The 72,089-nt window shown below is 40.0% G+C and overlaps 1 protein-coding gene across 1 annotated transcript; it reads left to right on the top strand.

Annotated features, from left to right (window-relative positions):
• Positions 1 to 12,201: 12,201 nt before the first annotated feature.
• Positions 12,202 to 56,650, top strand: LOC128652674 (uncharacterized). The gene is made up of 5 exons (XM_053705604.1): positions 12,202 to 12,340; positions 27,307 to 27,522; positions 45,280 to 45,374; positions 55,008 to 55,077; positions 55,908 to 56,650. Exons 1-5 carry the CDS (start codon positions 12,202 to 12,204, stop codon positions 56,621 to 56,623), a joined length of 1,236 nt encoding a protein of 411 aa, XP_053561579.1. The 3' UTR covers positions 56,624 to 56,650.
• Positions 56,651 to 72,089: the final 15,439 nt, after the last annotated feature.

Below are 72,089 nucleotides of genomic sequence, written 5' to 3'. Positions count from 1 at the left end.
GTTACAGGCTCGTAAATCTGTATCTAGAGAGATATATTATAGAGTCTGGAAGATTTATATTTTTTGGTGTCTTTCTCATCATTTTTCTTGGCATTCTTTTAGAATGCCGAGAATTTTTTTCAGTTTCTTCAGGATGGTTTAGATAAGGGTTTGTCTGCAAGTTCCTTGAAAGGACAAATCTCTGCTCTTTCTGTTCTTTTTCACAGAAAGATTGCTATTCTTTCTGATATTCATTGTTTTGTACAAGCTTTGGTTCGTATAAAACCTGTCATTAAGTCAATTTCTCCTCCTTGGAGTTTGATTTTGGTTCTGGGAGCTCTTCAAGCTCCTCCCTTTGAACCTATGCATTCATTGGTCATTAAATTACTTTCTTGGGAAGTTTTGTTCCTTTTGGCCATCTCTTCTGCCAGAAGAGTTTCTGAATTATCTGCTCTTTTCTTGTGAGTCTCCTTTTCTGATTTTTCATCAGGATAAGGCGGTGTTGCGAACTTCTTTTGAATTTTTACCTAAAGTTGTGATTTCCAACAACATTAGTAGAGAAATTGTGGTTCCTTCATTATGTCCTAATCTTAAGAATTCTAAGGAGAAAGCATTGCATTCTTTGCATGTTGTTAGAGCTTTGAAATATTATGTTGAAGCTACTAAGTCTTTCCGAAAGACTTCTAGTCTATTTGTTATCTTTTCCGGTTCTAGAAAAGGCCAGAAAGCTTCTGCCATTTCTTTGGCATCTTGGTTGAAATCTTTAATTCATATTGCCTATGTTGAGTCAGGTAAAACTCCGCCTCAGAGGATTACAGCTCATTCTACCAGGTCAGTTTCTACTTCCTGGGCGTTTAGGAATGAAGCTTCGGTTGATCAGATTTGCAAAGCAGCAACTTGGTCCTCTTTGCATACTTTTTCAATTCTACCTTTTTGATGTATTTTCTTCTTCTGAAGCAATTTTTGGTAGAAAAGTACTTCAGGCAGCGGTTTCAGTCTGAATCTTCTGCTTATGTTTTTTATTAAACTTTATTTTGGGTGTGGATTATTTTCAGCAGGAATTGGCTGTCTTTATTTTATCCCTCCCTCTCTAGTGACTCTTGTGTGGAAAGATCCACATCTTGGGTAATCATTATCCCATACGTCACTAGCTCATGGACTCTTGCTAATTACATGAAATAAAACATAATTTATGTAAGAACTTACCTGATAAATTCATTTCTTTCATATTAGCAAGAGTCCATGAGGCCCACCCTTTTTGTGGTGGTTATGATTTTTTTGTATAAAGCACAATTATTCCAATTCCTTATTTTATATGCTTTTGCACTTTTTTATCACCTCACTTCTTGGCTATTCGTTAAACTGAATTGTGGGTGTGGTGAGGAGTGTATTTATAGGCATTTTAAGGTTTGGGAAACTTTGCCCCTCCTGGTAGGAATGTATATCCCATACGTCACTAGCTCATGGACTCTTGCTAATATGAAAGAAATGAATTTATCAGGTAAGTTCTTACATAAATTATGTTTTTCTTTTTTTTTTTTTTTTTTCCCTCTCTCTCTCCCCCCTCTCCCTCTCTTCCTCTCCGACCATCACTCTCTTATTATCTTTTAAACTAAATAAAATAATATGAAAAAATCTATGAGGATCACCTCATGGAACGTAGGAGGCATAACTTCCCCTATAAAACGCAAAACAATACTGACACATCTTAAAAAACTTAATACAACAATTGCCCTTCTACAAGAAACTCACCTAAACACTGAAGAGTCTACTAAGTTAAAATCTTCATGGGTCGCGGAAGTATTCTTCACTCCATCTGTGAAGAGGAAAAACGGAGTGGCAATTCTATTAGGGAAAGACTTAAAATATGAGATAATGTTAACTGTTAAAGATCCAGAAAGCAGATATTTAATCCTCAAATTAAAAATCACTAACACGATATACACTATCTGCAATCTATATGCACCAAATATAATTGACACAAACTTCTGGGACACTCTCCAAACTAAAATTTTACAGGTGACAGAAGGACATCTAATTATGGCAGGTGACTTCAACATGGCACCCCAGTACCCACTGGACAGGTTAAGGCGAGGTATACACCATCAAAAAACAAAAAAAGACAACTTAGAAAATAAAATATTTAAATCTAATTTTTCTAATCTTGCACTCAGAGATATTTGGAGATCTCAGAATCCGGACACTAGAGGATATACCTGCTATTCTAAAGCTTTCAAATCACTATCTAGGATTGATTTATTTTTAATAAATGATAGTCTATATAAAACAGGAGCAAAAGCCTCAATATCCGAAATATGTATCTCCGATCACGCCCCTATACAGTTAGACATTCCAAATATAAACAATCAGAAACAAGCAATAGGTTTTTCATATCCAAAATATCTAAATAAAAATTTGAATTTTAGGAACTGGCTTAAGTCTAAGATAGAGGAGTATTTTCAACTGAATTTAGATTCAGTTGAAAACTTTTCGATAGTCTGGGAAGCTGCAAAAGCAGTATTAAGAGGGGAGATAATTGCTTATACTGCTAGATTAAAAAAAAAGATCAAATTAAAAGAGAGAGAAGTAACAGCAGCGGTAACAAACGCATACAACAGATATTTAAATTCCCCTACAAATGATAACTGGAAAAGATACCTCGAAATAAAGAAGGAACGCGACACATTTCTAATCTCACATACAACGCATTCAGAATTAAAATATCGAGCACAGTTATACAAACACGGTAACAAATCAGGTAAGTTACTAGCAAAATTAATAAAAAATTCTAAAAGTTCAACAGTAATTGAATCTATACAAGACAGCGGGAATTTACTTACTCAGCCAGAAGAAATCTCTGAGTCTTTTTATAACTATTATAAAGCAATTTATTCCTCCTCTAATGTGTGGGTAGAGAATCAGGAAAAATTCTGGGAAGGTATGACTTTATTAAAGATTAGTCCTGAACTTAATCTTAAAATTAACTCCCCTATTTTAGAATCAGAAATAAATCAAGCTATACAATCCTTAAAACTAGATAAAGCCCCCGGCCCAGACTCTCTCCCAAACGAAATCTATAAAAACTTAGCATCAACTTTTCTTCCACACTTAACAAAATTATTTAACAATTATTATAAGGAGAGCTCCCAGATTCCCCCTAACTTTGTGGCGTCACAGTCAATACTCATTCTTAAGCCAGGAAAAGATAAAAATAAAAAAGAATCGTACAGACCAATTGCCCTCCTAAATACCGATTACAAACTATTTGCCTCTATTTTAGCGAAAAGACTCCAAGAAGGGCTAGCAGAAATTATACACAAAGATCAGGCAGGGTTTCTTTCCAATCGTAGCTCAGCTGCAAAAATCAGACAATTATTACTGACCATTGATTATTTTAAAAACACTGATAGCAATAACTTAAAAGATTACCCCGACGCAGCAGTGCTAGCTATTGACGCCGAAAAAGCCTTTGATAGTGTTAACCACAACTATTTACTAGATTCATTGCAACAATTCGGGTTTAATGGGAACTTTCTAACTTTGGTTAATAAACTGTGCCTTCATTCAACTACTAGGTTAAATATTAATAGCATAAAAACGAGTACAATTAAATTAAATAGAGGTACTCGGCAGGGGTGTCCTCTATCACCCCTGCTCTTCAACATAGCAATCGAACCCCTAGCTGTCAAATTAAGGCAACAACTTGAGGGTATAAAAATCCAAGGGAATATAACGAAATTGGCATTATATGCAGATGACTTATTACTATATATTTCAAATACCTCCTCAAATATCCCAAAACTCGAGACATTTGGTAAAATCTCCGGGTATAAAGTTAATAAACTTAAATCTGAATTTTTGTGGTTGAGGAAGACAGAATACTCTTTAATAGAAATCCCTTTCAAAATAGTCACAAATTCATTTAGATATCTTGGGATTAAGGTCTCTGCAGATCCTAAAGAATGGTATTCCTTGAACATCACCCCAATGTTTCGCCAGATTATCACATACATGAGGAATTGGCAAAATCTGCCTTTATCCATATCGGGACGAGTTGCACTCTTTAAGATGGTACTTTTGCCCAAAATGTTATACCTATTACAAAATCTTCCTATTCTTTTGAGACCATGTGATGTTAAAAAGTTCAATACGGTAGCCCGATACTTTTTGTGACAATCTAAAAAACCAAGAATATCTCTTCTCAAACTATCACTTCCTAAACAATTTGCAGGCCTGGCATTCCCAGACTTGCATGCTTATAATTTAGTTTTTCTTGGCCGTATCGCAGTGGGATGGATTACAGAGATGGACCACTTTACAGATAATAGACTAGAATGTAATATGATTTATCCATTTTTACCTATAGCTCTGATTCATTTACCTTATAATTTAATTCCCAAGCAAGTTAAGTCACTTAAATCTATATATACAATAATCCAAGCATGGAAAAAAATTGGCAAACGGGTTGACTTGGATATTTCGATTCCTAAATTCCAAACATTTTTAGGAAACCCGGAATTCCAAGAAGGGATACAATCCTCTACTTTCAAGAAGTGGCATATTAAGGGCCTATATTTTGTATCACAACTTATTAACATAGCAGCAAGAAATATTAAATCTTTTGAGGAACTAAAACAAGAATTTGAATTAAATAATCAGGACTTCTTTGCATATCTGCAAGCTAGACACTATACCCAACAGCTAGTAAACTCTTTTTCCTGGAAATGGACTTGGGAATCATTAGAGAACTGGCCAATAGTGGCCAAGGCAGGCCATCTCTCCATATCCACATGGTATTCACTGCTGACATCACATAAGGGGGGGGCTAACCTTGAACACATAGCCCAGAAATGGACTTCTCTCACCTCAGACAACATTGTTCAGAGCCTGCAAATATCACGCTCCTTATCAATATTACACAGCACAACATTAGCGGAAACATGGAGAGAGTCTCATATTAAATTGATCTATCTCACATATTATACGCCAGAAAAAGGATTTAGATGGCACAATAAAAAATTTTACAGATGCCCAAAATGCAGACTCTTAGCTGCAAATATAATCCATATGATCTGGGCATGCCCTAAAATACAGCAATTTTGGCTGAAATTGCAGCACTGGCTAGTAAGCACACTTAAGATAACTCCCTTTAAATTCTCTTTAAATATTATACTTTTCTTAATGGATGAGAAATTACCTTTAAAAGAACTGAAGATAATTAATTTAGCCATCTTGGCGGCTAGAAATCTAATTTTTAAGAATTGGAAAAATAATTTCCCTTCAACAATCACGGAAGTTAAAAAATTTCTCAAAAAACAATATGTTGTTGAGCAATTAGCAACAGATTTAAATTCCGACCAAGAAATAACAACTTTTTTTAATAAGTGGTCAAAATTTATTAAAATATTCCCTCCTAACGAAATAGATCAATTGATTTTTCCATTTAGAAATTCGGAAATAGTTTTATTGGGTATCTGGTAGGAGTTTGGGAGGAGGAGAGAGATAGGATAGGAGCTTTTTCTTTCATGTAATTAGCAAGAGTCCATGAGCTAGTGACGTATGGGATATACATTCCTACCAGGAGGGGCAAAGTTTCCCAAACCTTAAAATGCCTATAAATACACCCCTCACCACACCCACAATTCAGTTTTACAAACTTTGCCTCCTATGGAGGTGGTGAAGTAAGTTTGTGCTAGATTCTACGTTGATATGCGCTCCGCAGCAGGTTGGAGCCCGGTTTTCCTCTCAGCGTGCAGTGAATGTCAGAGGGATGTGAGGAGAGTATTGCCTGTTTGAATTCAATGATCTCCTTCTACGGGGTCTATTTCATAGGTTCTCTGTTATCGGTCGTAGAGATTCATCTCTTACCTCCCTTTTCAGATCGACGATATACTCTTATAAATATACCATTACCTCTGCTGATTTTCGTTTCAGTACTGGTTTGGCTTTCTACAAACATGTAGATGAGTGTCCTGGGGTAAGTAAGTCTTATTTTCTGTGACACTCTAAGCTATGGTTGGGCACTTTTTTAATAAAGTTCTAAATATATGTATTCAAACATTTATTTGCCTTGACTCAGGATGTTCAACATTCCTTATTTTCAGACAGTCAGTTTCATATTTGGGATAATGCATTTGAATCAAATATTTTTCTTACCTTAAAGATTTGACTTTTTTCTCTGTGGGCTGTTAGGCTCGCGGGGGCTGAAAATGCTTCATTTTATTGCGTCATTCTTGGCGCTGACTTTTTTGGCGCAAAAAATCTTTTCCGTTTCCGGCGTCATACGTGTCGCCAGAAGTTGCGTCATTTTTGACGTTCTTTTGCGCCAAAAAATGTTGGCGTTCCGGACGTGGCGTCATTTTTGGCGCCAAAAGCATTTAGGCATCAAATAATGTGGGCGTCTTATTTGGCGCTAAAAAATATGGGCGTCGCTTTTGTCTCCACATTATTTAAGTCTCATTATTTATTGCTTCTGGTTGCTAGAAGCTTGTTCACTGGCATTTTTTCCCATTCCTGAAACTGTCATTTAAGGAATTTGATCAATTTTGCTTTATATGTTGTTTTTTCTCTTACATATTGCAAGATGTCTCACGTTGCATCTGAGTCAGAAGATACTTCAGGAAAATCGCTGTCTGGTGCTGGAACTACCAAAGCTAAGTGTATCTGCTGTAAACTTTTGGTAGCTATTCCTCCAGCTGTTGTTTGTATTAATTCTCATGACAAACTTGTTAATGCAGATAATATTTCCTTTAGTAATGTACCATTACCTGTTGCAGTTCCATCAACATCTAATGTTCAGAATGTTCCTGATAACATAAGAAATTTTGTTTCTGAATCCATCAAGAAGGCTATGTCTGTTATTCCTCCTTCTAGTAAACATAAAAAATCTTTTAAAACTTCTCTTTATACAGATGAATTTTTAAATGAACATCATCATTCTGATTCTAATGACTCTTCTGGTTCAGAGGATTCTGTCTCAGAGATTGATGCTGATAAATCTTCATATTTATTTAAAATGGAATTTATTCGTTCTTTACTTAAAGAAGTACTAATTGCTTTAGAAATTGAGGATTCTGGTCCTCTTGATACTAAATCTAAACGTTTAGATAAGGTCTTTAAATCTCCTGTGGTTATTCCAGAAGTTTTTCCTGTTCCTGGTGCTATTTATGAAGTAATTTCCAGAGAATGGAATAATTTGGGTAATTCATTTACTCCTTCTAAACGTTTTAAGCAATTATATCCTGTGCCGTCTGACAGATTAGAATTTTGGGACAAAATCCCTAAAGTTGATGGGGCTATTTCTACCCTTGCTAAACGTACTACTATTCCTACGTCAGATGGTACTTCGTTTAAGGATCCTTTAGATAGGAAAATTGAATCCTTTCTAAGAAAAGCTTATCTGTGTTCAGGTAATCTTCTTAGACCTGCTATATCATTGGCTGATGTTGCTGCAGCTTCAACTTTTTGGTTGGAAACTTTAGCGCAACAAGTAACAGATCATGATTCTCATAATATTATTCTTCTTCTTCAGAGAGAATCGTTCATTTGTTTTCAGACGGACAATGTCACAACTGTGGCATACATCAATCATCAAGGAGGGACTCACAGTCCTCTGGCTATGAAAGAAGTATCTCGAATTCTGGTTTGGGCGGAATCCAGCTCCTGTCTAATCTCTGCGGTTCATATCCCAGGTATAGACAATTGGGAAGCGGATTATCTCAGTCGCCAAACGTTGCATCCGGGCGAATGGTCTCTTCACCCAGAGGTATTTCTTCAGATTGTTCAAATGTGGGAGCTTCCAGAAATAGATCTGATGGCGTCTCATCTAAACAAGAAACTTCCCAGGTATCTGTCCAGATCCCGGGATCCTCAGGCGGAAGCAGTGGATGCATTATCACTTCCTTGGAAGTATCATCCTGCCTATATCTTTCCGCCTCTAGTTCTTCTTCCAAGAGTAATCTCCAAGATTCTGAAGGAATGCTCGTTTGTTCTGCTGGTAGCTCCGGCATGGCCTCACAGGTTTTGGTATGCGGATCTTGTCCGGATGGCCTCTTGCCATCCGTGGACTCTTCCGCTAAGACCAGACCTTCTGTCGCAAGGTCCTTTTTTCCATCAGGATCTCAAATCCTTAAATTTAAAGGTATGGAGATTGAACGCTTGATTCTTGGTCAAAGAGGTTTCTCTGACTCTGTGATTAATACTATGTTACAGGCTCGTAAATCTGTATCCAGAGAGATATATTATAGAGTCTGGAAGACTTATATTTCTTGGTGTCTTTCTCATCATTTTTCTTGGCATTCTTTTAGAATTCCGAGAATTTTACAGTTTCTTCAGGATGGTTTAGATAAAGGTTTATCCGCAAGTTCTTTGAAAGGACAAATCTCTGCTCTTTCTGTTCTTTTTCACAGAAAGATTGCTAATCTTCCTGATATTCATTGTTTTGTACAAGCTTTGGTTCGTATAAAACCTGTCATTAAGTCAATTTCTCCTCCTTGGAGTTTGAATTTGGTTCTGGGGGCTCTTCAAGCTCCTCCGTTTGAACCTATGCATTCATTGGACATTAAATTACTTTCTTGGAAAGTTTTGTTCCTTTTGGCGATCTCTTCTGCCAGAAGAGTCTCTGAATTATCTGCTCTTTCTTGTGAGTCTCCTTTTCTGATTTTTCATCAGGATAAGGCGGTGTTGCGAACTTCTTTTGAATTTTTACCTAAGGTTGTGAATTCCAACAACATTAGTAGAGAAATTGTGGTTCCTTCATTATGTCCTAATCCTAAGAATTCTAAGGAGAAATCGTTGCATTCTTTGGATGTTGTTAGAGCTTTGAAATATTATGTTGAAGCTACTAAGTCTTTCCGAAAGACTTCTAGTCTATTTGTTATCTTTTCCGGTTCTAGAAAAGGCCAGAAAGCTTCTGCCATTTCTTTGGCATCTTGGTTGAAATCTTTAATTCATCATGCCTATGTCGAGTCGGGTAAAACTCCGCCTCAAAGGATTACAGCTCATTCTACTAGGTCAGTTTCTACTTCCTGGGCGTTTAGGAATGAAGCTTCGGTTGATCAGATTTGCAAAGCAGCAACTTGGTCCTCTTTGCATACTTTTACTAAATTCTACCATTTTGATGTATTTTCTTCTTCTGAAGCAGTTTTTGGTAGAAAAGTACTTCAGGCAGCGGTTTCAGTTCGAATCTTCTGTTTATGTTTTTCATTAAACTTTATTTTGGGTGTGGATTATTTTCAGCAGGAATTGGCTGTCTTTATTTTATCCCTCCCTCTCTAGTGACTCTTGCGTGGAAAGATCCACATCTTGGGTAGTCATTATCCCATACGTCACTAGCTCATGGACTCTTGCTAATTACATGAAATAAAACATAATTTATGTAAGAACTTACCTGATAAATTCATTTCTTTCATATTAGCAAGAGTCCATGAGGCCCGCCCTTTTTTGTGGTGGTTATGATTTTTTTGTATAAAGCACAATTATTCCAATTCCTTATTTTATATGCTTTCGCACTTTTTTCTTATCACCCCACTTCTTGGCTATTCGTTAAACTGAATTGTGGGTGTGGTGAGGGGTGTATTTATAGGCATTTTAAGGTTTGGGAAACTTTGCCCCTCCTGGTAGGAATGTATATCCCATACGTAACTAGCTCATGGACTCTTGCTAATATGAAAGAAATGAATTTATCAGGTAAGTTCTTACATAAATTATGTTTTTTTTTTTTTCTTCTCTCCTTTATATTACCCAATCGGTTTACTTCTTAGAGGACAGGCATTCAGGTTTAACCATAGCAAACCTTCAATGTTCTCAGATTGTAAATTCTGTCTCCCTGACTTCTCACCAGATATATAATTCTTCTAAAAGTCAAGCTACACCGTCACATTTTAATTCTTTTCAACATGGGAGCATGGCTTAACCCCTATTACACAACACACTTCTCTCTTATGCTGTTGATTATAGACTACTCAACACAAATTACCATCCATTAACTGCTCCCCTACCCAGCCCCCACAGAATAGCCTTGTAAGCGAAGGAAAAGACATCTTACGGATTTCCCGCAAATAGATGTTTATTTGGTTGACCCTACAACATTGAAACTAGCGGTTTACCTATATCACCTTAGGAGATTGTTCAGACACCTATAAAGTAAAAATAAAGACTCCAATTATATTTCTCCACATATGACTTATCTAATTGTAGCTGATACTTATCCTGGCAATACCTGCCAATTATACATCTCAACCTTACAGGTTATTTTGTCTGCAAAATAGTATTTGGTTCTCTGCCCTGTATAATTATTATATACTTTGCCTACATTAGTAACAACATGTAATATGTTCGTTGTGAAAATTTGATTTTATGCTTTAATTTTCATTTGTTCTTATCTTCTCATGTGAAATCACCTTATATAGTCTATGACTCTAGTTGAGTACATAAATATTTAATGATGTATATGATTGTAATCTTATGTGACAAGTCATTTCACTATTTATTTGTTTTCTTTTTTTGTTTTGCCACAAGTACATTATATCCCTCTTGTTGAATTGTCTTTATATGCCAGGAAGTCCAAAAGGGGCTTATAATAATTCGAGGGATATACATCTTATACTTAACAAAAAAGGAAGGAAAAAAATAAAAATGGAAAAAATTAGGTGTTATATTTTCTGTTTTCCTTTAGGTATGCAAACCATAGCTTTTTGTTGTATATGAGCTTTAGTTTAGCTTTGTTTTCAGAGTATTTTGTTTGAGCAAGCTCAGATAGTACATTGTGAGGTATCATTGTTATTCTTTTGTGCTGTAAAACCCCTGTACTGAACGGGAAGTATCCTGTGTATACCTGTAATGTTTGCCTGATCACCTCAATAAAAAAAAAAAAATAAAAAAAAATATAAAATTGCATGCTCTAGCTGAATCATGAAAGAAAAAATTTGGGTTCAGTATCCCTTTAAAGATTTTTTTGCCTGAATATTTCTCTTGTAAGATGTATCGAGTCCACGGATTCATCCATTACTTGTGGGATATTCTCCTTCCCAACAGGAAGTGGCAAAGAGAGCACCCACAGCAGAGCTGCCTATATAGCTCCCCCCTTAACTCCACCCCCCAATCATTCTCTTTGCCTACTCTAACTGCTAGGAAATGGTAATGAGTGTGGTGACAAAATGTTAGTTTTTTATTTTCTCAAGCAAAAGTTTGTTATTTTAAATAGTACCGGTGTGTACTATTTACTCTCTGGCAGAAAAGAGATGAAGATTTTTGCAAGGAGGTTTATGATCTTAGCACTTTGTAACTAAGATCCACTGCTGTTCTCACAAGAGCTGAAGAGTACTGGAAAACTTCAGTTGGGGGAACAGTTTGCATGCTAAGCTGCATATGAGGTATGTTCAGGCTATATTTTTCTAGACAGACTGTGTTAATTCTAGAAAAGGCTGGTAATATTCCCATGAGTGAAGGGTAAGCTGTATTTCACTTGATTTACTTTGATTAAAGTCATAGAAGTTTCAGCTTGCTTGAAGGGCTTGTTTGTTTGTTACTGGTGACACCATTTTTAAAAGATAAAAATGTTTTTATTTTTCAAAAGGAAAGCATTTTTAAACGTTTTTTGTAAGGGTCATTGTGGCTTGTGTTTGGGTTTTTTAACCCACATAATTAATTAGAAAACACTCAGGTGTTTTCTTTTGCTAGGCCTCAAAAAACGAGTGAGGTGGAGGGGCCTATTTTCGGCCTCAGTTGTGCAGTTTCTATTTCTCTGAGTCATCCAACTGCTTCTCCAAGGTTTCCTGCTGTGTTTGAGGGTTGTAAAGGAGGTTTTTTCCCCACAAATCGTTCTGAAGGGCAGGTAGGAGCCACAGCAGAGCTGTGGCAGGGTGCTGAAAGTCTTTTTTACTGGTTTTGATGTTTTTTCAATCCGGTTTTGCCATTAAGGGGTTAATTGGTTATTTGCATAGTTGTGCAAAGTTACTAAGGCTGTAGGATGATACTGTAAAAATTTCATTAAGTTTACTGCTTTTTTACACTGTTTTGCAGAACTTGTGCAGCTTTTTTTCTCTTAAAGGCACAGTACCGTTTTATTTCTAAGTGTTTTTTACTTTGATTAAAGTGTTTTCCAAGCTTGCTTGTTGCATTGCTATCCTGTTTAACATGTCTGACACCAAGGAAAATCCTTGTTCAATATGTTTGGAAGTCATTGTGGAACCCCCTCTTAGAATGTGTCCCAAATGTACTGATATGTCTATAAATTATAAGGATCATATGTTAGCATTTAAAAATGGAGCTTTAAATGATTATCAGTCAGATGCAAATGAGGGTTCGCCTTCTAGCTCTCCACAAGTGTCACAACCAGTAACGCCCGCACAAGTGACTCCAGGTACCTCTAGTGCATCAGGTTCATTTACTTTGCATGACATGGCCACAGTTATGAATACAACCCTCACAGAGGGTTTATCCAAACTGCCTGGCTTACAAGGAAAGCGGGATAGTTCTGGGTTAAGGAAAAATACTGAGCTCTGAAGGGGTGAGGGATTTGTTATCTGAGGGAGAGATTTCTGATTCAGGAAAGACGCTTCCTCAGACAGATTCTGATATGACAGCCTTTAAATTAAACTTGAACATCTCCGTTTATTGCTTAAGGAGGTATTAGCAACTCTGGATGATTGTGACCCTATAGTAGTTCCAGAGAAATTGTGTAAAATGGATAAGTATTTAGAGGTTCCTGTTTACACTGATGTTTTTCCAGTCCCTAAGAGGATTGTAAATATTATTGCTAAGGAGTGGGATAAACCAGGTATTCCGTTCTCTCCCTCTCCTGTTTTTAAGAAAATGTTTCCTATATCTGACACCTTGCGGGACTCATGGCAGACTGTTCCTAAGGTGGAGGGAGCTATTTCTACTCTGTCTAAGCGTACAACTATACCTATTGAGGACAGTTGTGCTTTCAAAGATCCTATGGATAAAAAATTAGAGGGTCTTCTGAAGAAAATATTTGTTCATCAAGGTTTTTCTCTTCAACCTATTGCTTGCATCGTTCCTTTAACTACTGCAGCTGCTTTCTAGAAGAGGCTCTTCAGATGGAGACTCCTTTAGAAGAGATTTTGGATAGAATTAAGGCTCTTAAGTTGTCTATTTCTTTTATTACAGCTGCCGCATTTCAACTGGCTAAATTAGTGGAAAAAGTTCAGGTCTTGCCATTTTAGCACACAGGGCGTTATGGCTTAAGTCCTGGTCTGCTGATGTGTCATCTAAATCTAAGCTTTTGAACATCTCTTTCAAAGGAAAGACCCTTTTCGGGCCTGAACTGAAAGAGATTATTTTAGACATCACTGGAGGGAAGGGTCATGCCCTTCCTCAGGATAGATCAATTAAGACAAGGGCTAAGCAAAATAATTTTCGTTCCTTTCGGAACTTTAAAAGTGGTCCGGTTTCAATTGCCTCTACTTCAAAGCAGGAGGGAAATTTTGCACAATCCAAGTCAGTCTGGAGACCTAACCAGACTTGGAACAAGGGTAAACAGCCCAAGAAGTCCGCTGCTGCCACCAAGACAGCATGAAGGGGTTGCCCCCGATCCAGGACCGGATCTAGTAGGGGGCAGACTCTCTCTCTTTTCTCGGGCTTGGGCAAGAGATGTTCACGATCCCTGGGCTTTAAAAATTGTGTCCCAGGGATATTTTCTGGAATTCAAGGACTCCCTTCCAAGGGGGAGATTTCAAATTTCTCGATTGTCTGCAAACCAGACAAAGAGAGAGGCATTCTTATGCTGTGTAGAAGACCTATATACCATGGGGGTGATCCGCCCAGTTCCAAGAGAGGAGCAGGGGCTAGGATTTCCAAGGGTTCCCAAAAAAGAGGGAATTTTCAGACCAATCTTGGATCTCAAGATTCTAAACAAGTTCCTCAGATTTATGCAGATTTATCTCCTCAACTGCATCTGGACCAGGAGACCAGAGATTCTCTTCTCTGGTGGTTGTCTCAGGACCACCTGTCTCAGGGAATGTGTTTCCACAGGCCAGAGTGGCTCATAGTAACGACAGATGCCAGCCTGTTAGGCTGGGGTGCAGTCTGGAACTCCCTGAAAGCTCAGGGTTTATGGTCTCGGGAGGAATCGATTCTTCCGATAAACATTCTGGAACTGAGAGCGATTTTCAATACACTTCAGGCGTGGCCTCAGCTTGCTGCGGCCAAATTCATCAGGTTTCAGTCGGACAACATCACGACTGTAGCTTATATCAATCATCAGGGAGGAAAAAGGAGTTCTCTAGCGATGATGGAAGTTACCAAAATAATTCGATGCGCAGAGGATCACTCTTGCCATCTATCAGCGATCCACATACCGGGAGTAGAGAACTGGGAGGCGGATTTCCTGAGTCATCAGACTTTTCATCTGGGGGAGTGGAAACTTCATCTGGAGGTGTTTGCCCAGCTAATTCAGCTATGGGGCACGCCAGATTTGGATCTGATGGCGTCCCGTCAGAATACCAAACTTCCTTGTTACGGGTCCAGGTCTTGGGATCTCAAGGTGGTGCTGATAGATGTTCTAGCAGTGCCTTGGTTTTTCAATTTGGCTTATGTATTCCCCACTGTTTCCTCTCCTCCCACGTCTGGTTGCCAGAATCAAGCAGGAGAGAGCTTCGGTGATCCTGATAGCTCCTGCATGGCCACGCAGGACTTGGTATGCAGACCTAGTGGACATGTCCTCGGTTCCACCGTGGACTCCGCCAATGAGGCAGGACCTTCTAATCCAGGGTCCATTATCGCATCCAAATCTAATTTCTCTGCGTCTGACTGCTTGGAAATTGAACGCTTGATTTTAGCAAAGCGTGGTTTATCTGAGTCAGTCATTGATACCCTGATTCAGGCTAGAAAGCCTGTCACCAGGAAGATCTATCATAAGATTTGGAGCAAATATCTTTATTGGTGTGAATCCAAAGGGTTACTCTTGGAGTAAGGTTAGGATTCCTAGAGTTTTGTCTTTTCTCCAAGAGGGTTTGGAGAAGGGATTATCAGCTAGTTCTCTAAAGGGACAAATCTCTGCTTTGTCTATTTTACTACACAAACATCTGGCAGATGTCCCAGACGTTCGAGCATTTAGTCAGGCTTTGGTCAGAATTAAGCCTGTAGGGGGGCAGAGCCAACTCTCGCTGAGATAAGACGCACATTCCAAGAGCTCCTAATTCATTTAATAATTTTTAAAGGATTTATGCCCTATTCTATCAATTTCTACCCCACTTTGGAGATTCAGCTAAAGAGCTATATTCCTGCTACTTTTGAGGCAGCTTGGCAGTACTAATCACTCCTGTGGTCCCTATTTCCTAACTACCACGAGTATACTGAATGGGGGAAAATATGGCCGAGCTCATCATCAATCAAATGAAGGAATTGCTGGACCGCTGTGGCGGGGCCTTTAAGGTCGCAGGGATTGAGCCTTCCAAGCCCTTCATTACTTATACTGTTGCTCCGATCGCTCTACCTGACTCTGAAGCGAAGTGCGCAGCAGGCAATTGACCCGCGACAGCCGCCATTTTTGGTGTATCAAGCAGGACGCCCATCATTGCCTTGTGCTATCCAGGAGACAGGAGCAGGATGATGGAGACGAACTGGACATAGTTAATAAATCGCATGCCTTAAAACGGACTGTGCCTTACAGAGGAGATGCACCGCTAGCTGATTCACCCCAGCGCACTACCGGGTGGATATGGGTGCGAGGGCCGCTCGTGCCATTAGTTTGCGGGTCACCCTACCGAAGTCCCTCTAAGCTAGACTACTCAAAAGGCATAAAAGGAGATCTCCGAGGCACTCATAACAGTGAGATGACCACTTGCCTGACTTCATGCTCGGACCTGCATATAGTGCCCTATAGGATGAACGGGAGATGTCAGCTGGCCCATGGACTGCCTTTCGTTCTGGAGTGGGGTAAAAGCTTCTCCCTTCTAGTATGCCGCTCCACTGCTTCATCTCTCACCCAGGCTGCAAATTGATTAAAGAGAACATAAGAGAAAACGGGCACCCTAACTTAGTAATGCACAATTCACTTATTAATCTCCTCTTGTGGAATCATAATTTTCTATTTCTCTCTGAGACCTTCCCTATAGTTATATAAAATGGTCTTATTTGTTTTGGGGGAGACTAGCCTTGGACTTGATGCTTTAGCACACTACTGATTAGCAACTTTAGTTACCTTCAGTTGTATGCAATTTAGATAGATTAATCTGTATTATACACTGTCTTATATATTATGCAATGTATTGCTCTATTGTTGCAAAGGGCTCTGTTCTAACTAGAAATGTTTACCTAGTACCTAGAGTGTGTTCCCTTGCTGAATCTAATGTTCTCTTGCTGAATCTAATACTGCTTAACGCCCTAGCATATGATACTTGACCTATTTAACCCTCAGATATGTCTTGCACCATATCAAACTTTTTCTATCTGGGCTCCTGCTACACACTCTTAGCTGCTCATAACCTTTGAAAAGTTAGCTTGACTATCACATATGAATGAGTTAGAGCAGCCATCATACTACATTTCTATATAAGAGGTATCTATATTATATTAGCCATGCTTGTAGAGCCTTGGAGTTGTTTCTAATTAGGGCACATCACTACCAGCAGCTGGGGCAGTGGGTGCCCATTTTTTTTTTCTTCCAAGTTTATGGCTCTATGGAAGAATTCTGGATCTAGCTTTTAGATCTCGCTCTACATTACATTGTAAATCGCCCTGTATAAGTAGGGTCTTTTTCTTACATGATAAAGTCTCAGACATGTTACCAATATCGTATATTTAACTGTCCTATCATAACAGCAAATGTGCATGATTTCTACACTGGCCCATTCCACGCTTGTTAAGCTGACACCTATTAGAGTCTCCTATTCATGCATTTTCCCCTTGTTAATCATGGAAATCTGCGTATGTTTATGTGGCCCTGTAGCACTGAAGCCTGTCTACTTAGTGTACTTTGCATTTGATACCTAATACATTTACCCAATTACCCTTCCCCTTTATCATAATAAGCCTTTCAGTCCCTAAGCTACTTAGTTTACTTATTTTATTTACATTACCACCTCCCCCCCCACCATACACCTAGAATTGACTTGATTTTTGTTGTGCTTATCCACTCCAAGTAGATTGCAAGACTTTCTCAGTCTTTCACCATGGGTACTGAAAGTTTGTAAGATCTCCTAAATCAATGTTAGCTTTTTCACTGGCTCCTGGGAGCAGCTAGTATATTCCTTTCTAACCTTTAATTTTAGAGCATGATCTTTTTTGTTTTGTTTTTCTGTTCTATTGCCATTAGTTAATGTTGGTCTTACACCTTGCATTACATCCACATAGCCTTTGCCCTTGATTTGAAGCCCAGAGCAAGGGTCAGTGTTCTAAAGTTAATAGTCCAAATGGGATTGCAGGGAGGCAGGGTGGAATATCCTAATTCTTATATTTTTGGGCTGGTAATTTGGAGGCCTATCAATATTGGCTAGTCTACTGGGACCTACCTCATTTATTAATATAGTTCACATGCCTTTCCTTGGGTATAGGGCCCATACCCGAGAGATGTGGTTTAATCGCTTAATAAAGTTGCATTTTGGCACTTAACCTATTTGGACACTACTAGTAATGAGACTGCAGATCTTTTACTCTAGCCATCTTAATCCCATAGTGTTATAGCTACTGTTGCAACGGTCAATATTTTTTATGTTTAGGGGTATGATATCACACCTTGGGCAAAATTTATACCTCACAACATGCAAATTGATAATATTGCTTAGGCAATGCTTACCTAGTGTGTATAAAGCATGTATGGTCTTGCTAGATTAACCCTGACTAGCTGTCTGGCTGTCCAAGCAGGTTACCGCTGCACACTCAATTTCCCGACCATACACTGATAGCTATGTATATATGTTAATGATTTGGGGCCAACGCATCTAGTTTTGCCTCTCTTACATTGTTTGCTCCCTGGGACATATCTTATTGTTATCTTGTGTTTGTTAGTGTGTGACATAGGGGGCAAATTTATTATCTGCTGCTGTGGCCGTTAATATGTATTGCGACACATAACTTTGCCCTAAAACCTCCAACATGCTCTCTAGGCAGGCTGGACCTGCTTCTATCCTACAATTTAGGGCCTTTTCACTCACTATATCATAAATAACCCACATAAAATATATTGGTTTTGTGAACACAGACCTCGGTATAACTTTAGTTCACTATGTGCTTAATCTATTTCTATGTTTCCCTTATATGTCCCTGAAACTGTATATATGGTTGTGTAACTTTACAAGGTCAGAGCCTGTTTTTTATTGCTGCATTGAACTTAGCACCTCCACCCCCCCCCCCCACCACATCATTATATACCTCCTAGGTTAGGAGGGTTACCTATGCGGCTCATCTAGCCTATGCCGCACCTACATCACTTTCCTACAGCAACCCTTGCAGTGCATAATGAATGCTGACCTTACTTTCCCTTTCTCGCATAGCTTGGCAAAATTCATTATTCATATTAACTACAAATAAGTTTGTTTATAATATTCCCTCTAAAGATACTTACAGCGTATGGGGGTCCTTGAGGGACTCAATGTGGCATGAGAGGGGGGATACACATCATATTATATTATATTTTCTAACAAGATTTTTCCATTTTGCCTGTTCCTTATTATGATCATTGTGATGCCTATTGTTTTACAGGAAGCTAACCAGCTGCATTCTTGTGTACAGTATTTGATAACTCCTTATACTACTACTGCTTAGGAAAGAATTCCTCCTCTATATTGTTAACAACTTTCTAGGGCACATGAGTGGCCCCTTGGGTAATTGGAGGATATAATGTTAATTTTTGAAAAATGAGGTTCTTACTCTACTACACACAGTAACACTTATGCTGTCCTAATGTTTTTTGCTTTTATTGTTATATTTTTGCAATGTAACAGTTTGCAATATGTTACTTCTCACATTGTATGTCCTTGATTATATTATTTGAAAACCTCAATAAAAATATTAAAAAGAAAAAAAAAAAAGAATTAAGCCTGTATTTAAATCGGTTGCTCCGCCTTGGAGCTTAAATTTAGTTCTTAAGGTTCTTCAAGGGGTTCCTTTTGAATCCATGCATTCCATAGATATTAAGCGTTTATCTTGGAAAGTTTTGTTTCTATTAAGAATATCAATCAAGAGATTGTTGTTCCTTCTTTGTGTCCTAATCCTTCATCAAAAAAGGAACGTTTATTGCACAATCTTGATGTGGTTCGTGCTTTAAAATTCTACTTACAAGCAACTAAAGATTTCCGTCAGACATCTTCATTGTTTGTTGTTTATTCTGGTAAACGGAATGGTCAAGGGCTACGGCTACCTCTCTTTCTTTTTGGCTGAGAAGCATCATCCGTTTGGCTTATGAGACTGCTGGACAGCAGCCTCCTGAAAGAATTACTGCTCATTCTACTAGAGCTGTGGCTTCCACATGGGCTTTTAAAAATGACGCGTCTGTTGAACAGATTTATAAGGCGGCGACTTGGTCTTCGCTTCTAACTTTTTCCAAATTTGATACTTTTGCTTCTTCGGAGGCTATTTTGGGAGAAAGGTTCTTCAAGCAGTGGTGCCTTCTGTTTAAAGGTCCCGCCCTTCATCCGTGTCCTAAAGCTTTAGTATTGGTATCCCACAAGTAATGGATGAATCCGTGGACTCGATACATCTTACAAGAGAAAACATAATTTATGCTTACCTGATAAATTAATTTCTCTTGTGATGTATCGAGTCCACGGCCCGCCCTGTTTTTTCTAAGACAGGCATTTGTATTTTTTATTTTTGAAACTTTCAGTCACCACTGCACCCTATGGTTTCTCCTTTTTCTTCGAATGACTGGGGGGTGGAGTTAAGGGGGGAGCTATATAGGCAGCTCTGCTGTGGGTGCTCTCTTTGCCACTTCCTGTTGGGATGGAGAATATCCCACAAGTAATGGATGAATCCGTGGACTCGATACATCACAAGAGAAATGAATTTATCAGGTAAGCATAAATTATGTTTTTAAGTGGAGGGCTAGCCCCCCCCCTCCAAATAATTGTTCATACCAATCCTTGATAGATCTAAAGAAAACAAAATTGATCAAATCTGATCTAACAAAGATCTAACCAACTTATTGAAGTTTGTTTTAAAATTTTGATTTGGGGGGCTAATATGGCTGAGGTACAATTAGTGCATCCTGGCCAGCAAGGGAATAAAAAAATGACTGCATCCTGGCCAGCAAGGGAATCCATAATTGTCTGCATCCTGACTAGGAAGAAAATCCAACAAGGTATAACGGTGTTTAAATGGGCTGATTGTTTTAGAAAAGCATTAGTAACTGTGTTATCATGGGGTTGACAAATTAATTGGAATGAGCTAAATATCTAAAGATCTCAGATAAATCATTTGAAAAGCATAGGGGGCTATTGGATTAGATTACAACCCAGACCACTGTGTGTTTATGTATTGTTTATTGTTGTTTTATTGTTTATGTGTAATGTGTTCTGTTAGTAACAGTGTGTGAGCGGAGTGGCCAGGATAATGGAAGTGATGTCATAGATGTGGGGAGTGGCTAGGATGGTGATTGTGATGTCATAATTGTAGTAGGCAAATTCTGATGTGTAGCTGTATCTGAGCTGATTTTGTTGCTGAAGATGAAGAGAGAGCAGGCTTATGTGTGTCTCTTGCTAGGTAAGAAACTTACCCTCTCATTTTACTCACACACCTCTCATCCCTTTACCCTTCTGTGTCTCCCTTTACTAAATTATCCTCCTCACTGCACCAACTCTTGTCCCCCCTCTTACTGACTCCTCTCCCCTTTCTCTCATACACCCAGCCACCTCTGTCTCTTTTTTTACTCTCCACCTCTCCTCCCCATCCCTGTCTTATTTTACTCACTTCCCTCACTCTCATTCCCCTCACTCTCTTTTCCCTTCACTCCTTAGCACAATCTTTTCCCTTTTCACCTCTTCTACTTCCTGTTTCTGGCTTTACTCCTCTTTCTCTCACCCATCACCTCTCTACCCCCTCACCTGCATCTCACCCACCTCCCCACTGTCTCCCACCCTCTTATGCTGCACCCCATTTAACCCCAAAGCTATACATAATAAATGAGTTGTTTGTTTTTGCAAATGTTTGGCTCTATTTCTTTCATGTAATTAGCAAGAGTCCATGAGCTAGTGACGTATGGGATATACATTCCTACCAGGAGGGGCAAAGTTTCCCAAACCTCAAAATGCCCATAAATACACCCCTCACCACACCCACAATTCAGTTTTACAAACTTTGCCTCCGATGGAGGCGGTGAAGTAAGTTTGTGCTAGATTCTACGTTGATATGCGCTCCGCAGCAAGTTGGAGCCCGGTTTTCCTCTCAGCGTGCAGTGAATGTCAGAGGGATGTGAGGAGAGTATTGCCTATTTGAATGCAGTGATCTCCTTCTAAGGGGTCTATTTCATAGGTTCTCTGTTATCGGTCGTAGAGATTCATCTCTTACCTCCCTTTTCAGATCGACGATATACTCTTATATATACCATTACCTCTGCTGATTCTCGTTTCAGTACTGGTTTGGCTATCTGCTATATGTAGATGAGTGTCCTGGGGTAAGTAAGTCTTATTTTCTGTGACACTCCTAGCTATGGTTGGGCACTTTGTTTATAAAGTTCTAAATATATGTATTCAAACATTTATTTGCCTTGACTCAGAATGTTCAACTTTCCTTATTTTCAGACAGTCAGTTTCATATTTGGGATAATGCATTTTTAATTTAACATTTTTCTTACCTTAAAATTTGACTTTTTTCCTGTGGGCTGTTAGGCTCGCGGGGGCTGAAAATGCTTCATTTTATTGCGTCATTCTTGGCGCGGACTTTTTTGGCGCAAAAATTCTATTTCCGTTTCCGGCGTCATACGTGTCGCCGGAAGTTGCGTCATTTTTTGACGTTATTTTGCGCCAAAAATGTCGGCGTTCCGGATGTGGCGTCATTTTTGGCGCCAAAAAGCATTTAGGCGCCAAATAATGTGGGCGTCTTATTTGGCGCGAAAAAATATGGGCGTCACTTTTGTCTCCACATTATTTAAGTCTCATTTTTTATTGCTTCTGGTTGCTAGAAGCTTGTTCTTTGGCATTTTTTCCCATTCCTGAAACTGTCATTTAAGGAATTTGATCAATTTTGCTTTATTTATATGTTGTTTTTTCTCTTACATATTGCAAGATGTCTCACGTTGCATCTGAGTCAGAAGATACTACAGGAAAATCGCTGTCAAGTGCTGAATCTACCAAAGCTAAGTGTATCTGCTGTAAACTTTTCGTAGCTATTCCTCCAGCTGTTGTTTGTATTGATTGTCATGACAAACTTGTTAAAGCAGATAATATTTCCTTTAGTAAAGTACCATTGCCTGTTGCAGTTCCTTCAACATCTAAGGTGCAGAATGTTCCTGATAATATAAGAGATTTTGTTTCTGAATCCATAAAGAAGGCTATGTCTGTTATTTCTCCTTCTAGTAAACGTAAAAAATCTTTTAAAACTTCTCTCCCTACAGATGAATTTTTAAATGAACATCATCATTCTGATTCTGATGATTCCTCTGGTTCAGAGGATTCTGTCTCAGAGGTTGATGCTGATAAATCTTCATATTTATTTAAAATGGAATTTATTCGTTCTTTACTTAAAGAAGTACTAATTGCTTTAGAAATAGAGGATTCTGGTCCTCTTGATACTAATTCTAAACGTTTAGATAAGGTATTTAAAGCTCCTGTGGTTATTCCAGAAGTTTTTCCTGTTCCTAATGCTATTTCTGCAGTAATTTCCAAAGAATGGGATAATTTGGGTAATTCATTTACTCCTTCTAAACGTTTTAAGCAATTATATCCTGTGCCGTCTGACAGATTAGAATTTTGGGACAAGATCCCTAAAGTTGATGGGGCTATTTCTACCCTTGCTAAACGTACTACTATTCCTACGTCAGATGGTACTTCGTTTAAGGATCCTCTAGATAGGAAAATTGAGTCCTTTCTAAGAAAAGCTTATCTGTGTTCAGGTAATCTTCTTAGACCTGCTATATCTTTGGCTGATGTTGCTGCAGCTTCAACTTTTTGGTTGGAAACTTTAGCGCAACAAGTAACACATCGTGATTCTCATGATATTATTATTCTTCTTCAGCATGCTAATAATTTTATCTGTGATGCCATTTTTGATATTATCAGAGTTGATGTCAGGTTTATGTCTCTAGCTATTTTAGCTAGAAGAGCTTTATGGCTTAAAACTTGGAATGCTGATATGGCTTCTAAATCAACTTTACTTTCCATTTCTTTCCAGGGTAACAAATTATTTGGTTCTCAGTTGGATTCCATTATTTCAACTGTTACTGGTGGGAAAGGAACTTTTTTACCACAGGATAAAAAATCTAAAGGTAAAAACAGGGCTAATAATCGTTTTCGTTCCTTTCGTTTCAACAAAGAACAAAAGCATGATCCTTCATCCTCAGGAGCAGTTTCAGTTTGGAGACCATCTCCAGTCTGGAATAAATCCAAGCCAGCTAGAAAGGCAAAGCCTGCTTCTAAGTCCACATGAAGGTGCGGCCCTTATTCCAGCTCAGCTGGTAGGGGGCAGGTTACGTTTTTTCAAGGAAATTTGGATCAATTCTGTTCACAATCTTTGGATTCAGAGCATTGTTTCAGAAGGGTACAGAATTGGTTTCAAGTTGAGACCTCCTGCAAAGAGATTTTTTCTTTCCCGTGTCCCAGTAAATCCAGTAAAAGCTCAAGCATTTCTGAAATGTGTTTCAGATCTAGAGTTGACTGGAGTAATTATGCCAGTTCCAGTTCCGGAACAGGGGATGGGGTTTTATTCAAATCTCTTCATTGTACCAAAGAAGGAGAATTCTTTCAGACCAGTTCTGGATCTAAAAATATTGAATCGTTATGTAAGGATACCAACGTTCAAGATGGTAACTGTAAGGACTATCTTACCTTTTGTTCAGCAAGGGAATTATATGTCCACAATAGATTTACAGGATGCATATCTGCATATTCCGATTCATCCAGATCATTATCAGTTCCTGAGATTCTCGTTTCTGGACAAGCATTACCAGTTTGTGGCTCTGCCGTTTGGCCTAGCTACAGCTCCAAGAATTTTTACAAAGGTTCTCGGTGCCCTGCTGTCTGTAATCAGAGAACAGGGTATTGTGGTATTTCCTTATTTGGACGATATCTTGGTACTTGCTCAGTCTTTACATTTAGCAGAATCTCATACGAATCGACTTGTGTTGTTTCTTCAAGATCATGGTTGGAGGATCAATTTACCAAAAAGTTCTTTGATTCCTCAGACAAGGGTAACCTTTCTGGGTTTCCAGATGGATTCAGTGTCCATGACTCTGTCTTTAACAGACAAGAGACGTCTAAAGTTGATTACAGCTTGTCGAAACCTTCAGTCACAATCATTCCCTTCGGTAGCCTTATGCATGGAAATTCTAGGTCTTATGACTGCTGCATCGGACGCGATCCCCTTTGCTCGTTTTCACATGCGACCTCTTCAGCTCTGTATGCTGAAGCAATGGTGCAAGGATTACACGAAGATATCTCAATTAATATCTTTAAAACCGATTGTTCGACACTCTCTAACATGGTGGACAGATCACCATCGTTTAATTCAGGGGGCTTCTTTTGTGCTTCCGACCTGGACTGTAATTTCAACAGATGCAAGTCTCACAGGTTGGGGAGCTGTGTGGGGATCTCTGACGGCACAAGGAGTTTGGGAATCTCAGGAGGTGAGATTACCGATCAATATTTTGGAACTCCGTGCAATTTTCAGAGCTCTTCAGTTTTGGCCTCTTCTGAAGAGAGAATCGTTCATTTGTTTTCAGACAGACAATGTCACAACTGTGGCATACATCAATCATCAAGGAGGGACTCACAGTCCTCTGGCTATGAAAGAAGTATCTCGAATTTTGGTTTGGGCGGAATCCAGCTCCTGTCTAATCTCTGCGGTTCATATCCCAGGTGTAGACAATTGGGAAGCGGATTATCTCAGTCGCCAAACGTTGCATCCGGGCGAATGGTCTCTTCACCCAGAGGTATTTCTTCAGATTGTTCAAATGTGGGAACTTCCAGAAATAGATCTGATGGCGTCCCATCTAAACAAGAAACTTCCCAGGTATCTGTCCAGATCCCGGGATCCTCAGGCGGAGGCAGTGGATGCATTATCACTTCCTTGGAAGTATCATCCTGCCTATATCTTTCCGCCTCTAGTTCTTCTTCCAAGAGTAATCTCCAAGATTCTGAAGGAATGCTCGTTTGTTCTGCTGGTAGCTCCGGCATGGCCTGACAGGTTTTGGTATGCGGATCTTGTCCGGATGGCCTCTTGCCAACCGTGGACTCTTCCGTTAAGACCAGACCTTCTGTCACAAGGTCCTTTTTTCCATCAGGATCTGAAATCCTTAAATTTAAAGGTATGGAGATTGAACGCTTGATTCTTGGTCAAAGAGGTTTCTCTGACTCTGTGATTAATACTATGTTACAGGCTCGTAAATCTGTATCTCGAGAGATATATTATAGAGTCTGGAAGACTTATATTTCTTGGTGTCTTTCTCATCATTTTTCCTGGCATTCTTTTAGAATACCGAGAATTTTACAGTTCCTTCAGGATGGTTTAGATAAGGGTTTGTCCGCAAGTTCTTTGAAAGGACAAATCTCTGCTCTTTCTGTTCTTTTTCACAGAAAGATTGCTATTCTTCCTGATATTCATTGTTTTGTACAAGCTTTGGTTCGTATAAAACCTGTCATTAAGTCAATTTCTCCTCCTTGGAGTTTGAATTTGGTTCTGGGAGCTCTTCAAGCTCCTCCGTTTGAACCTATGCATTCATTGGACATTAAATTACTTTCTTGGAAAGTTTTGTTCCTTTTGGCCATCTCTTCTGCCAGAAGAGTTTCTGAATTATCTGCTCTTTCTTGTGAGTCTCCTTTTCTGATTTTTCATCAGGATAAGGCGGTGTTGCGAACTTCTTTTGAATTTTTACCTAAAGTTGTGAATTCCAACAACATTAGTAGAGAAATTGTGGTTCCTTCATTATGTCCTAATCCTAAGAATTCTAAGGAGAAATCGTTGCATTCTTTGGATGTTGTTAGAGCTTTGAAATATTATGTTGAAGCTACGAAATCTTTTCGTAAGACTTCTAGTCTATTTGTTATCTTTTCCGGTTCTAGAAAAGGCCAGAAAGCTTCTGCCATTTCTTTGGCATCTTGGTTGAAATCTTTAATTCATCTTGCCTATGTTGAGTCGGGTAAAACTCCGCCTCAGAGAATTACAGCTCATTCTACTAGGTCAGTTTCTACTTCCTGGGCGTTTAGGAATGAAGCTTCGGTTGACCAGATCTGCAAAGCAGCAACTTGGTCCTCTTTGCATACTTTTACTAAATTCTACCATTTTGATGTATTTTCTTCTTCTGAAGCAGTTTTTGGTAGAAAAGTACTTCAGGCAGCGGTTTCAGTTTGAATCTTCTGCTTATGTTTTTCGTTAAACTTTATTTTGGGTGTGGATTATTTTCAGCAGGAATTGGCTGTCTTTATTTTATCCCTCCCTCTCTAGTGACTCTTGTGTGGAAAGATCCACATCTTGGGTAGTCATTATCCCATACGTCACTAGCTCATGGACTCTTGCTAATTACATGAAAGAAAACATAATTTATGTAAGAACTTACCTGATAAATTCATTTCTTTCATATTAGCAAGAGTCCATGAGGCCCGCCCTTTTTTTGTGGTGGTTATGATTTTGTATAAAGCACAATTATTCCAATTCCTTATTTTATATGCTTTCGCACTTTTTTATCACCCCACTTCTTGGCTATTCGTTAAACTGAATTGTGGGTGTGGTGAGGGGTGTATTTATGGGCATTTTGAGGTTTGGGAAACTTTGCCCCTCCTGGTAGGAATGTATATCCCATACGTCACTAGCTCATGGACTCTTGCTAATATGAAAGAAATGAATTTATCAGGTAAGTTCTTACATAAATTATGTTTTTCTCAGTAGTGCTGAAAAGCTATTAAGAAGCTGGTGAGGTTTTCTCAGATTGATATTTTTTAAAGATAATTGAATGAAACAAATAGCAGTATTTATAAATAAAGTCAATATCTATTTTACTTAATAACTAAAGTTGTGCCAGGTGCCCCCATTATAAAGCTGCCAGCTGACAATCACCAGTCACTGTAGGGTGAAGGATATGAGGACATCTATTGTCTATAGAACTGATCAGGCAACTTACTGTCAGGATAACAGTTTTGTCCCTTCTCCCTATGAGTGTCAGTCTGTACAGAGGGGTCTGGTATATATAATCTAATGAGAGTTTCTTTTTTTTTTCTTCAGTCTTTGCAACTTTAGTAGATGGGTTGAAGGTCAGCAATGTTCCCCCACAAAATCATGGAACACCTCTAAATTATGAGGAATACAGAGAGTTCTTTCACACTCGGTTGCCTGCCTGGAAAGTGGAGTCCAGCTGCCACCTACGCCAGAGCTTTGGGTGTATCAACCCTGAAATCAAACATCTGGATGAGTTAGAGAACCATGGCTCTGTACCTGCTGGTGAGTGTTAGGGGCAGAGGGGATGTGCACATCTACTAGTGAGGTCTCATTTACAGCCTTTGTTCTAACTTCTACTAGAGATCATAGTGATACAGAACAGAACATTGTACATTTGTCCCCTGAAAACCTGAAGTACCAGCTGTCTAAGCAGGAGCACCGTTTAATATGCTGGTGCACGGAGCATATTTAGATATTGTCCATAGTAATAGCTCTAACATAGTGCTATAGTTTGGTATAAACAATTGTGCTAATACGTATCTACTACAAGATGCTTCTATTGGTAACTGAAATGCTTTGACCTGCCGCTGCTCCTTCTTGCTTAAGTGCATTTATTTTCATCTGGAACATCCATTTAAGAATGACTGTGTGATGTCACTCACTGTGAGTGTTATCTGTATGTAATATTAATTCTAATAAGTATTCACAAGGCTCCCAATATCCTCATTGTGTCTGACATTCATGTTTAGGACCTTCGTTCAAAAAAAGCAGTTAAAGGGACATTGTGCACTAGATTTTTCTTTTTATAAATGTGTTGTAGATGATCCATTTATATAGCGCGTCTGGGGGTGTTTTGTAACAATGTATAGTTTTGCTTTATTTTTACAACATTGTGCTGATTTCCAGACTCCTAACCAAGTCCCAAAGTATCAGATGTACTGCATGCCCTATCTAAATCATGAAAGATTAATTTTGACTAGATTGTCCCTTTAAAATAAAACAATTTAGGTCTAGATTACAAGTGGAGCTAAAAATAGCAAGATCGCGCTATTTCTGCATGCCCCATGTGTGGGGCAGTGCAGAAATAGAGTTGCAGAGTTACCAATGCTGAGAAGGTCAATCTATGGCCCTCTCTGCATCGGACAGCAGTGGTGCCGATCGTTGGTAGGTGTAAGGGTAAGGAGGGAGGCGGGTGGGCGACCCATAGCTGGAGGGAGCGGGAGCGAGTGGGACCGCTACGCCATGCTACAGGCGATGCAAAACAAAAAAGTGAGGCATTGAGTGGGAAGGAGGTGGGGCAATGAGGGGGATCCTATGTGGCATCTGTTGAGGGAAAGGGATCTGGGAGGGGGTGGGGGGTAGGATATTGACGGGGGTAGGATATTGACGGGGGGCAGCTACACTACTGAAAAAATTGATATTTTATATATTTTTTTTAAAAAAAAATTCCTAATTTGCAGAAAACTGGGTACTGGCAGACAGCTGCCAGTACCTAAGATGGCAGCAAAATAGGTAGAGGGGGAGGGTTAAAGAGCTGTTTGGGGGGTTGGGAGGTAAGGGAGGATACTACCCTGCAGAAAATATATATTTAAAAAAAACAATTAAACCTTTTTTTTTTATACTGGCATACTTTCTGCCAGTACTTAAGATGGGGGTGACCTTTGGGGGGCGGGGGAGGGAAAAGAGCTGTTTGAGATGGGTCAAGGAGGGATCAGGGGGTATGATGTGTGAGGTGGGAGGGTAATCTATACACTAAAGCTAAAATTAACCCTACAAGCTACCTAATTAACCCCGTCACTGCTAGGCATAATACAAGTGTGGTGTGCAACGGCATTTTGCGGCCTTCTAATTACCAAAAAGCAATGCCAAAGCCATATATGTCTGCTATTTCTGAACATAGGGGATCCCAGAGAAGCATTTACAACCATGTGTGCCACGATTGCACAAGCTGTTTGTAAATAAGTTCAGTGAGAAACCTAAAATTGTGAAAATTGTTTTTTTTTTATTTGATCGCATTTGGCGGTGAAATGGTGGCATGAAATATACCAAAATGGGCCTAGATCAATACTTTGGGTTGTCTACTAAAAAAAAAATACAGTTTTAATAAGTAAATATAAAAAAGGCTCTATTTCTGTTTAAATGTAGTGATGGCAAAAATGCTAAAAATGCTTTGGTCTTTTGCTGAAGTTTTTGTCTTATGGCAACGTAAAAAAATTTAGCCTCTCTCAAAAACTGTTAACTTATTTTTATTCAGTCATCAACTAATCCGTTTTATCATCCTCTATTTTAACGTGGTATAGCTCTGCTACATTATCATTAAAGGAGAAACTACACCGAATTGTGAGATCTGCAGAAAACGTATTTCTCTTAAAGTGATTGTAAATTTTAACGAATTAAAGCCCAGTATCTAAAAATCCTCTTAAAAACAGAGGCACTTTAATTAATTAAACTTTACAATGACTGTTTTTTAAAAAAATACTTACCTTTTCATTACTGTAAACAGACCGACGATTCTCCGCCTGCATCATCTTCTGTATTTTGCATATGGATGAGGAATCCGGCTTCCTCCAGTCGGTGCATACCGCACGAGCTAGACGCCAATAGGGGCACGCAACGATTAGAGGAAGCCGGATTCGTCATTGATTTACAATCACTTTAAGGACATTTACTTTTCAAGAATGAATATGAGAGTCAGAATTAGTTTTATCTGATTTATCTCACCCTGGCCATTGTTTTTTAAAGTGAATGTAAATTTTGATGTTAAAGTGCCCGGTTTTTTAAAAATTCAATTAAAAACAGGGGCACTTTAATTCATCAAAATTTACATTTCACTCGTGTTAATCTTGACAACTGCTCCAGCTTCCTCCGCCCGTCGCAAAACCTCTTCCTGGGTCTAAAATGAGGAATCCAACCTCCTCCAATCACGGCGTTAAATAAGACCCTCATTTCCCCGGGGGGGGAAGCCGTGATTGGAGGATGACCGATCCATCATTTCTGATGTATGAAGAGGCATGCAACAACCGGGGGAAGCTGGATGCGGCTGTCAAGATTTAAAATTTAAATTTTGTAGAATTAAAGGGACACTGAACCCAAATTTTTCTTTCAGCATTCAGATATAGCATGATATTTCTCTTGTAAGGTGTATCCAGTGCACGGATCATCCATTACTTGTGGGATATTCTCCTTCCCAACAGGAAGCTGCAAGAGGATCACCCACAGCAGAGCTGTCTATATAGCTCCTCCCCTAACTGCCACTACCAGTCATTCTCTTGCAGCTCTCAATAGGAAGTAGCTAGAGAGATGTGGGGAATTTATGTAGTTAATCTTCAATCAAAAGTTTATTATTTTCAAATGGTACCGGAGTTGTACTGTTTTAGCCTCAGACAGAAAGTTGAAGAAGAGTTTGCCTGTGGTTTTTGATGATCTTAGCGGGTTGTAACTAAGATCCATTGCTGTTCTCACACATAACTGAAGAGATGAGGTAACTTCAGCTGGGGGAATGGCGTGCAGGGTCTCCTGCTATGAGGTATGTGCAGTTAAAATTTTTCTAGAGAAATGAATATGCTAGAAAATGCTGTTAATACCGGATTTATTTAAGGTAAGCCTGATTACAGTGATTTAATAACGACTAGTATCATGCTTGCTGTAAAAGGTAATATTCTTATTACTTTCTCACATTACTGAAAATAAGATAACGTTTGCTGGAAGTGTTTAAACGTTTTTTTCTACATATTGGTGATAAAACTTTATTGGGGCCCAGTTTTTTCCACATGGCTGGCTAGATTTTGCCTAGGGATAGTTTTTTATGGCCCTCTCACTGTGAGTACAGGTTGGGAGGGGCCTAATTTCAGGCCTAAATCGTGCAGTAGTTTTTGCAGCTTGAGACATCCAGATTCTCTGAAGGAGTCCCCTGAACACTAAGCGCCTCTACAAAGGGTTTTTGTGCCTTCAAAACTCATTGTATGTGCAGGTAGGGCTGCTGTGGCAGTTTGTTGTGACTGTTAAAAAAACGTTTATATGGGGGGGGTTTTATCCGGTTTTGAAACTAAGGGGTTAATCATCCATTTGCAAGTGGGCGCAATGCTCTGTTAGTCTATTATACACACTGTAAAAATTTCGGAAGATTTACTGCTTTTTATCACTGTTTTTCAATTTCTGACAAAATTTGTTTCTCTTAAAGGCACAGTACCGTTTTTATTTTTTGCTTGTTTACATTTATCAAAGTGTTTTCCAAGCTTGCTGGTCTCATTGCTAGTCTGTTTAAACATATCTGACATAGAGGAAACTCCTTGTTCATTATGTTTAGAAGCCATTGTGGAACCCCCTCTTAGAATGTGTACCAAATGTACTGATTTTACTTTAAGTTATAAAGATCATATTCTGTCTTTAAAAGATTTATCACCAGAGGAAATTGACAAGGGGGAAGTTATGCCGACTAACTCGCCCCACATGTCAGAACCTTTGACTCCCGCTCAAGGGACTCCCGCTCAAGTGGCGCCAAGTACATCTAACGCACCCATGGCGTTTACTTTACAAGACGTGGCGGCAGTTATGGATCATACCCTTACAGCGGTATTGTCCAAACTACCAGGGTTACAAGGAAAGCGAGACAGCTCTGGGACTAGAAAAAATACAAAGCTCTCTGACGCTGTAGTAGCTATGTCTGATATCCCCTCACAATATGCAGAAGCTGAGGCAGGAGAGCTGCTTTCTGTGGGTGATTTTTCTGACTCAGGGAAGATGCTTCAACCTGATTCTGATATATCTACATTTAAATTTAAGCTTGAACACCTCCGCGTGTTGCTCAGGGAGGTTTTAGCTACTCTGAATGACTGTGACACCATTATAGTGCCAGAGAAATTGTGTAGATTGGATAAATAATATGCAGTGCCTGTTTACACTGATGTTTTTCCAATACCTAAAAGGTTTTCAGAAATTATTTCTAAGGAATGGGATAGACCAGGTGTACCGTTCTCTCCCCCCTCCTATTTTTAAGAAAATGTTTCCAATAGATGCCGCTACACGGGACTTATGGCAAACGGTCCCTAAGGTGGAGGGAGCAATTTCTACCCTAGCTAAGTGTACAACTATTCCCGTCGAGGTCAGTTGTGCTTTCCTAGATCCAATGGATAAAAAGTTAGAGGGTTACCTTCAGAAAATGTTTATTCAACAAGGTTTTATTCTCCAGCCTCTTGCATGCATTGCCCCGGTCACTGATGCTGCGGCCTTCTGGTTTGAGTCTCTGGAAGAGGCCTTACAGGTAGAAACTCCATTGGATGATATACTTGACAAGCTTAAAGTGCTTAAGCTAGCCAATTCATTTGTTTCTGATGCCGTTGTTCATTTAACCAAACTAACGGCTAAGAGGTTTTGCTATACAGGCGCGTAGGGCACTATGGCTTAAATCCTGGTCAGCTGACGTTACTTCAAAGTCTAAGCTTCTCAACATTCCCTTCAAGGGGCAGACCCTATTCGGGCCTGGACTGAAGGAGATCATTTCTGATATTACTGGAGGAAAAGGTCATGCCCTTCCTCAGGATAGGTCTAATAAATTAAGGACCAAACAAACTAATTTTCGTGCCTTTCGAAACTTTAAGACAAGCGTGGCATCAACTCCCTCTAATGCAAAACAAGAGGGAAATTTTGCCCAGTCCAAGCCGGTCTGGAGACCTAACCAGGCCTGGAACAAAGGTTAGCAGGCCAACAAGCCTGCTGCTGCCTCTAAGACAGCATGAAAGATCAGCCCCCGATCCGGTAACGGATCTAGTAGGGGGCAGACTTTCTCTCTTCGCCCAGGCTTGGGCAAGAGATGTCCAGGATCCCTGGGCGTTGGAAATTGTGTCCCAGGGATATCTTCTGGACTTCAAAGCTTCTTCCCCAAAAGGAAGATTTCACCTCTCACAATTATGTGCAGACCAGATAAAGAGAGAGGCATTCTTACATTGTGTTCAAGACCTCCTAGTTATGGGAGTGATCCACCCAGGTCCAAAGGAGGAACAGGGGCAAGGCTTCTATTCAAATCTCTTTGTGGTTCCCAAGAAAGAGGGAATCTTCAGACCAAAATTTCTCAGGGTCCCATCTTTCAAGATGGAGACTATTCGAACCATCCTACCTATGATCCAGGAGGGTCAATACATGACTACCATGGACTTAAAGGATGCTTATCTTCACATTCCGATACACAAAGATCATCATCGGTTTCTCAGGTTCGCCTTCCTAGACAGGCATTACCAGTTTGTTGCTCTTCCCTTTGGGTTAGCTATGGCACCAAGAATCTTTACGAAGGTTCTGGGGTCACTTCTGGCGGTCCTAAGGCCACGGGGCATAGCAGTAGCCCCTTACTTAGACAACATTCTGATACAGGCGTTGAATTTCCAAATTGCCAAGTCCCATACGGACATTATTCTGGCATTCCTCAGGTCTCATGGGTGAAAAGTGAATGAAAAGAAGAGTTCTCTATCCCCTCTCACAAGAGTTTCCTTCCTGGGAACTCTGATAGATTCTGTAGAAATGAGGATTTACCTGACAGAGGACAGGTTGTCAAAACTTCTAAATTCCTGCCGTGTTCTTTATTATACTTCTCGCCCTTCGGTGGCTCAGTGTATGGAAGTAATCGGCTTAATGGTAGCGGCAATGGACATAGTTCCGTTTGCCCGCCTACATCTCAGACTGCTGCAACTCTGCATGCTCAGTCAGTGGAATGGGGATTACACAGATTTGTCCCCTCTATTAAATCTCGATCAAGAGACCAGGGATTCTCTTCTCTGGTGGCTATCTCGGGTCCATCTGTCCAAAGGTATGACCTTCCGCAGGCCAGATTGGACAATAGTAACAACAGATGCCAGCCTTCTGGGCTGGGGTGCAGTCTGGAACTCTCTGAAGGCTCAGGGGTTGTGGACTCAGGAGGAGGCACTCCTTCCAATAAACATTCTGGAACTAAGAGCGATATTCAATGCTCTTCAGGCTTGGCCTCAGCTAGCGGCAGTGAGGTTCATCAGATTTCAGTCGGACAACATCACGACTGTAGCTTACATCAACCATCAAGGGGGGACCAGGAGTTCCCTAGCGATGTTGGAAGTTTCAAGGATAATTCAATGGGCAGAGATTCACTCTTGCCATCTATCAGCTATCCATATCCCAGGAGTAGAGAACTGGGAGGCAGATTTTCTAAGTCGTCAGACTTTTCATCTGGGGGAGTGGGAGCTCCATCCGGAGGTGTTTGCACAGTTGATTCAACGTTGGGGCAAACCAGAACTGGATCTCATGGCGTCTCGCCAGAACACCAAGCTTCCTTGTTAAGGATCCAGGTCCAGGGATCCCAAGGCAGCGCTGATAGATGCTCTAGCAGCGCCTTGGTCCTTTAACCTGGCTTATGTGTTTCCACCGTTTTCTCTGCTCCCTCATCTGATTGCCAAGATCAAACAGGAGAGAGCATCGGTAATTTTGATAGCACCTGCGTGGCCACGCAGGACTTGGTATGCAGATCTGGTGGACATGTCATCCTTTCCACCATGGACTCTGCCTCTGAGGCAGGACCTTCTACTTCAGGGTCCTTTCAACCATCCAAATCTAATTTCTCTGCGGCTGACTGCTTGGAGATTGAACGCTTGATTTTATCAAAGCGTGGTTCCTCCGAGTCGGTCATTGATGCCTTAATACAGGCACGAAAGCCTGTCACCAGGAAAATCTATCATAAGATATGGTGTAAATATCTTCATTGGTGTGAATCCAAGGGTTACTCATGGAGTAAGGTCAGGATTCCTAGGATATTATCTTTTCTCCAAGAAGGATTAGAGAAGGGTTTGTCAGCTAGTTCCTTAAAAGGACAGATTTCTGCTCTGTCTATTCTTTTGCACAAACGTCTGGCTGAGGTTCCAGACGTGCAGGCGTTTTGTCAGGCTTTAGTCAGAATCAAGCCTGTGTTTAAACCTGTTGCTCCGCCTTGGAGTTTAAATTTAGTTCTTAAGGTTCTTCAAGGGGTTCCGTTTGAACCTTTGCATTCCATAGAGGATTTCCGACATTGCTACTAAGGAGTGGGATAGACCAGGTATGCTGTTCGCTCTCCTTCCTGTTTTTAAGAAAATGTTTCCCATATCTGACACCATGAGGGACTCATGGCAGACGGTCCCTAAGGTGGAGGGAGCTATTTCTACTTTGGCTAAGCGCACAACTATACCTATTGAAGACAGTTGTGCTTTCGTTGATCCTATGGATAAAAAAATTAGAGGGTCTCCTAAAGAAAATTTTTGTTCATCAAGGTTTTCTTCTTCAACCTATTGCATTCATTGTTCCTGTAACAACTGCAGCTGCCTTTTGGTTTGAGGCTCTAGAAGAGGCTCTTCAGGTGGAGACCCCACTAGAAGATATTCTGGACAGAATTAAGGCTCTTAAGCTAGCTAATTCTTTTATTACAGACGCCACTGTTCATCTCGCTAAGTTAGCGGCAAAGAATTCAGGTTTTGCCATTTTAGCGCGTAGAGCGTTATGGCTTAAGTCCTGGTCGGCTGATGTGTCATCTAAATCTAAGCTTTCTTTCATGTAATTGGCAAGAGTCCATGAGCTAGTGACGTATGGGATATACATTCCTACCAGGAGGGGCAAAGTTTCCCAAACCTTAAAATGCCTATAAATACACCCCTCACCACACCCACAATTCAGTTTTACAAACTTTGCCTCCCATGGAGGTGGTGAAGTAAGTTTGTGCTAGATTTCTACGTTGATATGCGCTTCGCAGCAGGCTGAAGCCCGGTTTTCCTCTCAGAGTGCAGTGAATGTCAGAGGGATGTGTAGAGAGTATTGCCTATTTGAATACCATGGTCTTCCTCTAGGGGATCTATTTCATAGGTTCTCTGTTATCGGTCGTAGAGATTTCTTCTCCTACCTCCCTTTTCAGATCGACGATATACTCTTATATACCATTACCTCTACTGATTCTCGTTTCAGTACTGTTTTGGCTATCTACTTTATGTAAATGAGTGTCTTTGGGTAAGTAAGTCTTATTTTATTTATGACACTCTCAGCTATGGTTTGGCACTTTATATGTAAAGTTCTAAATATATGTTTTATACTTATATTTGCCATGATTCAGGTCAATCAGTTTATTTTCCTTCTTTCAGACTGTCAGTTTCATTTTTTGGGAAAATGCATATGAATGAAATATTTTTCTTACCTAAAATTTTCAGTTGACTTTTTTCCTTTAAACTGCGGGCTGTTAGGCTCGCGGGTGCAAAAAATGCTAGAATTTATTGCGTCATTTTTGGCGCAAGACTTTTTTGGCGCGAGATTGACGTTTGTCTGACGTCAATTACGTCATTTCCGGCGTCGTAGTTAATGCCGGAAGTTTTCACGTAGTTGCGTCATTTTTGACTCATGTTTGTTAGACGTTTTTGGCGCCAAAAAATATGTGGGCGTCATACTTGGCGTCATACATTTTTTTCCCATTCCTGAAACTGTCATTTAAGGAATTTGATAATTTTGCTTTATATGTTGTTTTTCTATTACATATTGCAAGATATTCCAAAAACTGTTCCTGTATCAGAAAATACTGTTGCATTCCTGATGACTGATATCAGTCCTACCAAAGCTAAGTTCATTTATTTTAATGTTATGAATTTTATCTTTAGCTATGGTTTGTAATAAGTTATCATGATAAACTTTTACATGCAGAGTCCATTAGTATTTATGCATTATCTATTGCTATTCTTTTTACATCTAATGTACAAGATATAACTAGGAATCTATGAGAATGTTTTTCTGATTCTATTCTAAAGGCTTTGTCTGACATCCCGCCTTCTAATAAAATTTATAGGTCTTTTTTAAACTTCTCATTTAGTTGATGAATTTTCAAATGACCGACAACATACTAAATTATCCTTCTCTGATGATGTTTTTTCTCATTTAGAATATACTTCATCAGATATTTGACACTAACAAATCTACTTTTTTATTTTTAAATAGAGTACATTCGTTGTTAAAAAGGTGTTGATTATATTGGATATTGAGGAGTCTAGTTCTTTTAAGACTAGCTAACATTTAAATTCTGCTCATTAACCTCCTGTGGTTTCTTCAGAGGTTTTTTTCCCAGTTCATGATACTAGGGAATGGAATAGGCCTGGGACCTCTTTTATTCCTTCTTTAAGGTTTTTAAATTGTATCCTTTGCCGGCAGTTAGTTTAAAAGTTTTGATGAAAGATCCCCAAAGTTAATGGGGCTATCTCTACTCTTGCTAAACATACTACTATTCCTATAGAAAATAGTATTTATTTTTTTCCTTCAGATGGAAACTTGTATCTTATTTAAGGAAAAATATTTTATTTCAGGTCCTTTTCTTAGGCTTGCAATTTATTTGGCTGATGTTGCAAATGCTTCAACTTTCTGGTTGGATACTTTAGTGCAACAAGTATCGGATTATGATTTGTTTTAGCATTGTTAAGTTGATCAACATGCTAATAATTTCATTTGTGTCGTCATTTTTTTGATACATTCACAATTGAGGTTAAATCTATGTCTTTAGCTATTTTTAGCTAGAAGAACTTTGTGACTTAATCTTGGAATGCTAATTTGATTTCTAAAATCCATATTTCTTTTTTTCCAAGGTAATCAATTATTTGGTTCACAATTGGATTCAAATTTTTTTTCAAACTGTTACTCTGGGGAAGGGAGTTTTTTGTTGCTTCAAGATTGAGTTCTAAGAGTAAATCTTAAGCTTATATTAGTTTGTTCTTAATAAGGAACGGAATCCTAATTCTTCCCCAAGTAACATGTTTATAATTGGAAGCTTTCTTCAACATGGAATGAATTTAAGCTATTTAAAAGATCAAAGTCAGCCCCCCAAATTTGCATGTAGGTGCGGTTTTTTTATTCCAGCTTAGCTGGTAAGGGGCAGGTTAAGACTTTTTTAAATTAGTTTGGTTCAATTCGGTCCAAACTTCTTAGATTGGGGTACTGAATAGGATTCAGAGTAAAACCGCTTGTGAGAAGTTTTTTTCTCTCTAACATATTCCAGCTATTCCAGTAAAGGCTCACACTTTTCTCAAGTATGTTTCAGACCTGTATGTGTTGGGTACTTGTGAGGCGCGGCTGGTTACCCGTTGGGGTCTCAAGGCGCTGCTCAGACCTAGAGTTATCTGGGGTATTCATACCAGTTCCATTTCAGGAACAGGGTTTGGGGTTTTGTTCAAGACTATTCATTGTCCCAAAGATAGAAAATCTTTTTGATTTGTCATATAAGAGTTCCTTCTTTCAGAATTGTGTTTATATGGTCTATTCTGCCTTTTTGGTCAGTAAGGGCATTATTTGTTTACAATAGATACAATAGATTCATATCTTCTTCTGTTTTCATTCAGATTATTTTCATTTTCTGTGATTCTCTTTTTTTGACAAGCATTACCAATTTGTTGCTTTTCCTTCTGGTCTAGCGACAGCTCTGAGAATCTTTTCAAGGTTCTCAGTGTTTCCTTATTTGGACGATCTCGTGGTACTGGCTCAGTCTTTTCATTCGCCAAAATCTCATACGATTCAACTTTTGTTGTTTCTTCTAAGACATGGTTGGAGGATCTTTTTATCAAAAGATCATTGGTTGCTCAGACAAGGGTCACCTTTTTTAGGTTTCCAGATAGATTGTGTCAATGTCTTTGTCTCTAGCAGACAGGAGACAATTATATTGGGTTCAGTTTGTCGGAACCTTCAGTCTCTATTATTTCCTTCAGTAGCTATATGCATGGAAGTTTTAGGTCTCATGGCTGCAGCATTGGATTCGATTCCCTTTGCTCATTTTCATATGAAACCTTTCCAGTTTTTTTATGCTGAATTAATGGTGCAGGGATTCTAGGATATCATTTTTAATATCTTTGAATTCCAATGTTCAACTATCTTTGACTTGTTGGTTAGATCACCATCATATAGTTCTACGGGTCTCTTCAATTCATCCAACCTGGACCTTGATCACTACAGATGCGAGTCTTTTAGGTTGGGAGGCTGTCTGGGGATCTCTGTCAGCACAAGGGGTTTGGAAATCTCAGGAGGCCAGATTTCCATTCAATATTTTTGAACTCCGTGCATTCTCAGAGTTCGTCAGTTTTGGCTTCTTTTTGAAGAGAGAGACGTTATTGTTTTTCAGACAGACAATGTCACAACTGTGGCGTATGTCAATCATCAGGGTGGGATTCTCAGTCCTTAGGCTGTGAAAGAAGTATCTCGGATACTTGCTTGGGCTAAATCCATCTCCTGTCCAATTTCTGCGATCCATATCCCAGGTTTAGACAATTGGGAAGCATCTCATCTGAACAAGAAAACTTCCTAGGTACCTATTCAGGTCCGGGGATCCTCAGGCGGAAGCAGTGTATGCATTGAAACTTCCTTGGAGTTATCAATCTGCCTATATTTTTGCTCTGCAAGTTCCTTGAAAGGACAAATCTCTGCTCTTTCTGTGCTGTTTCACAGAAAAAAATTGCTAATCTTTCTGATATTCATTGTTTTGTTCAGGCTTTGGTTCATATCAAGCCTGTCATTAAGCCAATTTCTCCTCCTTGGAGTCTTAATTTGGTTTTGAGGGCTTAACAGGCTCTTCCGTTTGAGCATATGCTTTCTTTGGACATTACATTACTTTCATGGAAAGTATTGTTCCTTTTGGCCATCTCTTCTGCTAGAAGAGTTTTTGAATTATCTGCTCTTTCTTGTGAGTCTCCTTTTCTGATTTTTCATCAGGATAAGGCGGTTTTTGCTGTCTTTATTTAAATTTTTACCTCAAGTTGTGAATTCTAACAACATTAATAGAGGAATTATTGTTCCTTCCTTGTGTCCTAAATCCTAAGAATTATTTGGAAATATCCTTACATTCTTTGGATGTGGTCAGAGTTTTGAAATATTATGTTGAAGCTACTAAGATTTCAGTAAGACCTCTAGTCTATTTGTTATCTTTTCTGGTTTTAGGAAAGGTCAGAAGGCTTCTGCCATTTCTTTGGCGTCTTGGTTAAAGCTTTTGATTCATCATGCTTACGTGGAGTCGGGTAAATCCCCGCCTCAAAGGATTACGGCTCATTCTACTAGGTCAGTTTCTACTTCCTGGGCTTTTAAGAATGAAGCTTCTGTTGATCAGATTTGCAAAGCAGCAACTTGGTCTTCTTTGCATACTTTTACTAAATTCTACCATTTTGATGTTTTTTCTTCTTCAGAAGCAATTTTTGGTAGAAAAGTACTTCAGGCAGCTGTTTCAGTCTGATTCTTCTGCTTATAATTTCAGTTTTTTTCATTATAAAGATTAAAACTTTTGATTTGGGTTTTGGATTGTTTTTTCAGCGGAATAGGCTGTCTTTATTTTATCCCTCCCTCTCTAGTGACTCTTGCGTGGAGTTCCACATCTTGGGTATTTGCTATCCCATACGTCACTAGCTCATGGACTCTTGCCAATTACATGAAAGAAAACATAATTTATGTAAGAACTTACCTGATAAATTCATTTCTTTCATATTGGCAAGAGTCCATGAGACCCAACCTTTTTTGTGGTGGTTATGATTTTTTTGTATAAAGCATAATTATTCCAATTCCTTGTTGATGCTTTCGCTCCTTTCTTATCACCCCACTTCTTGGCTATTTGTTAAACTGAATTGTGGGTGTGGTGAGGGGTGCATTTATAGGCATTTTGAGGTTTGGAAAACTTTGCCCCTCCTGGTAGGAATGTATATCCCATACGTCACTAGCTCATGGACTCTTGCCAATATGAAAGAAATGAATTTATCAGGTAAGTTCTTACATAAATTATGTTTTTGACCATCCCTTTCAAGGGTAAGACCCTATTCGGGCCTGCACTGAAAGAGATCATTTCAGACATCACTGGAGGGAAGGGTCATGCCCTTCCCCAAGATAAGTCAAATAAGACAAGGACCAAACAAAATAATTTTCTTTCCTTTTGAAACTTCAAGGGTGGTCCCGCTTCCTCTTCCCCTGTGGCAAAGCAAGAGGGGAACTTTGCTCAATCCAAGCCAACCTGGAGACCTAACCAGACTTGGAACAAGGGTAAACAGGCCAAAAAGCCTGCTGCTGCCACTAAGACAGCATGAAAGGGTAGCCCCCGATCCGGGACCGGATCTAGTAGGGGGCAGACTCTCTCTCTTTGCTCAGGCCTGGGCAAGAGACGTTCGGGACTCCTGGGCCGTAGAAATTGTAACCCAGGAGTACCTTTCAGATTTCAAAGATTCTCCTCCAAGGGGGAGGTTCCATCTTTCTCAATTGTCTGTAAACCAGACAAAAAGAGAGGTGTTCTTATGCTGTGTAGAAGACCTTTTTACCATGGGAGTGATCTGCCCATTTCCGAAAGCAGAACAGGGACAAGGTTTTTACTCCTATCTGTTTGTGGTTCCCAAAATAGAGGGAACCTTCAGACCAATTCTAGATCTCAAGATCCTAAACCAATTCCTAAGACTTCCATCCTTCAAGATGGAGACCATTCGGACTATTTTACCAATGATCCAGGAGGGTCAATATATGACCACCGTGGATTTAAAGTATGCGTATCTACACATTCCTATCCACAAAGATCATCACCAGTTCCTCAGGTTTGCCTTTCTGGACAGGCATTACCAGTTTGTGGCTCTTTCCTTCGGGTTGACCACAGCGCCAAGAATATTCACCAAAGTGTTATGGTCCCTGCTGGCGGTCCTACTGCCGCGGGGCATTGCAGTGGCGCCTTATCTAGATGACATCCTAATTCAAGCGTCGACTTTCCAACTAGCCAAGTCTCACACGGACTTAGTGTTGGCCTTTCTAAGATCTCATGGATGGAAGGTGAACGTGAAAAAGAGTTCTCTCATTCCTCTCACAAGGGTTCCATTCCTGGGAACTCTGATAGATTCGGTGGACATGAAGATTTTTCTGACAGAGGTCAGGAAATCAAAGATTTTAACCACCTGCCGAGCTCTTCATTCCATTCCTCGGCCGTCAGTGGCTCAGTGTATGGAGGTAATCGGACTTATGGTAGCGGCAATGGACATAGTTCCGTTTGCTCGCTTGCATCTCAGACCACTGCAACTATGCATGCTCAAACAGTGGAATGGGGATTATGCAGATTTATCTCCTCAGATAAATCTGGATCAAGAGACCAGAGACTCTCTTCTTTGTTGGTTGTCACAGGATCACCTGTCCAGGGGAATGTGTTTCCGCAGGCCAGTGTGGGTTATAGTGACGACGGACGCCAGCCTACTGGGCTGGGGTGCAGTCTGGAATTCCCTGAAAGCACAGGGTTTGTGGACTCAGGAAGAGGCCCTCCTACCGATAAATATTCTGGAATTAAGAGCGATTTTCAATGCTCTTCAGGCGTGGCCTCAGCTGGCTTCGGCCAGATTCATCAGGTTTCAGTCGGACAACATCACGACTGTAGCTTATATCAATTATCAGGGAGGAACAAGGAGTTCCTTGGTGATGATAGAAGTTTCCAGGATAATCCGATGGGCAGAGACTCATTCTTGCCATCTATCAGCGATCTATATCCCAGGGATAGAGAACTGGGAGGCAGATTTTCTAAGTCGTCAGACTTTTCATCCGGGGGAGTGGGAGCTCCATCCGAAGGTGTTTGCTCAACTGGTTCAGCTATGGGGCACACCAGAATTGGATCTGATGGCGTCCGGTCAGGATGCCAAACTTCCTTGTTATGGGTCCAGGTCCAGGGATCCTCAGGCAGTACTGATAGATGCTCTAGCAGTACCCCGCTCATTCAACCTGGCTTATGTGTTTCCACTGTTTCCTCTCCTTCCCCGTTTGATTGCAAGAATCAAAAAGGAGAGAGCTTCTGTGATTTTGATAGCACCTGAGTGGCCACGCAGGACTTGGTATGCAGATCTGGTGGACATGTCATCTCTACCACCATGGACTCTGCCACTGAGACAGGACCTTCTGATTTAAGGTCCGTTCAAGCATCCAAATGTAATTTCTCTGCAACTGACTGCTTGGAGATTGAACGCTTGATTTTATCAAAGCGGGGTTTCTCTGAGTCGGTCATAGATACCTTGATTCAGGCTCAAAAGCCTGTCACCAGGAAAATCTATCATAATATATGGCGTAAATATCTTTTTTGGTGCAAATCCAAGGGCTACTCATGGAGTAAGATCAGGATTCCTCGGATTTTGTCCTTTCTCCAAGACGGATTGGAGAAGGGACTATCAGCTAGTTCCCTAAAGGGACAGATATCTGCTTTATCAATTCTATTGCACAAGCATCTGGCAGATGTTCCAGACGTTCAGTCGTTCTGTCAGGCTTTAGTTAGAATCAAGCCTGTGTTTAAACCTGTTGCTCCGCCATGGAGTTTAAATTTAGTTCTTAATGTTCTTCAAGGGGTTCTGTTTGAACCCATGCATTCCATAGATATTAAGCTTCTATCTTGGAAAGTTATGTTTCTAGTTGCTATCTCTTCAGCTCGAAGAGTTTCTAAGCTATCTGCTTTACAATGCGACTCACCTTATCTTGTTTTCCATGCTGATAAGGTGGTTTTGCGTACCAAACCTGGGTTCCTCCCTAAGGTTGTTTCTAACAGGAATATCAATCAGGAAATTGTTGTTCCTTCTCTGTGTCCTAATCCTTCTTCCAAGAAGGAACGTCAGTTGTACAACTTGGATGTGGTTCGTGCCTTGAAGTTTTATTTGCAGGCAACCAAAGAATTTCGCCAATCTTCTTCTTTGTTTGTTGTCTATGCTGGAAAGCGTAGAGGTCAAAAGGTTACGGCTACCTCTCTTTCCTTTTGACTGAAAAGCATCATCCATTTGGCTTATGAGACTGCTGGGCAGCAGCCTCCTGAAAGAATTACAGCTCACTCCACTAGAGCGGTTGCTTCCACATGGGCTTTTAAAAATGATGCTTCTGTTGAACAGATTTGTAAGGCTGCGACTTGGTTTTCGCTTCATACCTTTTCCAAATTTTACAAATTTAAAACTCTTGCTTCTTTGGAGGCTATTTTTGAGAGAGAGGTTTTGCAGGCAGTGGTGCCTTCCGTTTAGGTTCCTGTCTTGTCCCTCCCTTCATCCGTCTCCTAAAGCTTTGGAATTGGTATCCCACAAGTTAGGATGAATCTGTGGAATCGTTACATCTTGCAAAAGAAAACAAAATTTATGCTTACCTGATAAATTTCTTTCTTTTGCGATGTACCGAGTCCACGTCCCACCCTGTCTATTCAAGACAGATAGTATTTTTTATGTAAACTTCAGTCGCCTCTGCACCTTATAGTTTCTCCTTTTCTTCCGTGGCCTTCAGTAGAATGACTGGGGGGTGGAGTTAATGGGGGAGCTCTGCTGTGGTGCTCTCTTTACTTCCTGTCAGGAAGGACAATATCCGATAAGTTAGGATGAATCCGTGGACTCGGTACATCGCAAAAGAAAGAAATTTATCAGGTTAGCATAAATTTTGTTTTTAAATAAAGATAGCAAGAGAACGAAGAAAAATTTATAATAGGAGTAAATCAGAAAGTTGCTTAAAATTGCATGCTCTATCTGAATCATGAAAGAAAACAAATTGGGTTTATAGTGCCCCTGTCTTTAATCGAATTTTTAAAAACGGGGCACTTTAACATCAAAATTTACATTCAATTTATTTGTCTATCTTTTTATCATAGGCCAAGGTTGAGAATTTTGCGAATAGTTTTTTTTCCTAAGGCTATTAAAATAGCAATCAGGAATATTTCTCTTATTTTCACTTTTTTTTCACTCTTTGTGAATATATTTGATGGTTAGATTTTTACACCGCGGATTGTATTTGTTTGTTCATTGTCATCTTTTTGTACCATGAAAAATTCCTTGTATAATTTTAATTTTTTAGTCCAGTTTCCCTTTGTAGTGCAAAATAATATTGTTATTAATATACTATAGGTATCAAAGTGACCACAGCAGGGGTCTGATTCTGCTTAGCAGCTGGTCTTTAGAGAAAACATAAGGAGCCACTATTAATGACACAAATATAGGTCATAACAAAATATAATGAATAAGCTACACTAAAACAACTGATGTGTGACCCTTAGACATCCCAGTAATGTACTTATAACCTGTCTGTCTGGTATTACAGGTCCTGTGTGTGCAGAACTCCACACTACCACACCATTTCCATCCTTTTGTCATTTTGCCAAGTTTCGCTGCTCTACTCGCAAGTATTATCTCAAGGTACCATGCAGGGGATTGGGTAGATTTGCTGGATAGATATTGAGAACTAAGAGCATGTGTGTATGTGATATCATATAAAGACATGGCAAGTGGGGACAGCGTTAGGTGCAATGCGAGTTCGCAATCACATTGCACCTAACATGTAACGCTGGTATTACTAATTGAAGTGCGAAAGCGATATTTTGTGCTCCACTTGTAATCTAGTCTATTAGAAGCAAATACAATTCTCACAGCATATCTGTTAATTTTACTGCACTAGTAATGCCCTTATAGAAATACAAACGGTCACAATGTGTTCTTAATCTATGGGGTGAATGTCTGTATGAATGAATGTCTTACTAAATACTATTTCTTTCATGTAATTAGCAAGAGTCCATGAGCTAGTGACGTATGGGATATACATTCCTACCAGGAGGGGCAAAGTTTCCCAAACCTCAAAATGCCTATAAATACACCCCTCACCACACCCACAAATCAGTTTTACAAACTTTGCCTCCTATGGAGGTGGTGAAGTAAGTTTGTGCTAGATTCTACGTTGATATGCGCTCTGCAGCAGGTTGGAGCCCGGTTTTCCTCTCAGCGTGCAGTGAATGTCAGAGGGATGTGAGGAGAGTATTGCCTATTTGAATGCAGTGATCTCCTTCTACGGGGTCTATTTCATAGGTTCTCTGTTATTGGTCGTAGAGATTCATCTCTTACCTCCCTTTTCAGATCGACGATATACTCTTATATATACCATTTCCTCTACTGATTCTCGTTTCAGTACTGGTTTGGCTTTCTACTACATGTAGATGAGTGTCCTGGGGTAAGTAAGTCTTATTTTCTGTGACACTCTAAGCTATGGTTGGGCACTTTTATATAAAGTTCTAAATATATGTATTCAAACATTTATTTGCCTTGACTCAGGATGTTCAACGTTCCTTATTTCAGACAGTCAGTTTCATATTTGGGATAATGCATATGAATAAATCATTTTTTTCTTACCTTAAAAATTTGACTTTTCCCTGTGGGCTGTTAGGCTCGCGGGGGCTGAAAATGCTTCATTTTATTGCGTCATTCTTGGCGCGGACTTTTTTGGCGCAAACATTTTTTCTGTTTCCGGCATCATACGTGTCGCCGGAAGTTGCGTCATTTTTGACGTTCTTTTGCGCCAAAAGTGTCGGCGTTCCGGATGTGGCGTCATTTTTGGCGCCAAAAGCATTTAGGCGCCAAATAATGTGGGCGTCCTTTTTGGCGCTAAAAAATAAAAATAAAAAATATGGGCGTCACTATTGTCTCCACATTATTTAAGTCTCATTATTTTGTGCTTCTGGTTGCTAGAAGCTTATTCACTGGCATTTTTTTCCCATTCCTGAAACTGTCATTTAAGGAATTTGATCAATTTTGCTTTATATGTTGTTTTTTCTATTACATATTGCAAGATGTCCCACGTTGAAGCTGAGTCAGAAGATACTTCTGGAAAATCGCTGCCTGGTGCTGGAGCTACCAAAGCTAAGTGTATCTGCTGTAAACTTTTGGTATCTGTTCCTCCAGCTGTTGTTTGTACTGTTTGTCATGACAAACTTGCTAATGCAGATAATATTTCCTTTAGTACTGTTACATTACCTGTTGCTGTTCCGTCAACATCTAATATTCAGAGTGTTCCTGATAACATAAGAGATTTTGTTTCTAAATCCATTAAGAAGGCTATGTCTGTTCCTCCTTCTAGTAAACGTAAAAAGTCTTTTAAAACTTCTCATTTTTCAGATGAATTTTTAAATGAACATCATCATTCTGATACTGATATTGTTTCTTCTGATTCAGAGGATTCTGTCTCAGAGGTTGATGCTGATAAATCTTCATATTTATTTAAAATGGAATTTATTCGTTCTTTACTTAAGAAGTCCTAATTGCATTAGAAATTGAGGATTCTAGTCCTCTTGATACTAAATCTAAACGTTTAGATAAGGTTTTTAAATCTCCTGTAGTTATTCCACAAGTGTTTCCTGTCCCTGATGCTATTTCTGAAGTAATTTGGAGGGAATGGAATAATTTGGGTAATTCTTTTACTCCTTCTAAACGTTTTAAGCAATTATATCCTGTGCCATCTGACAGATTAGAATTTTGGGACAAAATCCCTAAGGTTGATGGGGCTGTCTCTACTCTTGCTAAGCGTACTACTATTCCTACGGCAGATGGTACTTCCTTTAAGGATCCTTTAGATAGGAAAATTGAATCCTTTCTAAGAAAAGCTTACTTGTGTTCAGGTAATCTTCTTAGACCTGCTATATCTTTAGCTGATGTTGCTGCAGCTTCAACTTTTTGGTTAGAAGCTTTAGCGCAACAAGTAACAGATCATAATTCTCATAGCATTATTATTCTTCTACAACATGCTAATAATTTTATTTGTGATGCCATCTTTGATATCATTAGAGTTGATGTCAGGTATATGTCTCTAGCTATTTTAGCTAGAAGAGCTTTATGGCTTAAAACTTGGAATGCTGATATGTCTTCTAAGTCTACTCTGCTTTCCCTTTCTTTCCAGGGTAATAAATTATTTGGTTCTCAGTTGGATTCTATTATCTCAACTGTTACTGGAGGGAAAGGAACTTTTTTACCACAGGATAAAAAATCTAAAGGTAAATTTAGGTCTAATAATCGTTTTCGTTCCTTTCGTCACAACAAGGAACAAAAGCCTGATCCTTCATCCTCAGGAGCGGTATCAGTTTGGAAACCATCTCCAGTCTGGAATAAATCCAAGCCTTTTAGAAAACCAAAGCCAGCTCCCAAGTCCACATGAAGGTGCGGCCCTCATTCCAGCTCAGCTGGTAGGGGGCAGATTACGTTTTTTCAAAGAAATTTGGTTCAATTCCGTTCACAATCTCTGGATTCAGAACATTGTTTCAGAAGGGTACATAATTGGCTTCAAGATAAGGCCTCCTGCAAAGAGATTTTTTCTTTCCCGTGTCCCAGTAAACCTAGCGAAGGCTCAAGCATTTCTGAAATGTGTTTCAGATCTAGAGTTGGCTGGAGTAATTATGCCAGTTCCAGTTCTGGAACAGGGGCTGGGGTTTTATTCAAATCTCTTCATTGTACCAAAGAAGGAGAATTCCTTCAGACCAGTTCTGGATCTAAAAATATTGAATCGTTATGTAAGGATACCAACATTCAAGATGGTAACTATAAGGACTATCCTGCCTTTTGTTCAGCAAGAGCATTATATGTCCACAATAGATTTACAGGATGCATATCTGCATATTCCGATTCATCCAGATCACTTTCAGTTTCTGAGATTCTCTTTCCTAGACAAGCATTACCAGTTTGTGGCTCTACCGTTTGGCCTAGCTACAGCTCCAAGAATTTTTACAAAGGTTCTCGGTGCCCTTCTGTCTGTAATCAGAGAACAGGGTATTGTGGTATTTCCTTATTTGGACGATATCTTGGTACTTGCTCAGTCTTCACATTTAGCAGAATCTAATACGAATCGACTTGTGTTGTTTCTTCAAGATCATGGTTGGAGGATCAATTTACCAAAAAGTTCATTGATTCCTCAGACAAGGGTAACCTTTTTAGGTTTCCAGATAGATTCAGTGTCCATGACTCTGTCACTAACGGACAAGAGACGTTTAAAATTGATATCAGCTTGTCGAAACCTTCAGTCACAATCATTCCCTTCGGTAGCTTTATGCATGGAAATTCTAGGTCTTATGACTGCAGCATCGGACGCGATCCCCTTTGCTCGTTTTCACATGCGACCTCTTCAGCTCTGTATGCTGAACCAGTGGTGCAGGGATTACACAAAGATATCTCAATTAATATCTTTAACACCGATTGTACGACACTCTCTGACGTGGTGGACAGATCACCATCGTTTAGTTCAGGGTGCTTCTTTTGTTCTTCCGACCTGGACTGTAATTTCAACAGATGCAAGTCTGACAGGTTGGGGAGCTGTTGGGGGTCTCTGACAGCACAAGGGGTTTGGGAATCTCAGGAGGTGAGATTACCGATCAATATTTTGGAACTCCGTGCAATTTTCAGAGCTCTTCAGTCATGGCCTCTTCTAAAGAGAGAATCGTTCATTTGTTTTCAGACAGACAATGTCACAACTGTGGCATACATCAATCATCAAGGAGGGACTCACAGTCCTCTGGCTATGAAGGAAGTATCTCAAATTCTGGTATGGGCGGAATCCAGCTCCTGTCTAGTTTCTGCGGTTCATATCCCAGGTATAGACAATTGGGAAGCGGATTATCTCAGCCGCCAAACGTTACATCCGGGCGAATGGTCTCTTCACCCAGAGGTATTTCTTCAGATTGTTCAAATGTGGGGACTTCCAGAAATAGATCTGATGGCCTCTCATCTAAACAAGAAACTTCCCAGGTATCTGTCCAGATCCAGGGATCCTCAAGCGGAAGCAGTGGATGCATTGTCACTTCCTTGGAAGTATCATCCTGCCTATATCTTTCCGCCTCTAGTTCTTCTTCCAAGAGTAATCTCCAAGATTCTGAAGGAATGCTCATTTGTTCTGCTGGTAGTTCCAGCATGGCCTCACAGGTTTTGGTATGCGGATCTTGTCTGGATGGCCTCTTGCCAACCGTGGACTCTTCCGTTAAGACCAGACCTTTTGTCGCAAGGTCCTTTTTTCCATCAGGATCTCAAATCCTTAAATTTAAAGGTATGGAGATTGAACGCTTGATTCTTAGTCAAAGAGGTTTCTCTGACTCTGTGATTAATACTATGTTACAGGCTCGTAAATCTGTATCTAGGGAGATATATTATAGAGTCTGGAAGACTTATATTTCTTGGTGTCTTTCTCATCATTTTTTCCTGGCATTCTTTTAGAATTCCGAGAATTTTACAGTTTCTTCAGGATGGTTTGGATAAAGGTTTGTCTGCAAGTTCCTTGAAAGGACAAATCTCTGCTCTTTCTGTTCTTTTTCACAGAAAGATTGCTAATCTTCCTGATATTCATTGTTTTGTACAAGCTTTGGTTCGTATCAAACCTGTCATTAAGTCAATTTCTCCTCCTTGGAGTTTGAATTTGGTTCTGGGGGCTCTTCAAGCTCCTCCGTTTGAACCTATGCATTCATTGGACATCAAATTACTTTCTTGGAAAGTTTTGTTCCTTTTGGCCATCTCTTCTGCCAGGCGAGTTTCTGAATTATCTGCTCTTTCTTGTGAGTCTCCTTTTCTGATTTTTCATCAGGATAAGGCGGTGTTGCGAACTTCTTTTAAATTTTTACCTAAGGTCGTGAATTCTAACAACATTAGTAGAGAAATTGTGGTTCCTTCATTGTGTCCTAATCCTAAGAATTCTAAGGAGAGATCATTGCATTCTTTGGATGTAGTTAGAGCTTTGAAATATTATGTTGAAGCTACTAAGAATTTCCGAAAGACTTCTAGTCTATTTGTTATCTTTTCCGGTTCTAGGAAAGGTCAGAAGGCCTCTGCCATTTCTTTGGCATCTTGGTTGAAATCTTTAATTCATCATGCTTATGTCGAGTCGGGTAAAACTCCGCCTCAAAGGATTACAGCTCATTCTACTAGGTCAGTTTCTACTTCCTGGGCGTTTAGGAATGAAGCTTTGGTTGTTCAGATTTGCAAAGCAGCAACTTGGTCTTCTTTGCATACTTTTACTAAATTCTACCATTTTGATGTGTTTTCTTCTTCTGAAGCTGTTTTTGGTAGAAAAGTACTTCAGGCAGCTGTTTCAGTTTGAATCTTCTGCTTATAATTTCAGTTTTTTTCATTTAATCTTTATTTTGGGTGTGGATTATTTTTCAGCGGAATTGGCTGTCTTTATTTTATCCCTCCCTCTCTAGTGACTCTTGCGTGGAAAGATCCACATCTTGGGTAGTCATTATCCCATACGTCACTAGCTCATGGACTCTTGCTAATTACATGAAAGAAAACATAATTTATGTAAGAACTTACCTGATAAATTAATTTCTTTCATATTAGCAAGAGTCCATGAGGCCCACCCTTTTTTGTGGTGGTTATGATTTTTTTGTATAAAGCAGAATTATTCCAATTCCTTATTTTTTATGCTTTCGCACTTTTTTCTTATCACCCCACTTCTTGGCTATTCGTTAAACTGATTTGTGGGTGTGGTGAGGGGTGTATTTATAGGCATTTTGAGGTTTGGGAAACTTTGCCCCTCCTGGTAGGAATGTATATCCCATACGTCACTAGCTCATGGACTCTTGCTAATATGAAAGAAATGAATTTATCAGGTAAGTTCTTACATAAATTATGTTTTATTATGCTTTTTATCTATATGTAAAAAAAAGTTACATTTTAATATAAAAGTTGATGATAATGCTACACTTTTTGTCATTTCCTTTTTGAATTAGTGTATCTTTATAGTGATGGTACCCGATGTTACTGACTTTATAGTGACAGTGAGATGTTGTTACTGACTTTATAGTGATAGCTTGATATTATTGCTGGCTTTAAAGGTAACAGGCAGATGTTTTACTGACTTTAAAATGACAGTGAGATGTTGTTACTGACTTTATAGTGACAGTGTGATGTTGTTACTGGCTTTATAGTAACAGCTTGATGTTATTGCTGGCTTTAAAGGTAACAGGCAGATGTTTTACTGACTTTATAATGACAGTGAGATGTTGTTACTGACTTTATAGTGACAGCCTGATGTTGTTACTGGCTTTATAGTGACAGCTTGATGTTATTGCTGGCTTTAAAGGTAACAGGCAGATGTTTTACTGACTTTAGAATGACAGTGAGATGTTGTTACTGACTTTATAGTGACACCCTGATGTTGTTACTGGCTTTATAGACAGCCTGATGTTGTTACTGACTTTATAGACAGCCTGATGTTGTTACTGATTTTATAATGAAAGTGAGATGTTGTTACTGACTTTATAGTGACAGCCTGATGTTGTTACTGGCTTTATAGACGGCCTGATGTTGTTACTGGCTTTATAGACAGCCTGATGTTGTTACTGACTTTATAGACAGCCTGATGTTGTTACTGACTTTATAGACAGCCTGATGTTGTTACTGACTTTATAGACAGCCTGATGTTGTTACTGGCTTTATAGACAGCCTGATGTTGTTACTGGCTTTATAGACAGCCTGATGTTGTTACTGACTTTATAGACAGCCTGATGTTGTTACTGGCTTTATAGACAGCCTGATGTTGTTACTGGCTTTATAGACAGCCTGATGTTGTTACTGGCTTTATAGACAGCCTGATGTTGTTACTGGCTTTATAGACAGCCTGATGTTGTTACTGGCTTTATAGACAGCCTGATGTTGTTACTGGCTATATAGACAGCCTGATGTTGTTACTGGCTTTATAGACAGCCTGATGTTGTTACTGGCTTTATAGACAGCCTGATGTTGTTACTGGCTTTATAGACAGCCTGATGTTGTTACTGGCTTTATAGACAGCCTGATGTTGTTACTGGCTTTATAGACAGCCTGATGTTGTTACTGGCTTTATAGAAAGCCTGATGTTGTTACTGACTTTATAGACAGCCTGATGTTGTTACTGACTTTATAGACAGCCTAATGTTGTTACTGACTTTATAGTGACAGCCTGATGTTCTTACTGACTTTATAGACAGCCAGATGTTATTACTGGCTTTATAATAACTGGCAGATGTTTTACTGACTTGACAGTGACAGCCTGATGTTGTTACGGACTAGATAATGACAGTGAGATGTATAATAACTGGCAGATGTTTTACTGACTTGACAGTGATAGGTATAGTTGTTATTATATTATTTATATTAATGTCCCAGACATTGTTACTGACTTTATAGTGACAGCCTGATGTTGTTACTGACGTTATAGACAGCCTGATGTTGTTACTGACTTTATAGACAGCCTGATGTTGTTACTGGCTTTATAGACAGCCTGATGTTGTTACTGGCTTTATAGACAGCCTGATGTTGTTACTGGCTTTATAGACAGCCTGATGTTGTTACTGGCTTTATAGACAGCCTGATGTTGTTACTGGCTTTATAGACAGCCTGATGTTGTTACTGGCTTTATAGACAGCCTGATGTTGTTACTGGCTTTATAGACAGCCTGATGTTGTTACTGGCTTTATAGACAGCCTGATGTTGTTACTGGCTTTATAGACAGCCTGATGTTGTTACTGGCTTTATAGACAGCCTGATGTTGTTACTGGCTTTATAGACAGCCTGATGTTGTTACTGACTTTATAGACAGCCTGATGTTGTTACTGGCTATATAGACAGCCTGATGTTGTTACTGGCTTTATAGACAGCCTGATGTTGTTACTGGCTTTATAGACAGCCTGATGTTGTTACTGGCTTTATAGACAGCCTGATGTTGTTACTGGCTTTATAGACAGCCTGATGTTGTTACTGGCTTTATAGACAGCCTGATGTTGTTACTGGCTTTATAGACAGCCTGATGTTGTTACTGGCTTTATAGACAGCCTGATGTTGTTACTGGCTTTATAGACAGCCTGATGTTGTTACTGGCTTTATAGACAGCCTGATGTTGTTACTGGCTTTATAAGACAGCCTGATGTTGTTACTGGCTTTATAGACAGCCTGATGTTGTTACTGGCTTTATAGACAGCCTGATGTTGTTACTGGCTTTATAGACAGCCTGATGTTGTTACTGGCTTTATAGACAGCCTGATGTTGTTACTGGCTTTATAGACAGCCTGATGTTGTTACTGACTTTATAGACAGCCTGATGTTGTTACTGGCTTTATAGACAGCCTGATGTTGTTACTGACTTTATAGTGACAGCCTGATGTTGTTACTGACTTTATAGTGACAGCCTGATGTTGTTACTGACTTTATAGTGACAGCCTGATGTTCTTACTGACGTTATAGACAGCCAGATGTTATTACTGGCTTTATAATAACTGGCAGATGTTTTACTGACTTGACAGTGACAGCCTGATGTTGTTATGGACTAGATAATGACAGTGAGATGTATAATAACTGGCAGATGTTTCACTGACTTGACAGTGATAGGTATAGTTGTTATTATATTATTTAGATTAATTTCCCAGACATTGTTACTGACTTTATAGACAGCCTGATGTTGTTACTGACTTTATAGTGACAGCCTGATGTTCTTACTGACTTTATAGACATCCAGATGTTATTACTGGCTTTATAATTACAGTGAGATGTTGTTACTGACTTTATAGTGACACCCTGATGTTGTTACTAACTCTATAGTGACAGCCTGATGTTGTTACGGACTAGATAATGACAGTGAGATGTTTATAGTGACAGCCTGATGTTATTGACTTTATAGTGACTACCAGATGTTCTTACTGACTTTATAGACAGCCAGATGTTATTACTGACTTTATAATAACTGAAAGGTGTTTTACTGACTTGACAGTGATAGGTACTGTTGTTATTATATTATTTATATTAATGTCCCAGACATTGTTACTATCATTGTTTTCATGGGCCAGATGTAGTTATTTGCAGCATTACAATGAGTTGTTTCTGACTTTAAAGTGATAACCAGGTATTGTTACTGACTTTATAGTGACAGGACATGATGCTGGGAGGAGATAATGACACTAAGGGAATGAAGTCTGGGTAGATTGAGGGTAATAACATTTTGGCTTTGAGGAATAATACATCATTCGTATATGTTCTCCCATTCTCTTTCTACTGTAGCGAGTTTGGTGTACCCAACCTGTAAAGGACACTGTCGCATATTCTAACATAGAACCTATTGGAAAGTCAGGTATGTTTAAAGTCATGGTTACTATTCCTTACATGAGTCACCAACACATTCCAGGGAGGGTGTTATTCAGGATCACGGGACAAAGGGTGTGGTTAGTGCAAAATACAGATGAAATAGTGAGGGGAAGTGGGTAGGGGAAGAAGGATAGAAGTGTTACGTCGCTGTAATGGGGTAAAAGCAGGAAATGAGTTTAAGCAGGTGTAATGCATTTATTGGGCTGTAATAAGGGATACGGTGAGTAACAGGGTAAGTCGGTGTAATTAAGGTAAGGGGTGTAGTTAGTATTAGGGGACAGACACTACTGAGTATAAGCAGTGTGACTATAAGTTATGAAGTACAGTTAGCTTTTATAGATAGAACAGGTAAGGGGGTTATTGAAGGTATCTTATGTGGCTCTTCATTAAATATAATTTAATTGTAAAACCTAAACATTCCCACAAGCCTAAACATTCACTACTTGCACTTAAGCAGCTTCTATATATGTCAGCCCCATCTGTGTGTGTATGTGTATATTTGTGTATATATATGTGTATATACTGTATATGTAATGTTTGTGTACATATGTGTGTGTATGTGTATACATGGGTGTGTGATTGCATGCATGTGTGTATGTGTATACATGGGTGTGTGATTGCATGCATGTGTGTATGTGTATACATGGGTGTGTGATTGCATGCATGTGTGTGTGATATTTCTGTATTTCAGTGAGTATTACTTTGTGTATTGTATTAGTATGTTTTGATGTCATTTTGTTTATATGTTGGTGTCAGCTGTTGCCAGTACTTTGTTGTTTTATGCAGCTGTAACTATTTTACCAAATGTCCTGACAGGTGTGGCCTTTACAGATTTATCTGCCACTCAGACCACCGAGCCCACTGGCCCTTTTGTACCATCCTCTGAGCCTGCAACAACAACTGTAGGTGCTAAGGAGGGCCTAGCCACCAGAAACAGACGATCTGTTAAAGACTTTAAGTTGAGAGATCAGAAGCCTCTTCATGGGAGCAATCAGAACAGTACCAACCTCCCTAAAACCAAATCCATCTCCAGGTCTGTGGAAAACAAACAGCAGTGGATAAATAAGATTAGAAGTGATATTGCTTCCTCGCTAAATTCCAAACTGACTACGCCCAAGGCAGATAGAAAAAGCTCAGAGACTACAAGTCCATTGCGCAAGATCATTAACAAACTAAATTCCAAACTGACTACGCACAAGGCAGATAGAAAGAGCCCAGAGAGTACCAGTCCAATGCGCAAGATCATTAACAAACTAAATTCCAAACTGACTACGCACAAAGCAGATAGAAAGAGCCCAGAGAGCACAAGTCCAATGCGCAAGATCATTAACAAACTAAATTCCAAACTGACTACGCACAAGGCAGATAGAAAGAGCCCAGAGAGCACAAGTCCAATGCGCAAGATCATTAACAAACTAAAAGCAATTGCAGGGAAAAAAGGCAAAGGTCCAACCACATATGCTGCAGCCCCAAGAACTAAGACCAGTGTCTATGGGGAAGAATCTACGTATGTTGCAGAATCAGTCCACTGACTGCAATCTAATTGCTTGGAGAAGGCTAGATGATAACGAGATTGTCATTATAATCTAATTGTCATCTAGCCTTCTCCTGTGGTCTCATTGTCATCTAGCCTATTGTTGCAGTCTAATTGTAATCTAATTGTTATCTACCTTCTCCTTTGGTCTCATTGTCATCTAGCCTTTTCCTGTGGTCAAATTTTTATCCAATTGTTATCTATCTTTCTCCTGCAAGCTCATTGTTATCTAGCCTTCTCCTGCAGTTTCAATGTCATCTAGCTTTCTCCTGCAGTCTCATTGTCATCTAGCCTTCTCCTGCAGCCTCATTGTCATCTAATTGTTATCTAGCCTTATCCTGCAGCCTCATTGTCATCTAATTGTTATCTAGCCTTATCCTGCAGCCTCATTGTCATCTAATTGTTATCTAGCCTTATCCTGCAGCCTCATTGTCATCTAATTGTTATCTAGCCTTATCCTGCAAGCTCATTGTTATCTAGCCTTCTCCTGCAGTTTCAATGTCATCTATCTTTCTCCTGCAGTCTCATTGTCATCTAATTGTTATCTAGCCTTATCCTGCAGCCTCATTGTCATCTAATTGTTATCTAGCCTTATCCTGCAAGCTTATTGTTATCTAGCCTTATCCTGCAAGCTTATTGTTATCTAGCCTTCTTATGCAGTCTCAATGTAATCAACCCTTCTGCAGTCTCATTGCCATCTAGCCATCTCCTGCAGCCTTATTGCCATCTAGCCACCTCCTGCAGCCTTATTGCCATCTAGCCATCTCCTGCAGCCTTATTGCCATCTAGCCATCCCCTGCAGCCTTATTGTCATCTAGTAATCTCCTGCAGCCTTACTGCCATCTAGCCATCTCCTGCAGCCTTATTGCCATCTAGCCAGCCCCTGCAGCCTTATTGCCATCTAGCCATCTCCTGCAGCCTTATTGCCATCTCCTGCAGCCTTATTGCCATCTAGCCATCTCCTGCAGCCTCATTGACATCTAGCCATCTCCTGCACCCTCATTGCCATCTAGCCATCTCCTGCAGCCTTATTGTCATCTAGCCATCTCCTGCAGCCTCATTGACATCTAGCCATCTCCTGCAGCCTTATTGTCATCTAGCCATCTCTTGCAGCCTTATTGCCATCTAGCCATCTCCTGCAGCCTTATTGCCATCTCCTGCAGCCTTATTGCCATCTAGCCATCTCCTGCAGCCTCATTGACATCTAGCCATCTCCTGCACCCTCATTGCCATCTAGCCATCTCTTGCAGCCTTATTGCCATCTAGCCATCTCCTCCAGCCTTATTGCCATCTCCTGCAGCCTTATTGCCATCTAGCCATCTCCTGCAGCCTCATTGACATCTAGCCATCTAGCCATCTCTTGCAGCCTTATTGCCATCTAGCCATCTCCTGCAGCCTTATTGCCATCTAGCCATCTCCTGCAGCCTTATTGCCATCTAGCCATCTCCTGCAGCCTTATAGCCATCTAGCCATCTCCTGCAGCCTTATTGCCATCTAGCCATCTCCTGCAGCCTTATTGCCATCTAGCCATCTCCTGCAGCCTTATTGCCATCTAGCCATCTCCTACAGCCTTATTGTCATCTAGCCATCTCCTGCAGCCTTATTGCCATCTAGCCATCTCCTGCAGCCTTATTGCCATCTAGCCATCTCCTGCAGCCTTATTGCCATCTAGCCATCTCCTGCAGCCTTATTGCCATCTTGCCATCTCCTGCAGCCTTATTGCCATCTAGCCATCTCCTGCAGCCTTATTGCCATCTAGCCATCTCCTACAGCCTTATTGCCATCTAGCCATCTCCTGCAGCCTTATTGCCATCTAGTCATCTCCTGCAGCCTTATTGCCATCTAGCCATCTCCTGCAGCCTTATAGCCATCTAGCCATCTCCTGCAGCCTTATTGCCATCTAGCCATCTCCTGCAGCCTTATAGCCATCTAGCCATCTCCTGCAGCCTTATTGCCATCTAGCCATCTCCTGCAGCCTTATTGCCATCTAGTCATCTCCTGCAGCCTCATTGCCATCTCCTGCAGTCAGTCTCATTGTCATCTAGCCATCTCCTGCAGCCTTATAGCCATCTAGCCATCTCCTGCAGCCTTATTGCCATCTAGCCATCTCCTGCAGCCTTATAGCCATCTAGCCATCTCCTGCAGCCTTATTGCCATCTAGCCATCTCCTGCAGCCTTATTGCCATCTAGTCATCTCCTGCAGCCTTATTGCCATCTAGCCATCTCCTACAGCCTTATTGCCATCTAGCCATCTCCTGCAGCCTTATTGCCATCTCCTGCAGCCTTATTGCCATCTAGCCATCTCCTGCAGCCGTATTGTCATCTAGCCATCTCCTGCAGCCGTATTGTCATCTAGCCATCTCCTGCAGCCTTATTGCCATCTAGCCATCTCCTGCAGCCTTATTGCCATCTCCATCTAGCCATCTCCTGCAGCCTTATTGCCATCTAGCCATCTCCTGCAGCCTTATTGCCATCTCCTGCAGCCTTATTGCCATCTAGCCATCTCCTACAGCCTTATTGCCATCTAGTCATCTCCTGCAGCCTTATTGCCATCTAGCCATCGCCTGCAGCCTTATTGCCATCTAGCCATCTCCTGCAGCCTTACTGCCATCTAGCCATCTCCTGCAGCCTTATTGCCATCTAGCCATCTCCTGCAGCCTTATTGCCATCTAGCCATCTCCTGCAGCCTTATTGCCATCTAGCCATCTCCTACAGCCTTATTGTAAATCTAGCCATCTCCTGCAGCCTTATTGCCATCTAGCCATCTCCTGCAGCCTTATTGCCATCTCCTGCAGCCTTATTGCCATCTAGCCATCTCCTGCAGCCTCATTGACATCTAGCCATCTCCTGCAGCCTCATTGACATCTAGCCATCTCCTGCACCCTCATTGCCATCCAGCCATCTCTTGCAGCCTTATTGCCATCTAGCCATCTCCTGCAGCCTTATTGCCATCTAGCCATCTCCTGCAGCCTTATTGCCATCTCGCCATCTCCTGCAGCCTTATAGCCATCTAGCCATCTCCTGCAGCCTTATTGCCATCTAGCCATCTCCTGCAGCCTTATTGCCATCTAGTCATCTCCTGCAGCCTTATTGCCATCTAGCCATCTCCTACAGCCTTATTGCCATCTAGCCATCTCCTGCAGCCTTATTGCCATCTAGCCATCTCCTGCAGCCGTATTGTCATCTAGCCATCTCCTGCAGCCTTATTGCCATCTAGCCATCTCCTGCAGCCTTATAGCCATCTAGCCATCTCCTGCAGCCTTATTGCCATCTAGCCATCTCCTACAGCCTTATTGCCATCTAGTCATCTCCTGCAGCCTTATTGCCATCTAGCCATCTCCTACAGCCTTATTGCCATCTAGCCATCTCCTGCAGCCTTATTGCCATCTCCTGCAGCCTTATTGCCATCTAGCCATCTCCTGCAGCCTTATTGCCATCTAGCCATCTCCTGCAGCCTTATTGCCATCTAGCCATCTCCTGCAGCCTTATTGCCATCTAGCCATCTCCTGCAGCCTTATTGCCATCTCCTGCAGCCTTATTGCCATCTAGCCATCTCCTGCAGCCTTATTGCCATCTCCTGCAGCCTTATTGCCATCTAGCCATCTCCTGCAGCCTTATTGCCATCTAGCCATCTCCTGCAGCCTTATTGCCATCTCCTGCAGCCTTATTGTCATCTAGCCATCTCCTGCAGCCTTATTGCCATCTAGCCATCGCCTGCAGCCTTATTGCCATCTAGCCATCTCCTGCAGCCTTATTGCCATCTAGCCATCTCCTGCAGCCTTATTGCCATCTCCTGCAGCCTTATTGTCATCTAGCCATCTCCTGCAGCCTTATTGCCATCTCCTGCAGCCTTATTGCCATCTAGCCATCTCCTGCAGCCTTATTGCCATCTAGCCATCTCCTGCAGCCATCTAGCCATCTAGCCATCTCCTGCAGCCTTATTGCCATCTAGCCATCTCCTGCAGCCTTATTGCCATCTAGCCATCTCCTGCAGCCTTATTGCCATCTAGGCATCTCCTGCAGCCTTATTGCCATCTAGCCATCTCCTGCAGCCTTATTGCCATCTAGCCATCTCCTGCAGCCTTATTGCCATCTAGCCATCTCCTGCAGCCTTATTGCCATCTAGCCATCTCCTGCAGCCTTATTGTCATCTAGCCATCTCCTGCAGCCTTATTGCCATCTCCTGCAGCCTTATTGTCATCTATCCATCTCCTGCAGCCTTATTGCCATCTCCTGCAGCCTTATTGCCATCTCCTGCAGCCTTATTGCCATCTAGCCATCTCCTGCAGCCTTGTTGCCATCTAGCCATCTCCTACAGCCTTATTGCCATCTCCTGCAGCCTTATTGCCATCTAGCCATCTCCTACAGCCTTATTGTCATCTAGCCATCTCCTACAGCCTTGTTGCCATCTCCTGCAGCCTTATTGCCATCTAGCCATCTCTTACAGCCTTATTGCCATCTAGCCATCTCCTGCAGCCTTATTGTCATCTAGCCATCTCCTGCAGCCTTATTGCCATCTAGCCATCTCCTGCAGCCTTATTGTCATCTAGCCATCTCCTACAGCCTTATTGCCATCTAGCCGTCTCCTGCAGCCTTATAGCCATCTAGCCATCTCATACAGCTTTATTGCCATCTAGCCATCTCCTGCAGCCTTATTGCCATCTAGTCATGTCCTACAGCCTTATTGCCATCTAGCCTTCCCCTGCAGTCTCACTGTCACCTAGTCTTCTCCTGCAGTCTCACTGTCACCTAGTCTTCTTCTGCTGTCTCACTGTCATCTGTCCTTCTCCTGCTGTCTCACTGTCATCTGTCCTTGTCCTGCAGTCTCACTGTCATCTGTCCTTGTCCTGCAGTCTCACTGTCACCTAGTCTTCTCCTGCTGTCTCACTGTCATCTGTCCTTCTCCTCCAGTCTCACTATTATCTAGCCTTCTCCTGCAGTCTCACTGTCACCTAGCCTTCTCCTGCTGTCTCAATGTCATCTGTCCTCCTGCTGTCTCAATGTCATCTGTCCTTCTCCTGCAGTCTCACTGTCATCTGTCCTTCTGTGGTCTGTATGATTACCTTGTACTCTCTTTGATATCGGTAGTACTCTCTGTGATATCGGTATTACAGTCTCTCTCTTGTTTCCCCTCTTGCAGTCTCACTGTCTACACCCTCTATCAATATTGTGTTTGCTCTCTGCAAGTCTATTTCAGTGCTCACTTTAACCCAGTGTCAACAATAAGGCATTAATGACTATTGCAATAAGAACCAAATAAGGAGCCACAGAAAAGCATTATCTTTATAGAAACCCTAAAAAAAAAAAAAGATTGAGGAAAGTGGCTATACAAACTATAAATTATAACATAGTACAATACCATGATATAATATTGGTTTAACGGCCCAACAAAAATGCATCGATTGCCAAAACTGTAGTTACACATATGGGATATGTAATGGTTGGATTAATTATTAATAATAACTATGTGGTGCCTTTTGCTATATCCGTCCCATATTTGACTGTGCCAGTTTGAAAGTCCTACTACACTGTACATACTTCTGCGCTCCCTACCCTATAAAAATCCTCTTTTTATAAAGGCTTCTGTGATGAAAATCTAGAGGAAACCAAAGAAAAATTAGCCTACAACATTACTACTTGTACACAAGACGTTATCAGACTAGATAAAGCCTTATATATGTTAAACAAAGGATAACAAAAACAAAGTCTGCTTATAAAACTAAAACAAAGCTCTCAGCTGTCTGCAAATGGTATCCAAACGTTTCCCGATACAAACCCAAGAAGACAACAATGCGACTATAGATCAGACATGTCCCAGATCCACTCTGTTCTGATTAGGGTCCATATTGTTGTCCTGGAAAGATTTGAATAAAACTCTGATGAAGAGCAGACGCACTTATGGACAGCACCTCTACTGTCACCCTGAAGCCTTAAATTAATCCGTCCGAACTGACTAAAGTCTCTAAGAAGACAAAACAACCTGCACAGTTTATGTACAAGAGAAATATCTGACAAAGGCACAAATAATGTTTTTTATAAATAAAGTTTTGTCTTCCAAATTACAAAATTAGAAAGTTTCATTTTTGCATGTCAAATATATTGGAATGTAAAGTTTTACTTAAACATTGTGTTCAAGCTGTGGGCTCTGACTATTTACATTAATGGTATAAGCTGGCCAAGTAGATTTGTATATTTTAGCGTGTGAGCCTGACCGTTATGATGAGTTATTCATAACAGTGCTGTGTTTAGCTGAAGGGACAGCAGCCTCCCTTGTGTGCAGATATTACCTTTAGCTCTGTGTTCATTAGGTGTTAAACTGTTACCTTATCACACCTGATGAAGCCAACTAGGAACGGATATGTAACCACATTAGACTAGTGTGCCCTCCCAAATCTATTTACTGGTAATTTACAGGAAAATGTGGCAAAATAAATAATTATGGTATTTTATAAAGTTTTTTTTATGTTGAATGATTAAGGGCTAGATTACAAGTGGAGCGGCATTTTGCATTTAACGTAAACTGTTTTTTCTCCAGCTGTAACCATAAACACCCACTCTATTGTGCAAATACCATGACATATTCTCATTAGCACAAATCCGACATGAAAATATGAATATTTCAAATTCTGATGTTCTTTACATAACGAAATATGTTCTATTTATTCATAAATATATATATATATATATATAGATGATGGTTTTTAAACAATAACAACAAGGTACAGATATATATATATATATATATATATATATATATATAGAGGAATATCTATTTAGAAATACTTAGAACATATTCTACTATGTACAGAACATTGGAATGTGAAATATTCACAGTAAATACATAGTTACAACCTTTATTAAATATGAATATTGCATAAATATCTTTTTACAAGTTTTCATCTACTTAACTGCAATGGGCTCCAATACACTTATATATAGGTTAATGTGTTTATATGTGTCGTCTTATATTAGGGTTATGGTGGCCAAAATAACCTATTGAGTATCCGTGTAAAGTCAGTAATAGCAGATATGTAAGGGAGCTTATATAAAAAATGTAGATAAAGTCAATGAAGTTAAAAAAGGTGCCTGATATCTCCCAAAAGGTACTGAAAAAATACTGCAGGAGATTATATAGATTCTAAATCCATAATTACAAAATATATCCCACAGCCAATATGTATAGGAGGAATATCCAGGTAGTAATAATCAAAATATGGCTAGCGATGGTGTATTTGTAATCCACAGTGTCGTCCTTAGGGTTATGGTGGCTAAAATAACCTATTGATTATCCGTGTAAAGTCAGTAATAGCAGATATGTAAGGGAGCCTTACCGGACCCGGTATTGCGGGGATTTCCGTGAAGTTGCTTCAATTTGTGTTCTCCCGGTTGTCCTTACAGCGTCCTGCAGCGTATAAATTTGCTGATGCTTCTGGGAGATCCCATGACACACTCCCCTTTACCAATCAGGTAACCGGTATCTCTTTGGCTTGTAATTCAAAAGTTGAAAACGGTTTAATTTCTAAATTGTATCGGAAATGTGTTTATTAGGAATAATCCAAGGGTATCCTGTAGCTCACACAAGTCTATCCTCTATGCGATTACGCAACAGCAAGTTTACACGCTGCAGGACGCTGTAAGGACAACTGTTGGAAGAAGAAAATTTGTAGCAACTTCATGGAAACCCCCATAACACCACTTCAGAGGTCCGGTAAGGCTCCCTTACATATCTGCTTTTACTGACTTTACACGTATACTCATTCGGTCATTTTGGCCGCCATAACCCTTATATAAGGACGACACCATCGTTAGCCCTATTTTGATTATTACTACCTGGATATTCCTCCTATACATATCGGCTGTGGGATATATTTTGTAACTACGGACTTAGAATCTATATAATCTCCTGCAGTATTTTTTCAGTACCTTTTGGGAGATATAAGGCACCATTTTTAACTCCATTGACTTTATCTACATTTTTTATATAATCTATTATTATATTATTTTTAACAAATTTTTTTGGTTGTGGCCACTACAGTCAGTTGGTTAAATGAATTGGATGAATGAGTATATTTTTTAAACCTTATGTTTATCAATTTGAGACATTTTACCTATAATAAATTTCTGAGAAACTGATACGTTTGCGATTTATTATATATTTAATATTTATTATATTTCAAATTTGAGCTTATTGTAAAACGTGTGTGTACCCTCTAGCTTTTTTTTAAAACGCCACTCTACTTTTCTTTTAACTGTATTTTTTCAGAAAACATTGCGGTAACGTAAATCAAGATTGCGGTAACGTAAATCAAGATTGCGCAATCCCGATTTCGCTCAACTTGTAATATCAGCGCAATTGAAAATGTTTGTGAAAACACAATATCGCTTGCTCAAATATTTTTGTACCTCACTTGTAATCTAGCCCTAAACATTTTATATTACATTCTTATAGTGTTTACTGTCCCATAAAGGTCTTTCCGATTATCTCTGGAATGGAATCCAAGCTGAACACAGCCAGTGATTGGCAAGGATGTAAGACTGCCGCTGTCGATTCACTCAACAACTCTGAGGCTTACAAATAAAACTTTATTGCAAAAATGACATGCTCTAATATAGGGGATGGCAAACATTTTCTGTATAGGGCAGGGTTGCCAGCTGTTCACCAGGAAAATACTTTAGAACCTGTAGGTGCCTGGGCACAGTTAGTAGGTGGAGTCACACAAACCGCTACAGCATATCTGTTTCTGATTACGGCTGCTGGACACATGAAATGATAAGAGTTTATATAAGAAACCTAGGGGACAACTGTGTATAAGATTGTCTGTACGTGGATACAGAGGCTGACATCAGCATGGCAAGGGCAAAGCTGGAACTGTGTATCCAGGGGCAGCTATTAAATAACAATAAGACCACTCTAATTAAATCTGGGGGAACTAAATGTTATCACTACCTTTACACCACAGCATATGCAAATGAGAGATGCAATTTGCAACAGATGGGATGTTCCGAATACAGACAAAAGCCTTATTCTGCTGGAAGTCTATATATAAAAAAAAATTGTAGCCAAGGTAGTACCCCCCCTAGCCCCCGCCGCTAGGGGGGTACTACCTTGGCTACAATTTTTTATATATATATTAACTTTAAACATTTTTTTTATTTAAACTTAATAAAGAAAAGTAGATATGTGCATGAGCGAAAAATTCGTTTTGGTTCGGATTGATTCGGATATTTTTGAATTTCGGTTTGGATCGATTCGAAATCGGCAAAATTTGAATGAATTTGTTTCGGATTTATTCGGATTCTAATAAATTCGGCTGAATTCGGTTTGATTCGGTTCGGTTTCGGAATTTCGGTAGGTGGCATATGCTGTGTATTAGACTAGTATTATGAACTGTATATTAGGTGTAACCCATAGCAGAGTGATATAACCTAATATACTGTACAATACTAGTGTAATACACGGCCATCCGAATCTACCGAATAAAGTCAGTAGTTAGGAGTTTTATGGGCTAACGGCGGAATATAAAGCTCTTAACTACAGTGCTACAAAGTACACTAACACCCATAAACTACCTATGAACCCCTAAACCGAGGCCCCCCCCACATCGCAAACACTATCATAAAATTATTTAACCCCTAATCTGCCGACCGGACACCGCCGCCACCTACATTATAGCTATGAACCCCTCATCTGTTGTCCCTAACATCGCCGACACCTATGTTATATTTATTAACCCCTAATCTGCCCCCCCCAACGTCGCCGCAACCTAACTACAAGTATTAACCCCTAATCTGCCGACCGGACATCGCCGCCGCTATAATAAATGTATTAACCCCTAAACCGCCGCACTCCCGCCTCGCAAACACTATAATAAATTTTATTAACCCCTAATCTGCCCCCCCACATCGCCGCAACCTAACTACAAGTATTAACCCCTAATCTGCCGACCGGACATTGCCGCCACGATAATAAATGTATTAACCCCTAAACCGCCGCACTCCCGCCTCGCAAACACTATAATACATTTTATTAACCCTTAATCTGCCCTCTCTAACATCGCTGCCACCTACCTACAATTATTAACCCCTAATCTCCTGCCCCCAACGTCGCCGCTACTGTAATAAAGTTATTAACCCCTAAACCGAAGTCTAATCCTAACCCTAACACCCCCCTAAATTAAATATAATTTAAATAAAACGAAATAATATTATTATAATTAAATAAATTAATCCTATTTAAAACTAAATACCTGTAAAATAAACCCTAATATAGCTACAATATAACTATTAGTTACATTATAGCTATTTTAGGATTTATATATATTTTACAGGCAACTTTGTATTTATTTTAACTAGGTACAATAGTTATTAAATAGTTATTAACTATTTAATAACTACCTAGCTAAAATAAATACAAATTTACCTGTAAAATAAATCCTAACCTAAGTTACAATTACACCTACCACTACACTATCATTAAGTAAATTAAATAAATTAAATTAACTACAAGTACCTATAATTAAATACAATTAAATAAACTAAAGTACAAAAAAAACAAACACTAAATTACAAAAAATAAAAAAAAATTACAAGAATTTTAATCTAATTACACCTAATCTAAGCCCCCTAATAAAATAAAAAAGCCCCCCAAAATAATAAAAGTCCCTACCCTATTCTAAAATACAAAGTAATCAGCTCTTTTACTAGCCCTTAAAAGGTTTTTTTGCGGGGCATTGCCCCAAAGTAATCAGCTCTTTTACCTGTAAAGAAAAATACAATACCCCCCCCAACATTAAAACCCACCACCCACATACCCCTACACTAACCCACCCAAACCCCCCTTAAATACACCTAACACTACCCCCCTGAAGATCTCCCTACCTTGAGTCGTCTTCACCCAGCCGGGCCGAAGTCTTCATCCGATGGGGCAGAAGAGGACATCGAGACCGGCGGAAGTCTTCATCCAAGCGGGGCAAGAAGAGGTATTCCATCCATCAGAAGTCTTCATCCAGGCGGCATCTTCTATCTTCATCCATCCGGAGCGGAGCGGCAGCATCCTGAAGACATCCGACGCGGAGCATCCTCTTCTTTCTTGATCCGACGACTAAATGACGGTACCTTTAAGTGACGTCATCCAAGATGGCGTCCCTTGAATTCTGATTGGCTGATAGGATTCTATCAGCCAATCGGAATTAAGGTAGGAAAAATCTGATTGACCTCGCATTCTATTGGCTGTTCTGATCAGCCAATAGAATGCGAGGTCAATCTGATTGGATCAGCCAATCGGATTGAACTTCAATCTGATTGGCTGATTGAATCAGCCAATCAGATTTTTCCTACCTTAATTCCGATTGGCTGATAGAATCCTATCAGCCAATCGTAATTCAAGAGACGCCATCTTGGATGACGTCACTTAAAGGTACCGTCATTTAATCGTCGGATCAAGAAAGAAGAGGATGCTCCGCGTCAGATGTCTTTAGGATGCTGCCGCTCCGCTCTGGATGGATGAAGATAGAAGATGCCGCCTGGATGAAGACTTCTGATGGATGGAAGACCTCTTCTTGCCCCGCTTGGATGAAGACTTCTCCCGGTCTGGAGGTCCTCTTCTGCCCCATCGGATGAAGACTTCGGCCCGGCTGGGTGAAGACGATTCAAGGTAGGGAGATCTTCAGGGGGGTAGTGTTAGGTTTTTTTAAGGGGGGTTTGGGTGGGTTAGAGTAGGGGTATGTGGGTGGTGGGTTTTAATGTTGGGGGGGTATTGTATTTTTCTTTACAGGTAAAAGAGCTGATTACTTTGGGGCAATGCCCCACAAAAAGCCTTTTTAAGGGCTGGTAAAAGCTGATTACTTTGTATTTTAGAATTGGGTAAGGACATTTAATATTTTGTGAAATTAGATTAAAATTCTTGTAATGTTTTTTTATTTTTTGTAATTTAGTGGGGGGGTTTGTACTTTAGTTTAGTTTATTTAATTGTATTTAATTGTAGGTACTTGTAGTTAATTTATTTAATGATAGTGTAGTGTTAGGTTTAATTGTAACTTAGGTTAGGATTTGTTTTCCAGGTAATTTTGTAATTATTTTAACTAGGTAGCTATTAAATAGTTATTAACTATTTAATAGCTATTGTACCTAGTTAAAATAAATCCAAAGTTGCCTGTAAAATAAATATAAATCCTAAAATAGCTACAATGTAATTATTAGTTATATTATAGCTATATTAGGGTTTATTTTACAGGTAAGTATTTAGTTTAAATAGGATTAATTTATTTAATTAATTTAATGATAGTGTAGTGTTAGGTGTAATTGTATCTTAGGTTAGGATTTATTTTACAGGTAAATTTGTATTTATTTTAGCTAGGTAGTTATTAAATAGTTAATAACTATTTAATAACTATTGTACCTAGTTAAAATAAATACAAAGTTGCCTGTAAAATAAATATAAATCCTAAAATAGCTGCAATGTAACTATTAGTTATATTGTAGCTATATTTTACAGGTAAGTATTTAGTTTTAAATAGGATTAATTTATTTAATTATAGTAAATTTATTTTGTTTTATTTAAATTATATTTAATTTAGGGGGGTGTAAGGGTTAGGGTTAGACTTAGGTTTAGGGGTTAATAACTTTATTATAGTAGCAGCGACGTTGGGGGCAGGAGATTAGGGGTTAATAATTGTAGGTAGGTGGCGGCGGCAATGTTAGGGAGGGGAGATTAGGGGTTAATACAATTTATTATAGTGTTTGCGAGGCAGGAGTGCAGCGGTTTAGGGGTTAATACATTTATTATCGTGTCGGCGATGTCTGGTTGGCAGATTAGGGGTTAATACTTGTAGTTAGGTTGCGGTGATGTTGGGGGGGGCAGATTAGGGGTTAATTAAATTTATTATAGTGTTTGCGAGGCGGGAGTGCGGCGGTTTAGGAGTTAATACATTTATTATAGTGGCGGCGATGTCCGGTCGGCAGATTAGGGGTTAATACTTGTAGTTAGGTTGTGGCGATGTTTGGGGGGGGGCAGATTAGGGGTTAATAAATAGGTGTCGATGATGTTAGGGACAACAGATTAGGGGTTCAGAGCTATAATGTAGGTGGCGGCGGTGTCCGGTCGGCAGATTAGGGGTTAATACTTGTAGTTAGGTTGCGGCGACGTTGGGGGGCAGATTAGGGGTTAATAAGTATAATGTAGGTGTCAGCGATGTTGGGGGCAGCAGATTAGGGGTTCATAGGGATAATGTAGGTAGCGGCGGTGTCCGGAGCAGAAGATTAGGGGTTAATAGTATAATGCAGGTGTCAGCGATAGCGGGGGCGGCAGATTAGGGGTTAATAAGTGTTAGATTAGGGGTGTTTAGACTCGGGGTTCATGTTAGGGTGTTAGGTGTAGACTTAGTATTTCCCCATAGGAAACAATGGGGCTGCGTTAAGAGCTGAACGCTGCTTTTTTGCAGGTGTTAGGTTTCTTTTCAGCAGAAACTGCCCCATTGTTTCCTATGGGGGAATGCCGAATTTACCGAGCTAATTTGGATTTATTCTGTAAATTCGGCAGCTAATTCTGATTCATTCGGTAGATTCGGCAGTATTTTAATTCGAATCGATCCGAATCTCCGAATTTACCGAATTGCCGAATCAATCCGAAACGAATCGCACATGTCTAAAGAAAAGTGTAATTACACCTGCTTTCTATGACTGCACGTCGTTAAGAGTCTCGGGAGCCAATCAGCGGCCCGCTCTCTCACTCACATCTAGGAGCCACTGAGCCAGGTGACTTGGCGGGAAGAGCACAGGGAGCCAAGTCAAGGAACTCCTCCCCTCAAGAAAAGAAAGTTGAGTAGACTAGACAGGACAGTAAGTGGATAGTCACATTTCTTCTATAAGGTACGACGAGTCCATGGATTCATCCTTTATTTGTGGGATAATATCCTCCTGCTAACAGGAAGTGGCAAAGAGCACCACAGCAGAGCTGTCTATATAGCTCCTCCCTTAGCTCCACCCCCCAGTCATTCTCTTTGCCTACTCTAAGTCCTAGGTTGGGTAAAGTGAAAGAGGTGATAAAATATTAGTTTTTAATTTCTTCAAGCAAGATTTTTTTGTTTTAAATGGTACCAGTGTGTACTATTTACTCTCAGGCAGCAGATGGATGAAGACTTCTGCCTGGAGGATGATGATCTTAGCATTTGTAACTAAGATCCAGTGCTGTTCCCACAGAGGCTGAGGGGTACAAGAAACTTCAGTGTGAAGAACGTTTTCATGCTATATAGCAGTGAGGTATGTTCAGTCATTTTTTCTGGAGAGACTGTGTATTTCAGAAAGGCTGACAATATCCCCATGAGGGTAAGGGCAAGCAGTAATCCTAAGAGCTATAGAAAGGCATTACTAAGCTTGCATAAGGGGCTAATTACAAAAATGGTTGACAGAGTTTTGAATGTTTGTGGGCAAATGTTTTATGAACTGGGAGTGCTGTTAACATTTTGTGGGCAATAACGTTTTTTTGGCAACTTTATTAAGGGTACACTTGGCTTTATTTTTGGGTCTCAGAACCCACATGGCTAGTTTAAAACCGCTCTGGTGCGGTTCTTTGAGGCTGTAGAGACATCGAGTGAGATGGGCGGGGCCTATTTTCACGCCTCAGATGCGCAGTTGTTTTCACTCAGCAAGCAGCAAGCTCCAACTCCTGAGGGCCCTTGTGGATGTTTTGGGCCAAATCGAAGCTTTAAACCCATATTTACTATCCCTGAGGGCAGGTAGGCGCCACAGCAGGGCTGTGGTAAGGTGCTGGGGTTGTTTTTTCCGGATTTAGGCCTAATTTCAATCCGGTTTGCACATTAAGGGGTTAAACGTTAAATTTCCTTGTGGGGCAAACTTAACTACACCTATTGAGTCTGCTTGCAAAAATTTGGTGCATTTTAAAGCAGTTTTGCAGAACGTGTATGCTTTTTTTCTCTTAAAGGCGCAGTACCGTTTTTTAAGATTGTTATTTTTTTCACTAAATAAAGTGTTTTCATGCTTGTTTGTAGTCATTACTAGCCTGTTCAAAATGTCTGACATTGAAGAAAGTCATTGTTCAATATGTTTAGAAGCCATTGTGGAACCCCCACTTAGAATGTGTCCCTCATGCACTGAAAGGTCAATAAATTGCAAAGAACATATTTTAGCTACTAAAAGTATGTCGCAGGATGATTCTCAGTCAGAAGGGAATCAGGTTATGCCATCTAATTCTCCCCAAGTGTCACAACCATTAACGCCCTCACAAGCGACGGCAAGTACTTCTAGTGCGTCTAATTCTTTCACCCTGCAAGATATGGCCGCAGTTATGAATACTACCCTCACAGATGTTTTATCTAAGCTGCTTGGGTTGCAGGGGAAGCGCAGTAGGTCTGGTGTGAGAACAAATGCTGAGCCCTCTGACGCTTTATTAGCCATATCCGATGTACCCTCACAATGTTCTGAGTTGGGGGTGAGGGATTTGCTGTCTG

The sequence above is a fragment of the Bombina bombina genome, chromosome 3, assembly GCF_027579735.1.
Source record: "Bombina bombina isolate aBomBom1 chromosome 3, aBomBom1.pri, whole genome shotgun sequence".
Lineage (NCBI taxonomy): Eukaryota > Metazoa > Chordata > Amphibia > Anura > Bombinatoridae > Bombina > Bombina bombina.
Note: the sequence above shows the minus strand (reverse complement) of the source record. Positions and strands in the feature narration are given on the sequence as shown.

Excerpts from the sequence above, each read along its gene's own strand:
- LOC128652674 (XM_053705604.1), top strand. The coding sequence starts at position 12,202 with ATGTCTATAAATTATAAGGATCATATGTTAGCATTTAAAAATGGAGCT. Across the intron at positions 27,523-45,279 it reads CCATGGCTCTGTACCTGCTG|GTCCTGTGTGTGCAGAACTC; the intron begins GTGAGTGTTAGG and ends CTGGTATTACAG. Across the intron at positions 45,375-55,007 it reads CTCGCAAGTATTATCTCAAG|CGAGTTTGGTGTACCCAACC; the intron begins GTACCATGCAGG and ends TTTCTACTGTAG.